This window comes from Rhinoraja longicauda, chromosome 6, assembly GCF_053455715.1.
Source record: "Rhinoraja longicauda isolate Sanriku21f chromosome 6, sRhiLon1.1, whole genome shotgun sequence".
Taxonomy (NCBI): domain Eukaryota; kingdom Metazoa; phylum Chordata; class Chondrichthyes; order Rajiformes; family Arhynchobatidae; genus Rhinoraja; species Rhinoraja longicauda.
Window position 1 is genome coordinate 78,087,687 of NC_135958.1, and position 62,650 is coordinate 78,150,336.

Sequence of the window (62,650 nt, forward strand, 5' to 3'; positions counted from 1 at the left end):
TGGAATCAGCTTAGGAGTGGCGCAGCAGTAGAGTTGCTGCCTCACAGCGCCAGAGACCCGGGTTTGATCCTGACTACATGTGTTGTCCACAGAGTTTACATTGTCCCTGAAACCATGGTGCTCTTGCTTTCTCCCACATCCCAAAGATGTACAGGTCAGTAGGTTAGCTGGCACTGGCAAAATTGTCCCCAGTGTGTGGCCTAGTGTGTGGGTGATTACTGGTTGGCAGGGACATTCAGCCAGAGCTCGTTTCTGCACTGCATCTCCAAACTCTAAATGTGCAATTTCTACACAACTTAGACCTTCAATGGACACGGCTCCATCCAAACGATTTGGCTGGAGAGAGACAAAAACACGAAGTGGCCCCCTGAGCAGGAGCAGACCAGACTGATCAGCACGGAGGAAGAAACTGCAGGTGCCGGTTTACACCAGAGATCAGACACAAAAAAACTGGAGTAACTCAGGCAGCATCTCTGGAGAAAAGGGACAGGCTAGGCGATGTTTCAAGTCGATGCCCTTCAGACAGAGTGTCAGGTGAGAGAGGGAAATGAGAGGTATAGAAGGTAAATTGAACAAATGACCAGTCAAATAGACACAAAATGCTGGAGTAACTCAGCGGGACAGACAGCATCTGTGGGTGATGTTTCGGGTCGAGATCCTTCTTCAGACTGAGGACCCTCGCTTGACTGGTCATGACCCATGATCTGAAGCACGGGGAACAAAATTTAAAAAAACCTGCGTGACAAAATGCAGACAGAAGTCTCAGAATGGAAAAAACAGTTTAATCTTCCTTTTATTTTATTCCTGGCCACCAAGTCTTTGCCTCAGTTTAAGCACGTTGGAATGCGTGAAGAATTGCACAAGTCACTGATGAAGCCGTCACCCCACACGCTGGCTGGCACGTGGTGTATCCCTTCCTCCCTGCCCACATGAATAACAAAAAAAAAAAAAAAAAAGCTAATCTTGGGTCCAGATTTTTTTTTTAAACAACTGATACAGAAGAGTCCCTGAGTTTTAAAACTAGACAGCTCTTCTTTTTTTTAAAATGCAACAACACTGCAACAATTCCAAAGGGCCCCTCCCCAGTCTCTCTCTTCCCCACCCCCCCCCAAAAAATAGAGCGGCCTATTGTTCCGTCAACTCCAGTGAGGCACTCAGGCAAGTGCTCGAAAACCGTCCATCACCAGGCAAAGACACAATGTTAATACAAACAAGTTAAAAATCTGTACAAAAGTACATTATATGAATCAGTATCAGGAAACAAAAAAACCTCCCAAGTGTAGATTACAGGCTGCGGCTTTAACAATTAAGGATAATGCTCCCTAATAAATTAACAAATTGATGACACCTGCACGATGTGCAAGGATAATTGGATATTCCCTGCTTTTGTTTTTATCAACTCAAACTTCATGTCAAATATTTCACGTTTTACTGCATTTTGAATTGTACAAAAAGCTGTAGTGTTTTTGGTTGTGATTCTTTATAACTCGTCTTTGCGATGACCGGCCTCGTCATCTTCTTCAGACTCTCCGTCCGTTTCCCCCTCCTCGCCCTCCTCGCCCTCCTCGTCTGTGTCCTCCATGTCCTGTCAAAACAGGAGGCAGTGGTGAGACCGCGCTGGCGTTAAGACGAGACACACCGCGCGGAAACAGGCGCCGTCGGCCTACCCGCTGAGACCGCGCCGCCCAGCGACCACCCCGCCCAGCGCCCACCCCGCCCAGCGACCACCCCGCCCAGCGACCACCCCGCCCAGCGACCACCCCGCCCAGCGACCACCCCGTCCAGCGATCACCCCGTACACTAGCAGTACCCAACACACACCAGGGACAAGTTACAATTTAGATTTTTGTTTAGATTTAGAGATACAGTGCGGAAACAGGCCCTTCGGCCCACCGGGTCCGCGCCGCCCGGCGATCCCCACACACTAACACTATCCTACACACACTAGGGACTATTCTAGGGACAATTTTTAAATTTGCCCAGCCAATTAACCTACATACCTGTACATCTTTGGAGTGTGGGAGGAAAACGAAGATTTCGGAGAAAACCCACGCAGGTCACGGGGAGAATGTACAAACTCCGTACAGACGGCGCCCGTAGTCAGGATCGAACCTGAGTCTCCGGGCGCTGCATTCGCTGTAAGGCAGCAACTCTACCGCTGCGCCACCGTGCCGCCATTACTGAAGCCTAACCTACAAACCTTTTAGGAGTGTGGGAGTACCTGGTGAAAACCCACGCAGGTCACGGGGAGAACGTGCAAACTCTGTACAGACAACACCCGCAGTCAGGATCAAACCTGGGTCTCTGGCACTGCAAGGCAGCAGCTCTACCCGCTGCGCCACTGTGCCGTGCTTTTAACCAGAGTTGGAGAAGCAAAAGTGAGAGGATATGTACAGGCAGCACCCGCAGTCAGGATCAAACCTGGGTCTCTGGCACTGCAAGGCAGCAGCTCTACCCACTGCGCCACCCAAATCTGATGACAAAACTGCATATAGCATCACAACAGCCTCCTCTCCCCCCCCCCCCCCATAACACACTTCCAGGAAAGCCACACGCCCATCCACACAAGCTATATATCAACTGCCTTCTGGAATGGGAAAGGCATGTGGACATCACCTGCTAAATTAGGACCATGCCAACTGACAATGTAGCAATCTTAGCATCCAGGCTTACTGAAAATACACACTATAAATCACACCTCCCCTACCTACTTACCAGTAATACTAAAGACAATCACCCTGGGTCACCAAAGACAGCTCAATTACAGCACTGTGCAGCCTGAACAATAACTGCATAGGCCCATGGTTCACATACAGAGACCAGGTCTAAGGGAAGGCTACTATTTATACAAGTGTTACCAATGACTACGAGTGTGTATGCACAGCACAGAAGGATTGCTTTCACATGGCAGCAGGATTTTAAACCAAGCAGCTACCAGAGAGCAATTAATCTGCATGGAGCACATGGAGCTGCAGATGCTGGCTTACAACAAAAAAAAGACAAAGTGCTGGAGTAACTCAACACTTCTGGAGAACATGGACAAGTGACATTTTAGGCTAGGACCCATCCTCAGATTGAAGGGATACAACTCAAAACATTACCCAAGGCAGACACACAATGCTGGAGTAACTCAGCAGGTCAGGCAGCATCTCGGGAGAAGGAATGGGTGACGTTTCGTGGTCATCAGAAGCTGCATGTCCCGCTGAGCTACTCCAGCATTGTGTGTCTACCTTCGGTTTTAACCAGCATCTGCAGTTTTTTCCTTCCAAAACATTATCTATCCATGTTCTATAAGAAAATAACTGCAGATGCTGGTACAAATCGATTTATTCACAAAATGCTGGAGTAACTCAGCAGGTCAGGCAGCATCTCGGGAGAGAAGGAATGGGTGACGTTTCGGGTCGAGACCCTTCTTCAGACTGATGTCAGGGGGGTGGGACAAAGGAAGGATATAGGTGGAGACAGGAAGATAGAGGGAGATCTGGGAAGGAGGAGGGGAAGGGAGGGACAGAGGAACTATCTAAAGTTGGAGAAGTCGATGTTCATATCACATTAAGGACAGAATCCCCCTCGTTCTCACCTTCCACCCCACCAGCCAGCGGATCCAACATATCATCCACCAACATTTCCGTCACCTACAACGGGACCCCACCACTGGCCATATCTTCCCATCCCCTCCCCTCTCTGCGTTCCGCAGAGACCGTTCCCTCCGTAACTCCCTGGTCCACTCGTCCCTTCCTACCCAAACCACCCCAACCCCGGGCACTTTCCCCTGCAACCGCACAAGATGCAACACCTGTCCCTTTACCTCCCCCCTCAACTCCATCCAAGGACCCAAACAGTCTTTCCAGGTGAGACAAAGGTTCACCTGCACCTCCTCCAACCTCATCTATTGCATCCGCTGCTCTAGATGTCAACTTATTTACATCGGCGAAACCAAGCGCAGGCTCGGCGATCGCTTCGCTGAACACCTGCGTTCGGTCCGCATTAACCAAACTGATCTCCCGGTGGCCGAGCACTTCAACTCCCCCTCCCATTCCCAGTCTGACCTTTCTTCATGGGCCTCCTCCAGTGCCATAGTGAGGCCCACTGGAAATTGGAGGAACAGCACCTCATATTTCGCCTGGGCAGTTTGCAGCCCAGTGGTATGAACATCGACTTCTCCAACTTTAGATAGTTCCTCTGTCCCTCCCTTCCCCTCCTCCTTCCCAGATCTCCCTCTATCTTCCTGTCTCCACCTATATCCTTCCTTTGTCCCGCCCCCGACATCAGTCTGAAGAAGGGTCTCGACCCGAAACGTCACCCATTCCTTCTATCCCGAGATGCTGCCTGACCTGCTGAGTTACTCCAGCATTTTGTGAATAAACCTATCCATATTCCGCAGATATGCTGCCTTATCTGCAGAGTTATAGAATTATGGAGTCGTACAGCGTGGAAACAAGCCCTTCGGCCCAATTTGCCCACACTGAGCAACGTGTCCCATCTGTTACTCCAGAACCTGTCTTTTTTTTGCTTGTAGGACATGTCAGGGTTGATGGTCCAAATTATCAGATCTTTTATGCTCTTACCAGAATCTCAGTGGAGCTAATAAACTTCTCATTTTCACTAGCAAGGTGACCACATTGCAAATGCATCAGCAGGGGTTTTGGGGCATCAGCTAGAACTCCAAAACAAAGAGGGAGGGTAGCCAGCACATCCAACCTGGACAATAGATGACCACGGCCTTTCAAGTTACTTGAACCATGCGTCCCAAAGATTATCAGTAATACGAGACATCTCCACTCTGGAGCCTCACGTTTCAGCCCTGGCTAACCCACAGGGACACTCCTTGCCCTGAGCCTAACACAGGGCATCCAACCACCGCTTACACTGGTTCTATGTTCTCCAACTTTCTCATCCACTCCCTAGGAGGATGTTTACAGATTTACATACCGGGGCAAATGACAAATTTACAAACACACACACCTTTGGGGTGTGGGATGAAACCAGAGCACCCACAGTGGAAACCCACGCAGTCACGGGGAGAATGTGCAATCTCTACACACACACACATGCCGCACCCAAGGTCAGGATCAAGCCTGGGTTTCTGGCGCTGCTAGGCAGCAGCTCCGTCGCCGGGCCGCAACGTTGAGTGCACCGTTTTATTTGGCACAAGCAGGTGGTTGGGATGGAACCTGGGTCCCTGGCACGGAGGCAGCATCTCCACCAACAGTGCTACTGCCACAACCAGTGGCATGACCACCGAGCAGCACAGCACGATGACACCCCACGTTGTACTCACCTCCTCAGCAGCACCACCGCCCTCGTTCCCTCCGCTCTCCAAGAACTTGATGAACGACTCGAGCGTTCTCTCACCGTTGAAATCTACAACCTAGAAACAAAATCAGACAGCAAGCTTTACGGACGTGAATTGTCGAGACACTTCATATGATGCTTGGATAGACAAATAAAAGAAGAAAACTCCTTCAAACTACTAAACACTGGATTGCATATTTGACCATCCCTTCAAATTTGAAGTAATTCCCAGGGAGACTAATGTGGAGCTTTTCAAAGTTGAATGAGAAACGGCTCCTGATGCTCAAGATGTCCTTGTAGATAAGTCAGTGAAAGCCAACATGCAGGATTAGTTGAGAGATACAGTGTGGAAACAGGCCCTTCGGCCCACCAAATCCTCCCTGACCAGCAATCCCTGCACATTATCATGACCCTACACACACCAGGGACAATTTTACACTTACACTAAGCCAATGAACCTCCATCATTGGGAGCATGGGAGGAAACCGGAGATCTGAGAGAAAATCCACACAGGTCAAGGGCAGGACGTACAAACTCGGTACAGACAGCACCCCTAGTCAGGGTCGAACCCGGGTCTCTGCGCTGTAAGGCAGTAGCTCTACCGCTGCCCAAGGTGGAACAAGCAATTGGGAAGACATAGTACTAAAGCCTTGATGGTGAGGTTTTAGAGCCAGGAAGAGGTCTTACTGCAACTACACAGGGACTTGGTGAGACTACAACTAAAATGGAGACACTCGTTTCCCTTACCCAAGGCATAGCTCATGGGGAAAGTGTGTAGGAAAGAACTGCAGATGCTGGTTTAAATCGAAGGTGGACACAAAATGCTGGAGTAACTCAGCTGCCTGACCCGCTGAGTTCCAGCATTTTGTGTCTACCAGTTTTGTAGGTTAATCGGTTTGGTATAAATGTAAATTGTCCTTAGTGTGTCGGATAGTGCTAATGTGTGGGGATCGCTGGTGGGTGCGGACTCGGTGGGCTGAGGTGCCCGCTTCCGCGCTGTATCTCCAAGCGACAAATCTTTTGATTTCTCCATCCTAATAGACCAAGCCCACACTGGTTCACGAATGCATTCAGCAGAGATCAATGGATTCCAGGACACCATAAAATGAAGGGACGTGGAGACACTGCAGAAAATGGCACTACAGTGGAGGATCAGCCATGATGTGGATAAATAGTGGGCAGGTTTAAACATATGATGCCCTTTAGTTTCACCAACGTCGAGATAGATCTGATCACGGTACAAAATATCATAATTATTCTGCCTTTCATCTGCTGGTTTTATCTCTTGATTCAAAGGCAGCAAGGACACCGGCCCTTCGGCCCATCCAATGCGCACTGCCCACCGATCACCCTATCAGATCGCACTTTCACATCCACTCCCCACATACGAGGGGCGATTAACTTGCACATCTTTGGGGCGTTGGAAGAGACCAGAGCACCCAGGCGGGCGGTCCCAGGGAGAACGTTGCAACTCCACATAGACACCAGCTGAGTTTAGGATGAAACCCAGGCCAGCGGGGGGGGGGGGGGGGGGGGGGGGGGTGTGAAGCAGCGTCTCCACCAGCCGCTCAACGCCTCATTTGCGGGACACAGGGTTTGCAGCATGTCCATGTCAATTTATATTTCCCGTCACTATTTAAAAACATTCAGCAGCGGAATCGGTGGGCAGAGTTCAGTAATTTGTGAATCTAAAAAAAGCATTCATTCCAGTAAAGCCAGTCACGTCCAGTTTTGAACCAGGCTATTTCCAGCTGGAATGACGATTTAAATAGATCTGTGCAGAAACTGTCGGGAATCCAAAGTCACCGCTCGTGTGGAGGAGTCAGCGGGTGGCAAATCACCAGGCCGAAGGCAAGGGTCCCACTCTGCTCACCTTCCGCTCCGAGCCCGCGGGGAAATACTTCAACGTTGGGAAGCTGTGAACTTTCACCGACTCGATCTCGTTGGCCGTGGAGTCCATCTTGGCGATGACTATCTTCTCATCATCCTTGTACTTCTCTCCCAGAGACTCCCAGATGGGAGCCAGCTGCTTGCAGTGACCACACCACGGGGCATCTGTGTGGCAAAGGGCACACACTTTACACAGTGCACAACCCCGCGTTAAAGTGGCACCCTCATTACAATTGTGCTCATGCAACTTTAGAACGTAGAACAGTACGACAGGACACAATGTTTGTGCCGAATATGTTAAACTGGAGACAAAATGCCGGAGCAACTCAGCGGGTCAGGCAGCATCTCTACAGAAAAGGTGATGTAATAAAGGGATATGGGGAAAACGCAGGAATGGGGTACTGATTTTAGATGATCAGCCATGATCATATTGAATGGAGGCGCTGGCTCGAAGGGCCGAATGGCCTCCTCCTGCACCTACTTTTCTATGTTTCTATGTTCCGGGTTGAGACCCATCTTCTCTCGTAGGAGAGGGGAGGGGAATTTCAAAGTCGTCATACCTTGAGGAGATGTTGCAGTGGAGCTGACCAAATGTGTAGGAAGGAACTGGAGATAAACTAATGTCATCTGCCTGTGCATGATCCATATCCCTCCACTACCATGTGCCTATCTAAAACCCTCTTTAACGCCCCTACCTTCTCCACCTCCATCACCCCAGGCAATGCGTTCTAAATCCCTACTCTTTTAAAAAACTTTCATTGCACATCTCCATTAAACTTTCCCCTCTCACCTTATACCTATGCCCTCTACTATTGGAGGCTTCCACCACAGGTTTATCGCGATGCCCTCTAGTATTTCCACCATGGGGGAAAGGTTCTGACTGTCTACCCGACACGTGCCTCCCAACTTTATATTCTGCTATCGTCTCCCCATAATTCCCAACGTTCCAGAGGAGACAATCCAAGTCCATTCATCCTCTCCCTGTAACCAAAACCCTGTAATCCAGGCAGCATTCTGGTAAACCAAAGGTATTTATTTCACAAAATGCTGGAGTAACTCAGCAGGTCAGGCCGCATCTCAGGAGAGAAGGAATGGGTGACGTTTCGGGTCGAGACCCTTCTTCAGACTGATGTCAGGGGGGCGGGGCAAAGGAAGGATATAGGTGGAGACAGAAAAATAGAGGGAGAACTGGGAAGGGGGAGGGGAAGAGAGGGACAGAGGAACTATCTCTGCACCCTCTCCAAAGCCCCCACATCTTTCCTGTACATGGGGAGCCGCCAGAACTGGACGCAATACAGACGCTCCTCGGCTTACGGTGCTTTGACTTTACGATATTTCGACTTTACGGTGGTGCAAAAGCGATACACATGCAGTAGAAACTGTACTTTGGATTTTAAATGTTGTTCTTTTCCCGGGCTAGCGATATGCGGTACGATACTCTCTCGTGATGCCGGGCAACGGCAGCGAGCCACAGCTCCCTGTCAGCCAGCCGATCACGAGTGTAAACAACCCTTACTCTACAGTGTACGGTGTTGCCAGCGTTCATTGAATTTTGCCCAACTGTAGGCTGATGTAAGTGTTCTGTGCACGTTTAAATTAGGCTAGGCTAGGCTATGATGTTGGACAGGTTAGGAGGCTGTGATGTTGGGCAGGTTAGGAGGCTGTGAAGTGGGACAGGGTTAGGAGGCTATGATGTTCGGTAGGTTAGGTGGCTATGATGTTGGGCAGGTTAGGAGGTTGTAAAGTTGGGCAGGTTAGGAGGCTATGATGTTCGGTAGGTTAGGTGGCTATGATGTTCGGTAGGTTAGGTGGCTATGATGTTCGGTAGGTTAGGTGTAGTAAATGCATTGCCGACATGCGATACTTTTGATTTACGATGGGTTTATCGGAACGTAACCCCCATCGTAGGTCGAGGAGCACCTGTACTCCAAATAAATACTCCCGACACAAGTCCGTCAGGCTGCAGCTCAGGAGCTCCACTGGACCTTGCCATTTGCAATCCTGCACCAAACAGGCCGACTTGAAGAGGGCCACAAGGCAGACAGGAAAGTTAACCAGCAAATCTGGGGGGCAGGAGGCTACCAAGGGCACATTGAACAGAGTAAGGATCAAGGATTAGAGAATTAAATTGATATTAAATCTGAAATTCCAGACGACTTACAGAATTCAATAAAAACGTCCTTCGTTTCATCGAAGGCAACTTCCTCAAAGTTTTTGCCGACAAGGGCTTTGACAGGACTTTTCTCCAAATCATCAGGAATGTCTTGGCTCATGAGGTGAGGCTAAATATCAGAGCATTTTCATCATTAATTACAGTGATATATATACATCTCAAAATTCAGATTTACGTACAATTGAAGTTACAAAATCTCAAGGTTAAAACACATTTCTCACATCTAGTCCACAACTGCGCAACAGAGCTATTCAGGAAAATAAAACTGCAGCTTCTGGTTTAAATCGAAGGCAAACACAAAATGCTGGAGTAACTCAGCGGGTCAGGCAGCATCTCGGGAGAGAAGGAATGGGTGACGTTTCGGGTCGATTGAAATATATTCACAAAAATTGATGCAATCAGCAGCATTTTCTATGGCTGATCTTGAGTGGCGACGTCTGATCTTTAACTGATTGTGAATGATCAGCCATGATCACATTGAATGGCGGTGCTGGCTCGAAGGGCCGAATGGCCTCCTCCTGCACCTATCGTCTATTAACCACCAGAAACTGACGTCTAGCCCTAGTTTGTGATGTGAACGCCCATGTCATGAAACAGCACCCCATTGACGTACAGTTCAAGATATACAGCATGGAAACAGGCCATTTGGCCTGCCGAGTCCATGCCGACCATCACCCATTTACAGAAGGGTCTCGACCTGAAACCTCACCCAGTCCTTCTCTCCAGAGAGGCTGCCTGTCCTGCTGAGTCACGTCAGCTTTTTGTGTCTATCCCAATGTACACTAGTTCCATGTTTTGTGCTTTTGTGTCATAAGGTCATAAGTGATAGGAGCAGAATTAGGCCATTCGGCCCATCAAGTCTACTCCACCATTCAATCATGGCTGATCTATCTCTCCCTCCTCACCCCATTCTCCTGCCTTCTCCCCATAACCTCTGACACCCGCAATCAAAAATCTAACCATCTCTGCCATAAAAACATCCACTGACTTGGCCTCCACAGCCTCCTGTGGCACTCTGTATCCACTCCTCATACATCAGGGGGCCGACTGACATATAAACCCGCACGGCTTTGGGGCGTGGGAGGGAGGAAGCCCACACGGTCACTGGGAGAACGTCCAAACTCCACACAGACAGCACCATGGGTCAGGATCGACCTGGGTCTCAGGCGCTGTGAGGCAGTGGCTTTACCAGATGCACCACTGAGCTGCCACAACACACACCCCTGTAATAGGGGGGGGGGGGGGGGATAACAATGTGGAGAAACCATTCTTGTTTGTAGCTTCAGCAGTTCTTGCCCACACTCACTACCCCGTGCATTCTCTTCAAGCACTCGCCTGGTAGCCTTTAAATGCACAAACAGTCTCAACTTTCCTATTAGATATACAGGAGCTCCCTGCCTGACGATGCATCGGCTTGCGATATTTTGACTTTGCGCTGGTGCAAATGGCAGCGAGCCGATGCTCGCTTCCGGCCACGTGATCACACGTATTACATGCATTCCGATCTACGATTTTTTTCGGTTTGTGATGGATTTCTCAGAACAGAACCCCATCGTAAGTTGAGGAGCGCCTGTGTACCGTCATTTTCTCCTGATGTGGGAGATGTTTTGCACCCTCAGGCCACAGTGAGAGCAACTGAGTAAACGCCTCACCTTCAGCTTTCCTTCCAGGAACTGGTTGCAGAAGCCTTTGACATTCTCCACAGTGATGTCCTCCACCTCAGGCTTGTACTTGGTCATCTCCTCCTCCAGGGTGATGAGGCGAATCGCTGGGCACTCCTCCTTCTTCAAACCAAAGAACTCCAGGACTCTCTGGTTGTCTGCAACCTCACTGTCAATGTAGATGAACAGAACCTGTCGGGACCGATAAAGGAGGAAAAAATAAAGTCCGTGAGGAAGGAGAAATCTGCTTTTCTTTAAATTCAAGACTATAATTGTGCTCCGAGACTCAGATCAGACAATACCACCGGGCTCAGAACAACATAACACAACTTTATTTCTCCTGGAGGGAAACTAGTCTGCCACCAGTTGCAAGGTATTGAAAGTGTCACCTGCATTTTTAATAATAATTAAATTTAAGTGACCAGTTAAGCAGCTCAAACTAGATTCAGAAGTGAACTGTGGACAAGGGAGGAAAGAAAACTGCAGACACTGGTTTAAATCTAAGGTAGACACAAAATGCTGGAGTAACTCAGCGGGTCAGGCAGCATCTGGGGAGAGAAGGAATGGGTGACGTTTCGGGCCGAGACCCTTCTTCAGACAGGCTCCCTGACAAGCTCTCGACTACAGCAAATTGGGCAGCAGTGGCGCAGCGGTAGAGTTGCTGCCTTATAGTTCCGTGGGCCCATGTTCGATCCTGACCACGGGCGCTGCCTGTACGGAGAGTGTCCGTTCTCCATGTGACCGCGTGAGGTTTTCTCCGGGGACACTGGTTTCCTCCCACACTCAAGGCCTACAGGTTAATAGGGTTCAGTAAAAAATTGTAAATTCTCCCTCGTGTGTAGGATAGTGCTAGTGAAAGGGGATCGCTGGCCGGCACGGACTAGGTGGGCTAAAAGGCCTGCTTCCACGCTATATATCTAGTCTAAATTAGTCCGGCTGGATTACATACAAAATATGCAGCCAAGTGTTGAAAATCTCCATTGAGGATGACATTTGAAGTCACTGATAAATCTTGCCAGCAGTCTGAGATTTTAGCAAAGCGCTCACTTACATTCCCCCTGAAGCTCTCTGCCGCAGACTTGAAGTTGTTCAACTTTTCCTCAAAGGTGGGCGAGTCCTTGGGGACGAACAGGAGCATGTGGGTCTTGATCTCACCACCAAAGATCTTCGGAGCGGTCTGCAAGAGAAGGACAAAGCAGAAAGTTGCTGCCATTGTTGCAATGTGGCCAGAGGCACAAGAGTGCATCAGGAATACCTCATGTGTGTTCGCCCACCTGCTCAGTGAACTCAATAACCAGAGGCAGCTGGTTGTTCTTGATAAATTCCACCAGCTTGTCTTTAGTAAACTCTCCATCATAGATGTTACGACCCTCATCGAACTGGAAGAGAAGCAAAAAAAGTTACAATGCAAATCCCACAGAAGAGTCGACGGTCATGTTCACTTAAGGACAGGGGGGGGCTTCAGCTACAAGATTAGTAGAGGAGATCGGAGAGCACTCAGACAGGACATGGGGAGGATCCAAACCGCAGGGCGTTCAGGGACCAACAATGGATTTAAAGTAAAGTAATGGGAAAAGAGGATGAAAAATTCAATGCTTCGGATCTCAATCCTACTGTCAGAGGAATGTTTAAAATTGATGGGACAGATACTACGCCATACTGACTCAGTTTAGTTTATTATCACATGTACAGAGGTACAGTTGCGCGCTAAGCAGCCAGTGGAAAGACTATACATGATGACAATCATGCCATTAGCAGGATAAGGGAATAACGGAATGATTAGAGACTTTATCTCACTCCCTTCAAACACCAACACAAACCGACATGGACACCAGGGAAACAAATCACCATCCCTCCTCCTGGTGGTTCAGTTCAATTGGCCCAAACTACCACTGCCCCGAAAACCAAATTTCACTTATTCTTTGATCAACTTAAGATGGGGTTACGTTCGGACGAACCCATCGTAAACCGAAAATGTCGTAGGTCCAAAATGCATTTAATGGTCCCAGAGGCCTCCTCGCCGGCGCACGAGCCCAGGAGGCCGTGTGAGTGACGCGGCGGCAGATAAATGTTGATCCTGTGGCCGGGTGAGGGGATAACGGGGAGATGTCGGAGGTCTCCATGTCCAAGGAAAGCCCCAAATTCAAAGTACAGTTTCTAATGAACGTATGAAATTTGGGCCATCATAAAGTCAAAATATCAGAAGTGGAACCATCATAGGCCAGGGAACATCTGTACTGCAGTTTGTACACCATCCAGCCCCCCACCCCCCACCCATTACACATTCGTTTTAATTCCACCCATAACCTATTGCACCATCAGGACTAAGTCACAAGTAACTAGGATACAAATTCTAGTCCGGTCCCTGATCACTGTACACGGCTGCCACGATCCAAAAACACCACGACACATGACAGCAGTAATCAGACACCGACCCCCCTCCAACCTCTTCAGTGGCCTCTTAAAGGAAATTATGATCAACCCGTAACTCTTCAATCCTTTTGCCTCCCACCTTCTGTCTTTTCATCTTTGGCCTTTGTCCAGCCATCTGCTGATCAACCCCCATCATCTGCCGACCAACCCCCATCATCTGCCGACCAACCCCCATCATCTGCCGATCAACTCCCATCATCTGCCGATCAAAAGAAAAGTTTGGCGATCTGCTACGACTTTGACAGTCGCCAAAAAAAATCACCCAAGTGTGACAGGCCCTTTAGTTTAGAGATACAGCACAGAAAAAGGCCCTTCGGCCCACTGGGTCCACGCCAACCAGTGATCCCCACACACTGTCCTACACCCATTAGGGACAATTTTTATATTTACCAAGCCAATTAACCTACAAACCTGTACGTCTTTGGAGCGTGGGAGGAAACCAAAGATCTTGGAGAAAACCCACGCAGGTCAAGGGGAGAACGTACAAACTCCGTACAGACGGCCCCCATAGATCGAACCCGGGTCTCCGGCGCTGCATTCGCTGCAACTCTACCGCTGCGCCACCGTGACCGCACACGAGTTGCTCATGAATAAATTCTAGTGAATTCTGGAGAACCTCAACGTAAGGAGGTGAAGGCAGAGGTAGATGTGGACGGGATTATATTAACGAGAGCACACGAGGACACAGCTATGTTAAGGTTGGAGTCTATTAATTGCCTTCATTACAATACAACCTGCAGCTGTTGACAATTACAAGGCACCGTACTTCCCTGGGGATCACTTTAGGCAGCTTTCCAATTTCACTTCAGGTTGGGTGGATGTGGTGACAAGTTGTGTGGGTGGGTGGGGAAGCACCGCTCGCTTCAGCACACTGCAGATTAGACCTTGCACCTTTCAAGCAACCCACGGCACTGCGCCTCGAAGACCAAGGACTTCCTCAACCCTGAACCAGATGCAAGTCTGCAGAACATTACTTGACAATGACTACAATTAGTGTAAAGTCAGACCAACTACTAGTTTAGTGATGCAATGCAGAAACAGGCCCTTCAGCACATTGACCACCTGCATATTAGTTCTATGTTATCCCACCTTTGAATCCCACACATTAGGGGCATATTACAGAAGCTAATTCCTACAAACCTGCACGTCTTTGGGATGTGGGAGGAAACCGGAGCACCCGGAGAAAACCCATGCGGTCACTGGGAGAATGTGCAAACTCCTCCTAGCAGCTAGCAGCTCAACCCTGTGCAGCCTAGATTCCACCGAAGGGATCGCTGCAGAATCTGCTGGTGCAGTTTACTACCACGAGTACAGAGGTACCGTGAAAAGCCTTTGAACAATGCTCCACAATATGATTTATAGACTTTCCCATGCTTGTGTAGCACCAGTATGAAGGGGAAAAGACTTCCGCACCCCACATAAATCACCCACCACCTCTAAGTAGCACCCCAAGCAGCACGTTCATTAAAAACAAACCGTGTGCTATCTATAGTACTCGAGTGGGCTCCGGTTACCCAGTTTGGAAGGGATATTAAGCAGATCAACACATCCTTGTAGCACTGCAAGCTGCTTTGAAGGTGCAAATCCATAAGGAGGCATGACATTACAGTCACCACCAGATTTAGCACCAGCGATCAAGATGGCACACGATTCATTGAAGCTCCCAAAATAAACGTTGATGATATCGGCTCTTCGCGCGTTCAGCAATTAGCACGTTTAAAGAACTCCAGCCACATTCCCAGGCGTGGATCGAGGGCAAAACACCACAGGAATTCAGAGCGCTGGATTTACACACACATCTGTAATCTTCAGTGCGGGTTAAGGGATGTTACTGTAGCGGCTTTAGTAGATACTGCTCGCTTCAGAGCAACTTTCACATTATGCCACATTCTGCCACACTCAGAAAGTTGTGAATCTGCGGAAATCTCTGCCTCAGAAGGCAGTGGATGCCAATTCTCCGGATGCTTTCAAGAGAGAGTTAGACAGAGCTCTTAAATATAGCAGAGTCAAGGGATATGGGGAGAAAGCAGGAAAGGGGTACTGATTGTGGATGGTCAGCCATGATCAGTGAATGCCGGTGCTGGCTCAAAGGGCCGAATGGCCTACTCCTGTACCGATTGTCTATTGTTAACGGTGTCAGGGGACATGTGGAGAAGGCAGGAGAATGGGATTGAGGGAGAAAAATATTCATTCCAACAATCGCCTTAATCTTGCAACTGAAGTGAATGCAGGTCCCAATCATACAAGAAAATTCTAATTTAACAAGTTTGAGTGAGAACAGTGGTTAACAGTGTCAGGACATCTCAAGCATGATTGGCTGCAGGAGTAAAAAAAGGTCTGGTTTCCTTTCTACTGTGGCTGTGCAATTAATTACACCAGACCGCCCTGTGGTTCAAGGCAGTCTGTTGTCCACACTTCTAAATCTGTGCACCAAGGGATAAAATCAGCAAGTGGGTCAAACCAAATTAAAGTTCTGGAAGCGGGTACTGACTTCACTGCCTCACTCAGACCTTACTGGGAAACATTAAACTGTGATGATGCAATTGCAGTGTTGAAAATATCGCTGAAACTTTGCGGGCCAGTGTACAGCTGGGTAAGGAACAGAGAGAGGTCAGGCAAGGGAACGGGGTCCACTTGTCATGCGGCATCTGTTGTACTGCTGCCAACAGACACACTGTGCGAGTAAATAGCTCGCTACTAATTGCCCCATGGCAAGCTGCAATTAGCAAGCAGCAACCTCAGCAAACACGAATGCTCAGCTAATTAGCCACACCAGCCAGAACACATAACATAAATGGTTATGTGGGAAAGGCAGCAGAGTGGAGCAGAAGTAGAGTTGCTGCCTTACCACGCCAGAGACCCAGGTTCGATCTCGTCTACGGGTGCTGTCTGTAGGGAGTTAGTACGTTCTCCTTGTGACCGAGCACTTGGGGGCTCCGGTTTCCTCCCACACTCCAAAGACGTGCAGGTTTGTAGGTGAATTGGCTTCAGTATAATTGTGAATCGTCCCTAGTGTGAAGGATGGTGATCGCTGGTTGGTGCGGGCTTGGTGGGCTGAAGGGCCTGTTACCGCGCTGTATCTCTAAAGTATAAAGAAACCAGAGTACTGTGGCGGTACTCCCAGTTAGAGAAGATGTACAAACTCCACAAAGAGAGCATCCATGGGCAGAATTGAACCCAGGGATCCAGGCACTTGCTTAGCAGCTGCAGTAACGCAGGGTCACTGCGTAAGCCAAATAGTACTCGAGCACAGGAGTGAAGCTGCACTAGAGAATTAGCCCCAGGCTACCCAGTATCTGCAGAGGTTCTCACAAGCTGCTCCTTGCATTTGATAAGAGGTCGTAAAGAGTGGCAATGTTATGCAGCAGAGGGGCAAATAGGCCGCTGCGAGCCACATGCTACACTTCTTCTGGAGTCAATTCCAGACACTAGGATCACACTGTTATCAAAAATGATCCACTGTCTGAGCAAGGTCTGCAAGATGTACAGCGTTTGAAAGAGTCATCACTGTTACAACTAGGGGTTGCCAACTATCTCGCTCTCAAATATGGGACAAGGTGACGTCACCGCCCCGTGCCCCACGTGACCTCACCCAGCCAGCGGCAACGTGCTCCAGCTCCACCAATGGCAGCCGCCCGGGCCGGGAGGTGGGTTGCTATGCAACCTCCGTTAGGCGAACGCACTCCATTACCCGACACTGTCGACAGTGTAAGCTAACGGAGTGTGTCCGCCGAACGGAGGTTGCGTAGCAACCGCCTCCCGGGCCTAATATGGGACAAGGGTGGTCCCTTACGGAGCAAACCAATTTAGCCCAAATTACGGGATGTCCCGGCTAATACGGGACAGTTGGCGACCCTAGTTACAACTTCAGGGACAGGCGGCAAGGTCGACGGTTCAAAAGCCACGACCAAGGGAGAAAGACTGCACGAATTAGTGAGACAAATTTCTGAAGACTCGTTTCCAACCAGGCAGGGAACAATCCAGGCAGCGGAGGGTGGAGGTGCCTGCAGTCAAAACTTTGCACACTCGCACTGCAACAAGTCCCACACTACAGCAGGCGGCGCAGAACTGTGCCTCTGCTATTCACATATCACCACCTGCTGGTTACAGACCTCAGCCCAGTGCAACCCACTGTTAACAGCTGCGCATTACATTGGATAACTGCTGCAGGGAGGGAAGGACAGCACTGCTACAGGCCATTATCGGGCTTTTAAGCCACATTCCAAACAGGTTAACTCATTTCCAGGACTGAAATATATGATACCGATTTAGGACTAAAACAGCCAATCAGGCCAGTGTTGCGGGGAAAGGGAAAGTCAACACCCAGATTGGATTAGGAAAAAAACTGCAGATGCTGGTTTAAGTCGAAGGTAGACACAAAATGCTGGAGTAACTCAGCGGGCCAGGCAGCATCTCGGGCGAGATGGAATGGGTGACATTCCGGGTCGAGACCCTTCTTCAGACTGATGTCAGGGGAGGGACTTTGTCCCGCCCCCTCCCCTGACATTAGTCTGAAGAAGGGTCTCGACCTTAAACGTCACCCATTCCTTCTCTCCCGAGGTGCTGCCTGTCCCGCTGAGTTACCCCAGCATTTTGTGCCTACCCAGATCGGATGATTTATTTTGCCACCCCTGACACCATCACTGAAGTCACAGACCCACATCAGAATTAGTGCGAATACTCGGAAAAGCAAGGAAACTTCATTCTAGGTTTAGTTAAAGAGGTCACACAGCCCCTTTTTCTGCGAATCAATTTAATCATTCCCGATACACACTTCAGCTCCAGATTCGTGACATTTCAATTCTGAAAATGAGTGCCCTGGATTCCCAGGGTATTTGGGAAACGTTTGACTCTAGTCCAATCCTCGCCTCACATTCTTGGAGAATTTTTTCAATTGATACAAATTCCAAACGTGCCTCAGCTGCCAGGATTCACAGCGATCGTTGCAGAATTGTGGACATGACAGCAGACGGGAATGCTTAACTTAGTGCAGCAGTTTAGAAGTTTGGGCTAGGAAAAAAAAAACTGCAGATGCTGGTCTAAATCGAAGGTAGACACAAAATGCTGGAGTAACTCAGCGGGTCAGGCAGCATCTCGGGAGAGAAGGAATGGGCCACGATTCGGGTCGAGACCCTTCTTCAGTCTGAAGGAGGGTCTCGACCCAAAACGTGACCCATTCCTTCTCTCCCGAGATGCTGCTTGACCTGCTGAGTTACTCCAGCATTTTGTGTCTGCCTTAGAGGTTTGGGCTGATGGGCATGCCCACATTTTAGCAAATTAATTCCCATTTTTTCGTATACCGCGTGTGACATTCAATTATAGCTGAATGCTTTGGTAAACACGAATTATGAAACTTTACACAGCTGTGCATTGGCCAAAGTACGCAAAGCTTTCCACCAACTAAGGGCCATCATGAATGCAATAGCATTCCGTTCCAGATTCAAGATCCAAAATTGCCCGCAGAACGCAGTTTTGATGCAAAGTGCCTCTAAAGTTAAGCTACAGCCCAATCTAACGCGATCAGCGCCTTTTACCTTCTTGAAAAGGACAACTCCATCCTGCTGCATGTCATACTTGGCAAAGATGTCAGCATCAGAAGTGATTCCAAACGGCACCTCGTCGATGGCCTCCGCAGCCTGCAGGAACGTTTTAGCATCATTCCCTTCCAGATCCTGCAACACAGAAGGTTTCATCAGACAACTGCACCACACTCAACACTCGCACAACCCCTGCGAGTGGAGCCGAGGCTGCTGCCCCACATGCTGCTGCAGCGGTAATCCAGTCCACAGTAAACCAGGTTTAGCTTCAGTTGTCTTGAAGAAAATCAACTTCCTAACCCAAGTATCTCAACTGCTGCCGACAGCATCTGGGCAAGAGAGATGTGCACCTTCACACAGTTACAAGTGCTCACACAACCTCAGGGACTAAAGTGAATTACAAGCACAAATGCCAGGTCTACCTTTACTTTAAACATCTCACAAGGCTACAAGTTATTTTCCATCTTGTTTGAATTAGTTTGTATGGTAGTCGGGACCAGTCCCTGAAAAATACATGAAATAAAGACTATTTCACTTCACCCAAAGACCTCCCAGACTGGAACTAAAGTTGACACTTCACTCAGGTAATCAAGAGTTCAAGCACCAGGAGAAACTCTTACAGATAGCACCAGCAAGTCCATTTCCCACTTGGACCCCCACCCAGACAAGCTAAAGCCATAAGACCAAAATATATTAGAGCAGCATTAGGCTATTGGGCCCCATCGAGTCTGCTCTGCCATTTGATCATGCCCGATCTATTTTCCCTCTCAACCCCTTTCTCCTGTCTTCTCCCTATAACCTTTGACGCCCTTACTCATCAAGCCAAGGGAAGACTGTTATTCAGCACAAATACAGGTCATTCAGCCCGTGTCTACACCAACCACCACACATCAACGTAACTCCACTCACACCAGTAATGGAAGCGAGGACAAGGAAAGGCCAGAGAACAGAGGATAATTGCTCAGTCTTCAGGAATGGGCAAGAAATGTCACGCTAACACACTAGTGCACTGACGCCAGTGAACACCAAAACCAGGCCTTGCTGCACAAAATGGTTTATGAGAAGTGGGTGCAAGTACGTGCAGGCCCACAGCCAGTTCAATATATTTAACAGCAATTCTAATACACGTTTTGCCTAGTTTACTGTCACTTGTGCCGAGGTACAGTGAAAAGGTTTTGTAGCGTGCTGGCCAGTCAACAGAAAGACTGTACATAATTACAACCAAGCCATCCACAGGGGCCTCACTGCGGCCGGGCTGCGTTAGCTTCTCCATGTTTCACAAATCTTGAAGCTAGAATCAGTACCTTGAAAAACCCCATGACAGCCACTTCAGAGGAGTCCACCAGCTTCTCAGCAGCATCTGCCTCGGTGATGGTGTCTGCTGCAGGGCCTGTCCGCTTCTTCAGCCAATTCACAATATCTTCATGCTGTCTTCCAGCTGAAAGTCAAGAGTACAGAGATGGTGGTTCATTTAAAACTGATCCATAGGTTGGGGCCAGCACAGTGGCGCACCTGGTAGAGCAGCTGCCTCACAGACAGTGCCATAGACCGCACCTCGGATGTCCGCATGGAGTTAGCACGCTCTCCCCATGACCACCCGGGTCACGGCCAGATGCTCCAGTTTCCTCCCACGTCCCAGATGTGCGGGTTTGAAGGTTCATTTAGCTGTTATTTGTTCGTGTGTAGAACTGGTGTGAACAAATCAAAGGCCGGCATGGACTTGGTGGGCCTGGGCCTGTTTCCGTAGGGAAAAAAACTAGATGCTGGTTTAAATCGAAGGTAGACACAAAATGCTGGAGTAACTCAGCTGGTCAGTCAGCATCTCTGGAGAGGTGACGTTTCACAGAGTGCTGGAGTGACTCAGCTGGTCAGGCAGCATCTCTGGAGAGGTGACGTTTCGGGTCGAGGCCCTTCCATGCTGCATCTCTAAACTAATTAGTTTTACTGATATGAAGAGAATCAAAGGAAGCAGATAGTGCAGAAAAATGGAGCTGAGGAACTGAGCCATGATTTTAATAGGCGGCAGACAAGAGCAAGATGAATATGACTGCCCTTAACTGTTTTGTTCTGAATTCTTGCTGGTAAAGCAAATGTGTGCCGTTGCCGCAGCAAGCAAATGACTCATTGTGTCCTTCACGGGAATTGCTAATCTCATTATTACTACCTCCAACCGTGGAAATTGGCAGCACTATGCAGACACAAGGAACTGTAGGTGCTAAAACCTTGTGTAGAACAAAGTGCTGGAGGAACAGGATAAGCAACACTTCAGGTCAAGATCCTTCTTTGGTCACCTGTCCATGTTGTCCAGAGATGCTGCCTGACCCACTGAGGTTCTCCAGCACTGTGTACCACACAGAAAGCTGCACTAGCACTAACCACTGATACAGGGCGAACAGATGACAAGATCCATGGCAGCATCCAGAACACAACAAATTATCTGAAGATGGGTCTCGAACCGAAACCTATTCCTTCCCTCCAGAGATGCTGCCTGACCCACTGAGTTACTCCAGCATTTTGTGTCCACCTTCGATTTAGACCAGCATCTGCAGTTTTTTTCCCCAACACAACGAATCATCTTTTGGTCTGGCTTTCCTGCTGCTTTGGAGCTTAATTGGAGTTCAAAATGGAGTTTAGCAACTTGAATAAGCTGCCAGGGCAGCTAAAGGAAGACTCGCGAGGAGCAGAAACAGCAGCCTGAATCACCTGGGAAGAACGATTGATTAACCACAAATCTGCACGTCCTTGGAGTGTGGGAGGAAACCGAAGATCTGAGAGAAAACCCACGCCGTCACGGAGAGAACGTACAAACTCCGTACAGACACCACCTGTGGTCGGGATGGAACCCGGGTCTCCGGCGCTGCAAGCGCTGTAAGGCAGCAACTCTACCACTGCGCCACCGTGATACATCTCTACAATCAGCAAACTGTTCTCAATGACCATTACATGAAATCATTGCACTGCAGTTCGGCCAATGAAGTTGCAGTTCTGCTCTTGTGGCCCCTTACCCTAGAGTTAGCTGGTTAAGCCCAAAGCAAAATAAAAATATGTGGTTTAAAGACAGGTTTAAAAATAGCACGCCTTATCTATAATTGCAGGTTTGAGAATGAGACAGCTTGCGCTTTGGGGGGTGTTGTGGAATTCAGGAACCACCTTGCCAAGAAGCCGAAACTTTAAATAGTGTGGTAGAACAACGACAATCTAGTGCACACCTCGGTAAAAGCACAGAAGTTGCAAGATGGATCACAGAGGCCAAGTACAGGCACCTCGTTTTCTATGCAGGTTTGAGTTATGAGTTTTTGAAATAACACACTTGTCCCGTTAATACCAGAGGTTGATTTACATGCTGGTATTTAGACGGGTTTCAGAGAGACAGGATGGAAAAGGCCATTCAGCCCAGAGTCCATGATCCCTGTACACTTGCACCATCCTACCGACATGGGGCAATTTACAATTTCACCAAAACCAATTAACCTACAAGCCTAGAACATGCGGAACACGTTAGCTGAGCTCTTAAGAGATCACAGGACCAGATTTATCAAATGAGTTACAGGCACCTCACATTCAATTCCAGGGGTATGCATTTGTAAAGAAGCACAAGGTAAATCCAACCTTGCTATTGAAAAAATAGTGGCCCAGCGGTAGAGCTGCCGCCTTACAGCGCCAGAGACCTGTTTTTGACCCTGACTATGGGTGCTGTCTATACAGTTTCTATGTTCTCCCTGTGACAGCACCAGTAGTCAGGATCGAAAACAGGTCTCTGGCTCAGTAAGGAATCAGCTCTACTGCCAGGCGACTGTGGGTTTAACTTCACACGCATCCCACACCCAAAAACTCAACTTGTGATGAAGAAAGTTTTGGTATTTATTTTCTATACAAAGGGTTAATTTCAGTTTCAGACACAATGCAAACCACAGGAAACCCACAAGGATAAGTGTCATTTCCCACCCGGGACAAATCAAACAAATCTCAAAACTGTTTTTACATTGCACTGAAATACAACTTAGTGTCATGTGAGGTTATCCACTTTGGTGGCAAGAATAGGAAGGCATAGTATTATCTGAATGGTGTTAAGTTCGGAACAGGGGACGTACAACGAGATCTGGGTGTCCTAGTGCATCAGTCACTGAAAGGAAGCATGCAGGTACAGCAGGTAATGAAGAAAGCCAATGGAATGTTGGCCTTCATAACAAGAGGAGTTGAGTATAGGAGCAAAGATGTCCTTCTGCAGTTGTACAGGGCCCTAGTGAGACCGCACCTACAGTACTGTGTGCAGTTTTGGTCTCCAAATTTGAGGAAGGATATTCTTGCTATTGAGGGCGTGCAGCGTAGGTTTACTAGGTTAATTCCCGGAATGGCGGGACTATCACATGTTGAAAGACTGGAGCGACTGGGCTTGTATACACTGGAATTTAGAAGGATGAGAGGAGATCTTATCGAAACGTATAAGATTATTAAGGGGTTGGACACGTTAGAGGCAGGAAACATGTTCCCAATGTTGGGGGAGTCCAGAACAAGGGGCCACAGTTTAAGAATAAGGGGTAGGCCATTTAGAACTGAGATGAGGAAAAACTTTTTCAGTCAGAGTTGTGAATCTGTGGAATTCTCTGCCTCAGAAGGCAGTGGAGGCCAATTCTCTGAATGCATTCAAGAGAGAGCTAGATAGAGCTCTTAAGGATAGCGGAGTCAGGGGGTATGGGGAGAAGGCAGGAACGGGGTACTGATTGAGAATGATCAGCCATGATCACATTGAATGGCGGTGCTGGCTCGAAGGGCCGAATGGCCTCCTCCTGCACCTATTGTCTATTGTCTAAATGCCTCATGAAGTCCAAATTCAAAATTAATCAACTTGGCGGCGTGGGTGGTGCACCGGTAGAGTTGCTGCCTCATGGCGCCAAAGATCCATGTTCTATCCCGACAGCGGGTCTGTCTGTACGGAGTTTGTACGTTCTCCCCGTGGGTTTTCTCCAAGATCTTCCCACACTCCAAAGATGTACTGGTATGTACATAGATTGGCTTGACCAATGTAAAAATTGTCCCTAGTGTGTGTACTTGTCCTTAGTGTGCGGGGATCGCTGGTCAGCGCAGACACGGTGCGCCGAAAAGACCTGTTCCCGCGCTGTTTCTCTAAAACGTGACCAAGCTATCAGATTGAGGAAACCGATAACATTGGAGCGTTAGAAAAAGTACACGTACACTAGTGTGATGCAAAAGCAAAGGGAAATGGTGGGCTTTATCACAAGGAAGCACATAACATCTGTCCAAACTGCAAAATTAGGCAAGGCGATGGATGATCTTGACGTGGAGATGTTGAAACCCGCAATGAATAACACTGGGTGCAACGTCTCAGAGCATAAACAACTTACAGCGGCAAGACCAAACGTAGACTAGGCAATCGTTTCCCTGAACATCTACACGTAGTCCACCTGATCCCCTGGTTGATAATCACTTTAAATCCCCTTCCCATTCCCACACAGACCTTTCTGTCTGAGGCCTCCTCCATTGTCATTGTTAGAGATGAACCAAATGCAAATTGGAAGAACAGCATTTCATATTTCTCTTGGGCAGCTTATAACCCAGTGGTATGAATATAACTGCTGTAACTTCAAGCAATCCTTGCACCCCCCCCCCCTCTCCAGCCCTCCCCCACCCAAGTCGTATCAGCTTCAAAGTCATCTTGTTGAGTCTCATTCTATATACTCGTTTTCACCTCGGCTAACAATGGCTTGTTTCCTTCACCATTGTTACTTTTATGCATGTCTTTGATTGATTTGTTCTATCTCTCTCTCTCTCTCTACGTCACCATCAATATCTCTTGTTTCCCTTTCCCCCGACTCAGTCTGAAGAAGGGGCCCAACCCAAAACGTTATCTATTCCTTTTCTCCAGAGACGCTGACCGACCCGCTGAGTTACTCCAGCTTTTTGTGTTTAACCTCACTCCTGCTATCTGCAGAACGTATACATGGACACTAAATGTGACTCCCAGTGATGGCAAAATGAGCACTGGATGCATCCCAAGGCAAATGCATTTTGGGGGTAGTGTGATAATTTTGGTACATAATTTATCAGTAAGACTTTAAACCACACAGGGGTCGAATGAAGGCCAAAACATTCCCTATCCGCAATAGTTTGCAGAACTGAAAAGTAAATGCAATTACCTACCAATAATCAGCTGATCAGCCAACAAATTTTTGAAAATAGATCAAAAAACAACATTCAACACGAGTCAAGTAGGTGACTGTTGAAGGTAGTTGTAAAGAGTGGATGAGGGCAGCTCATTTCGTCCGAGGTGCTTGATAATGTCTATTTACCAAGGACAATGAACAAACAGCCGTATATCTCCAAGTCTGAACTTGAAGGGCAAGATGTAGGTGAAGGTCCACACGTGCTTGCTGCCCAAGGAGGTAGCCATTTTGTGCAATCCCGTCTGGCAGTCATTATGGACAAGGTGGGCTTGTGCTCTTGAAAGACTGGAGTGACTAGGCTTGTATACACTGGAATTTAGAAGGATGAGAGCAGATCCTATCGAAACGTATAAGATTATTAAGGGGTTGGACACATTAGAGGCAGGAAACATGTTCCCAATGTTGGGGGAGTCCAGAACAAGAGGCCACAGTTTAAGAATAAGGGGTAGGCCATTTAGAACTGAGATGAGGAAAAACTTTTTCAGTCAGAGAGTTGTTAATCTGTGGAATTCTCTGCCTCAGAAGGCAGTGGAGGCCAATTCTCTGAATGCATCCAAGAGAGAGCTAGATAGAGCTCTTAAGGATAGTGGAGTCAGGGGGTATGAGGAGAAGGCAGGAATGGGGTACTGATTGAGAATGATCAGCCATGATCACATTGAATGGCGGTGCTGGCTCAAAGGGCTGAATGGCCTCCTCCTGCACCTATTGTCTATTGGCTGAAGGGCCTGTTTCCATGCTCTATCTTTCAATCAGACACTAGATTGGGGCTGCACATGGAGTCTGGGAGGAGGTTCCAAGGGAGCATATGGTCACAAGATACCTAGAGAGAGGGTGTCTAGGGCCCAATTGCCCCAGCAGAAGATTAATCTAGAGATAGCAATCATTGGAACCAGGAAAGTTATGGAAACGATGCTTTCTATAGATTTATTTTTTTTCAAACCAGAAGCTGAAAGTGCAATGGAAGAAGAAATGTTACCATTTTAAAAAATGTCACGATGAGCACTGGACAGGCTACAAACCAAGGGAGCGAAACAGAGCAAGAACAGGAAAGCAGGACTGCTCCGAGTGTGTCAAATAAGCTCCTCTGTCATGTATTTAAATACATACATCGTGCAATTTTCTACCAAAGGCTTAGGCATTTTCTACTGCGCGGCACGGTGGCGCAGCGGTAGAGTTGCTGCCTTACAGCGAATGCAGCGCCGGAGACCTGGGTTCGATTCTGACTACGGGTGCTGTCTGTACGGAGTTTGCACGTTCTCCACGTGGGTTTTCTCCGAGATCTTCGGTTTCCTCCCACACTCCAAAGACGTGCAGGTTTGTAGGTTATGTAGGGAAAAAAACTGCAGATGCTGGTTTAAATCGAAGGTAGACACAAAATGCTGGAGCAACTCAGCGGGTCAGGCAGCATCTCGGGAGAGAAGGAATGGATGACGTGTCGGGTCGAGACCCTTCAGAGTCTGAAGAAGGGTCTCGACCCGAAACGTCACCCATTCCTTCTCCCCCGAGATGCTGCCTGACCCGCTGAGTAACTCCATCATTTTGTGTCTACCTCAGGTTTGTAGGTTAATTGGCATTGGTAAATGTAAAACATTGTCCCTAGAGGGTAGAGGATAGTGTTAATGTGTGGGGATCGCTGGTCGGCGTGGACCTGGTGGGCCGGAAGGGCCTGTTTCCACGCTGTATCTCTAAACTAAAGCCACTCTAATCCTGCATTCAGTGCAATATTACAATAGAAATCACCCATACCTGCATAGTCCTTAGGGCTGAGCTGGTCTCCATTTTTAAAAAACTTGATGGTTGGGTATCCCCTGACTGCAAACATCTGTGCCAGGTCAGACTCCTCAGTGGCGTCTACTTTTGCCAGCCTGATCTCGGAGCCCTCTTCCTTCAGCTTTGCAGCAGCTTTGCTGTATTCTGGAGCAAGGGCCTTGCAGTGTCCACACCAGGGAGCATCTGTGGGGAGAAGCAGCAAATGCAGTGAGAATCAGCCGGGCTACATTTCCATCCTCCTCAGAATACCCCCCCCCTCATTCCAAGATAACTAATCGCAGTTTAGTTTATTGTCACGTGTACAGAGGCACAATCAAAAGCTTTTGTTGCATGCTAACCAGTCAGTGGAAAGACGATACATGATGGAATACATACAGAACGACAAAGTCTAAATATTCAACTTGGGGAACCATACAGATATTCTGTAAACATGTCAAAAGCCACAGAATTTTTAATCTGCCCATTCCTCATTCCAGGGCGAGGCAGAGGCAAATATGCAACCAAACTGAACATTGATTTGCAGATTAAATCTAAATTTCAAGAAAGATTTCACTGACAGTGCCTGGACACTGCTGAACACAGATCACTTGAGGTGAAAACGCCCAAAAGGTTATCTTTTGGGAAACAGGATTGTAGCATCAGGCAGCAACATGGAGCAGCAGGATATTTGGGCACAGATTGTCTGAGCACTTTTACAGTTAACATCCACTATGTTGGGGTGGCTGCTTTTAGAATATGTTACAATCAGTGTATGATTTTTGCCCAAGGTCAGGAAATCAAGAACCGGATGACGTAGGTTTAAGACGATAGGGGATGAATTATAATAGGAACCCGAGGGGCAACCATTTAAACTCTAAATGTGTGGGTATATGGAACAAGCTGCTCATGTAGTTTTGATAGGATCATGGATAGGAAAGGTCGGGGGATATGGCCCAAATGGGACTAGCTTAGATGGGACATCTTGGGGCTGAAGGGCCTGTTTGTGTGCTGCCTGACTATGATTTTACTGCAAAGCAGTCCTTTGGTCGTAGAGGCAGGTTTGCCTTATTGTGGTTTACAAGAAATCTGGTACAAGAAGCTGAAGCTTCAATGCCTCGACCCAGTTCCGTGGCAAAATTATGTCTCCTGCTTGCTGGTCAACCCCTTGAATAATCAAAAGACGTGGCCACACAAAATGTCCTGTGGCACCAATGATAAAGGGGAAATCATCACCATTGCATTATTTATCAGTTTACCATTGCTGCCAAACGCAGGGCTGGTGAATTGGAAATGGGGAACATCCCAACACGACAAAAGAGAAAATGGCAGAACAGGACTTTCAATCAGAGCAGCAACTGTACGGTCGCCCCATGGACCGTGTGGGCTTTCTCCAAGATCTTCAGTTTCCTCCAAAGACCTTCAGGTTTGTATGTTAATTGGCTTGGTATAAAATGTAAAAATTGTTCTGAATTTGTGCGGGATAGTGTTTAATGTGCAGATGTGGGCCGAAGCACCTGATTCTGCGCTGGATCTCTACACACCTGCAAAAATCTGCACTAATTCTTCCCAATAACACCAGGTCATGCGTTTCCCAATCACTTCCAAATTCTGCTCATTCACAGGCAGCAACAGTGCAGTGTAATAGATAATAGGTGCAGGAGGAGGCCATTCAGCCCTTCGAGCCAGCACCGCCATTCAATGTGATCATGGCTGATCATTCTCAATCAGTACCCCGTTCCTGCCTTCTCCCCATACCCCCTGACTCCGCTATCCTTAAGAGCTCTATCTAGCTCTCTCTTGAATGCATTCAGAGAATTGGCCTCCACTGCCTTCTGAGGCAGAGAATTCCACAGATTCACAACTCTCTGACTGAAAAAGTTTTTCCTCATCTCAGTTCTAAATGGCCTACTCCTTATTCTTAAACTGTGGCCCTTTGTTCTGGACTCCCCCAACATTGGGAACATGTTTCCTGCCTCTAACGTGTCCAACCCCTTAATAATCTTATACGTTTCGATAAGATCTCCTCTCATCCTTCTAAATTCATTAGAAAAACGTTAGCGAACCAGAAGCCAATGCATCTGCATCCCGTCACCCGAAATCACACATCCTCTAACCGGCAACTGCAGCATCATTTTAAACACAAAATAATCCCTCGCAAACAGGCTTGCGCTGGGTAGATAACGTTGCCAAGAACATTTCACCAGCACGCTGCGCAGAACAGTCAATGAAGAGATTAATGAGGCAGGCAATCCATTGGCCAATACAAAATAAATATTGCTCTGCACTTGATAAATTAGGAAATGATTGCAACCAAGTAACAAACAGTAGGTTCCACACAACTGGCAGCTTTAATGTGACCATAAAATGTGGCTCAGTGCGAGAAACAAACTAGTTTTGAACACTCCCGTTCAAAAGCAGTTGGTAAAGCCTGCAATCACAGTCCTGCCCTCCAGGCTAACGGACGTTTGATACCCTAATGCCTTCCTTTAGATTTATGTTTAAAGTAGGAAATGCACCTCCATCATTCATCAGCTGTGCACGTGAACTGTCGTGTCATAACGGGGCCAACACACCAGAAGGCACCTTGATAGATTAGAGTGCTTTTACAATCTGCCCAATCTAAATTCAGCTAAATAGCCAGGGACCAGTAATTAGCCACTGCATCTGACCACAAGGAATATCTTTGCAGCAAATGGCAAATTATTTGGTGCCAGACACCCAGTCACGGTGCCAGACACCCAGTTTGATCCTGACCCCTGGTGCTGTCTGTGTGGAGTTTGCACGTTCTCCCTGGGACCACGCGAGTTTCCTCCAGGTGCTCCAGTCTCCCCCCACATCCCAAAGACATGCGGGATTGTAGGTTAATTGGCCTCTAAATTGCTGCAGGGAGGGTGAACTAATGTGAACAGGTAATCAATGGTCAGTGTGGATGCGATGGGCCAAAAGGGCATGTTTCCATGTTATATCTCCGGGTGCTCTGGTTTCTACCCACATCCCAAAGGTGTGCACGTTTGTAGATTAATAGGCCTCTAAATTGCCCCTAATGTGTAGGGGAGTCGATGCAAAAGTGGCATAACATAGAACTAGTGTGAATGAGTGATGAATGGTGGGCGTGGACTTGGTGGGCCAAAGGACCTACAAGATGTTGTACGGCTGACTATCTGTGGCAAGATTTCAACCTGTAGGAAGAGTGAATGAAGCAAAGGTCCCAACGTTTGGGCTGGGACACGCCCTGGGCAAGGCATCGAAAAGCCCAACTGAAAACCTTTGAGCAAAATGCTGCAGTGAAATCACAAAAGCATTCATAAAACGGCAGTAAGGCTGGCCGAATGACACCGATTATTCCGGACCACACATTGGTGTTTAATGTGCCAATGCTGCCATAAATCTACAGCATCTTAAAATGTACTGCATAGAAAACAGGTGTAGGAGGAGGCCATTTGGCCCTTCGAGCCAGCACCGCCATCTTCAGCCAACCCACGAACAGCCCTGCATTCCAACCACATGCTGCACAAGTCCTCACCCATTAGATTCACTTTCCTTCCGATTGAGAAATATGATCTCAGCTCTCGACCCTCTCTCACTGCTGAACCCGTTCGTTTTATGTACCTATCAAATCTCACTTCAGCGTTACCCACTCATTCCAGCTCACACTGATCATACCCAACGATCACGTGGGGCCCTGCAATGATCATTACCCTCCCGGCACAATGGGCATTTGCAATCAGTAAGCACCAAATTACAAATGACCAACATTTAATATCCTCTGGGCATTCAGTGGGTCAAAATTTCTGTACAACCTAATTCTCAGGACCGTTCTGAATCGAGGCGTCTCTTCAAATTCACACCAAGGTATTGTCGTCCTCCACACTAACAGCACACTGCCATCTGATGCCCGGGAACCAAGATAAACAGTACGATCATGGGAGACGGCCGTCATATCATATCATATATATACAGCCGGAAACAGGCCTTTTCGGCCCAGTTTAGTTTATTCAATTACCACACAAACGGAGAACCTAATATCCACCTATGTGCCATTTTTCCACCCAAACACAGCCCAGAAACAAACTTTTCTCACCCACATAAAGATCTTGCAAGAGAACTGGCCAATTCCCATTTTTCAAAACAATAACACACTTTCCTGACATTTGATGCCCCCCCCCCCCCCCATTATCACCCCAAAACTTGTGTGATTTAAATTACATGAAGTCTCCAAGTAACGTCAGGGCAAGACCGTCCATCCGTGACCCTAACTCTGTTGGAAATGAAGAGTGGCGATGCGGTAGAGGGTCATGGAAAAAGAGGAGACAGACAGGAAATGACAGACAGCATGCCAAGCAAGGAAAGAACTGCTGCCACTGGCATCCAAGCAAGCAAGTCTGCTCAACACCCCAGCTCTGCATGACCCAACCGCTGGGGTGGGACGAAGAGAGGGGGCATGCAGAAATGCCCCATTCCCACCCAGAAGATGCGTGCAGCTCCACACCAGTCTCTCAAACACTGACTCGGAGACAGGAGCCAAGCTCAAGGATCTATCTGCACTGAAGGAGAACAATGTCTTTACCAATGTTGGCACTCGTACAAACTCCATCCCACCCCACCAGCATTTCCCCTCTAATCTTTCTCATACTTTGTGACTTCCAAAAGAATCAAAGCTGTGACCAGTGTCAGCCTGCAAAGCAGAATGGATTGTAGACAGTCTAATCATGGCTTTCAATGAGGAACTCCTTGCCTTAACCTACGATGCTTATCTACAGTTCCCTTAAATTAATCTCTTTTCACTTCAATTAGCAGTTGCAAGTTCCTCATTCCAACTTCACTGGGTAAACTATTTACTTTGAATTCTGTTAAAATCTTTAGGGACCAGCTTCTTTTCTAAATATACAACCCACCAAAGTCAGTGTCCAACCATGCCTCCCACCTGTCCTCAAATTCACCAGATTTTTGATCAAATTTCTCATTACCGAGCAGCTCTTTCCATGTAACCACCACCCTCCGAGTCAAAGCCCGTGCTCCTGGCACCAACTTTCTCCATAATTTGGAGCGTTAAAGGCCTTGTCTAACCCAGAGGTGGTCAAATAACAGACGAGTCATCCCGACCATTCCTTCTCTCCAGAGATGCTGCCTGACCTGCTGAGTTACTCCAGCATTTTGTGATACCTTCGATTTGTACCAGCATCTGCAGTTATTTTCCTACACCGATCTTCCAATCGTTAATCTCACCCTGTCTCTGCAACACAGCAGGCCAAGATGAGAGTGTTGCTGACTTGGTTTCATTCCCATTTATAAAAACATAACCAAGGCTCGCCAATACAACAAAGGTGGTTCTACTGCCACCGCCTCTGGACCCTTCCAACGTCTAATTAAGTACAACGATTGTCCAGCACCCAGTTGCAGATAAATACATTTCAAAGGTAAACATACAATGCTGGAGTAATTTAGCGGGTCAGGCAGCATCTCGGGAGAGAAGGAATGGGTGACGTTTCGGGCAGGTGTCCCGCCCCCTCCCCTGACATCAGTCTGAAGGGTGTCGACCCGAAACATCACCCGTTCCTTCTCTCCCGAGATGCTGCACGACCCGCTGAGTTACTCCACCATTGTGCGTCTACCTTCGATTTTAACCAGCGCCTACAGTACTTTCCCTAAACAAATTTCATGCAAATATCAGGCCTATCTAGAATCACTCCACATCTCTTAGCCATCCAATTTTAGTCTCTCCACAAATGGCAACTTGCTTCTGCAACCATGATCTCACTTTCAAATTACCTCTCTAAACCTCACCACTCTCCCATCTCCAGAAACACCCAACTCAGACCAGGTGGTAACCACATGTCCCCGCATCTGTATTAAACCTTACAAAGCAGCCCATGGAATGAATACTTGCCAAATGAATACAAAACAAATGTTGATTAGTTTATGTATGCTTCAGGTCACAGAGAGCTGACAAGGAGCAGACAACATACCCTTTGAATCCAACTTTTGCCAGAAGATGGCTGGAAGTATAATCGGGCAGTTCAATTACAAACCAAATGTATGGTGTTAAAGTTAGTGATTCTGCACAACAATAGTACAGTAATTCTGCACAACTCTCCCATCTCTACCACAAAGGAAATCGTTCAACTATTAGTTTCCGAGTACAGACACAAATGCAGGAATCTTGGCAAAACAGTGTTGGAGAAATTCAGCCGATCAGGCAGCATCTGTGGAGGGAATGGACAGGCGACATTTTGGGTCGGGACCCTTCTAGTGGGTAATTCTATCAATCCCTTGACGCCGCTCCCTCCTCCCCCTCCCCCCACCCTTCCACCAGACCTACAACAATCACAGTGCACGGGATAGTTTACAGCAATCAATTAACCAATATTTCAGCCTAATCGGCACTGGCTCTCACTGCAATCTTTTTTAAAATAATGCGTCATTCTTGTGGTTTCTGGGAGCGTGTTTGGCTTTTAAGACTTTTAAAGAACACGTTGGAGCCGATCGCGACACGCCCTCTCCCACCGTGGAAGTTCAGGACAAGGAAGCGGGCCACTGGTTTTCGCACACGTCAACTTAAAATTACCGCAGAACGACCGCCTCCTCCACTTTCTCCGACTGCCAGTGGACAACTCGGGCCATCAATTAGCCCGACCCCTCCAGCCTACACCGACCCGGCAGCTTTTCCTGCCTCGAGTACGTGCAACTTGGCGCAAAGGCATCGCAGGCGAACTTGCAGGAAGCATTGAGATTCCGAGTTTGAGGGGAATACAAAACTGTTGACTAAGAAACGCAAATCTCAGATCTAATTAACTTTCAATGTCACAGGTAGAACGCCCTATAGGCGTTAGTTATGGCTTATTGTAAAATGCCAGCACAACTGATATTCAGTATTGCCTTATTAATAAATGCCAGCACAATAAACATTCAGTACGCCTCGTAAATAAAAATGCCAACACTGTTTCACTTCCCAAAATTAAAGTTCCTTGGCGTCCCGAGGCGTGAACACAATGCAAATAATCAAGAGTGTTTTACTGTCATATGCCCCAGATAAAACACGGAATTCTTACTTGCAGCAGCACAACAGAATATGTAAACCGGTTCAGAACAGAATAACTCTCCCGAGATGCTGCCTGACCCGCTGAGTTACTCCAGCATTTTGTGTCTACCTCAGAACAGAATAATTCACAAAATGCTGGAGTAACTCAGCAGGTCAGGCAGCATCTCAGGAGAGAAGGAATTGGTGACGTTTCGGGTCGAGACCCTTCTTCAGTCTTCTTCAATACCTTCGCTTTGTACCAGCATCTGCAGTTATTTTCTTATAATATCAGAACAAAATAAAATACTTTAAAAATAATCTGACAATTCGTGCCCACCCTCAAGTCCACATCGACCCGCCAGCAGATTGTCTTAAACAGTGAAAACCAGACAGACTGGACGACCACTCCTCCAGACTTCATGGCCAGAACCGCAGCCTCCATTCCCAACCCTCTCGCCGAATTAAAAGGCAGATTTTTAACGGTAAAATTGATTTTAAAAAGACGAGGGAGAGGGAACCAGCTCACTACGAATCGTCCTTGACTCATTAAATACTACCACCCAGGATCGGTTACAGTGTCCACCATAACCACCACCCTTCCTTTTAGGTGGTAGGACACTACCCCTCTCTTTCTTACTCCACACACCCTGGATACACTCTAACCCTTCTCCCTTTCCCCACCTCCCCCTACCATCTCCTCTGGTCCTCTCCTCACTCGCAGTTCCACCCTATCCCGCAGACATCAGACCCTTCACCCAAGGCAGGCACTTCATGCAAGAAGGAACTGCAGGTGCTGGTTTAAACCGAAGATATAGACACAAAACTCAGTGGGACAGGCCGCATCTTTGGGCAGAAGGAAAGGGTGACGTTTCAGGTCGAGGGCACTGTATCGACCCCTTCCATCAGCTCCCATCTCCCCACCCACAGGGCTCTCCTCCCAGACCCCGGGGCGCCCCCTCTCCCCACCCAGCAGGCCCACACCCCGGGCAACTATTCCATCTACTCCCCTTCCTCAGCTCCCCGAGCCCCCTCCCCACCCACACGCCCAGGCCCGGCACTCCTCCCCCCCCCAACCCTACTCCCTACCCGACATGCCCAGACCCCGGGCAGCTATTCTATCTACCCTCCCCTGTCTCCCTGGGCTCTCTCTCCAACCCCAGGCCGACACTATCCCCCCTCCATCTCTCTCTCCCCCCCCTAGACTCTTCCCCCCACCCCCCACAATCTCTCCCCCCCAGGCCCCACACTCTCTCCCCCACCCCCCAGACTCTTTTTCCCCCACCTCCCACTCTCTCCCCCAGGCCCCAGCCCCAGACTCTCCACCCCGACACCTTCTCCCCACCCTCCCCCCCCCCCCCACACTGTCTTCCCCTCCTCCACACTGTCTCCCCCCCACCCACCCCCCACTGTCTCCCCCACCCCCCACACTGTCTCCCCCACCCCCCACTCTCCCCTCCACCCACCCCCACACTCTCTCCCCTCCACCCACCCCCCACTCTCTCCCCCCCACCCAACCCCCACACTGTCTTCCCCACCACTCTCTCTCCCCCAGGCCCCACTCTCTCCCTACCCCCCCCCGCCACACTCTCCCCCCCACCCACCACACTCTTCCCCCACCCACCCACCATGTCTCCCCCAACCCCACACTCTCTCCCCCCCCACCCACCACACTCCCCCCCCCACCCACCACACTCCCCCCCCACCCACCATGTCTCCCCCACCCCCACACTCTCTCCCCCCCACACTCTCTCCCCCCCCACCCACCCACTCTCTCCCCCCCCCCCCACCCACCCACTCTCTCACCCACCCACCCCCACACTCTCCCACCCCCACACTCTCCCCCCCACACTCTCTCCCCCCCCCCCCCCCCACACTCTTCCCACCCCCACACTCTCTCACCCACCCACCCCCACACTCTCTCTCCCCCCCCCCCCCCCCACACTCTCCCCCCCCCACACTCTCCCCCCCCCACACTCTCCCCCCCACACTCTCTCCCACCCCCACTGCTCGCCACTCACAGAACTCCACCAGCAGGTGCCGGTGTAGCCGCAGCGCCTCCTCGAAGGTGTCCTTCTTCAACACCAGCACGTCGTCCTCCTCGGGGATGTCGGTGGCCAGGGCCAGGGCGGCCAGGGACAGGCACAGCAGGCGGGCGGCCCACATCACGGCGGCGGCAGGCAGGCTCGGGCCGGGCCGGGCTGAGGTGGGTGGGTGGTGTTGGTGTTGGGTGGTCTGCGGCGGCGGGCGGTCCGGGCTAGAGCTGGAGGAGCGGGCCGGGCTGGGGCTTGGCGGAGTGGGCTGGAGGAGCGGGCGGGCGGGCCGGGAACGTGGCAGCGGCGGCGCGGACGGAGCGGAGAGAGGAGAGGCCGCCACTGCGCACGCGCCTAAATGAGCGCCGAGCGGCTCGTGGAGCGACGCGATTGGCCGAGTAGCCGCCGCCGGAAGTGAAAGACAGGGGCCAAAGGTCGGGCTGGCCGCCTGCCAGCATCAAACATGGCGGCCGGCGAGTCACTCACTTACTCACTGACTGTAGGATAGTGTGGGTGGGTAGGTAGTATAGTGTGGGTAGGTAGTGTGGGTGGGTAGGTCGTTTTGTGTGTGTGGGTGGGTAGGTCGTTTTGTGTGTGTGGGTGGGTAGGGTGTGTGTTGGTAGGTAGTATAAGAAAATAACTGCAGATGCTGGTACAAATCGAAGGTATTTATTCACAAAATGCTGGAGTAACTCAACAGGTCAGGCAGCATCTCAGGAGAGAAGGAATGGGTGAAGAGGGGTCTCAACCCAAAACGTCACCCATTCCTTCTCTCCTGAGATGCTGCCTGACCTGCTGAGTTACTCCAGCATTTTGTGAATAAATACCTTCGTGTTGGTAGGTAGTATATGTAGGTAGTATCGTGTGTGTAGGTAGTGTTCTGGTTCTGATTGATTACTGTGCAAACACCTCATAAGTGGTTATCTTGCGCAGTGTGTGTAGGTAGTATAAGAAAATAACTGCAGATGCTGGTACAAATCGAAGGTATTTATTCACAAAGTGCTGGAGTAACTCAGCAGGTCGGGCAGCATCTCGGGAGAGAAGGAATGGGTCACCCATTCCTTCTCTCCTGAGATGCTGCTCGACCTGCTTAGTTACTCCAGCACTTTGTGAATAAATACCTTCAGTGTGTGTAGGTAATGTGGGTGTGGGTAAATAGTGTGGGTAGGTAGTATAGTGTGGGTAGGTAGTGTGTGTGTGAGTAGGTAATATAGTGTAGGTTGGTGGTGTGTGTGTTGGTCGGTAGTGTGTGTTGGCAGGTAGTGTGTGTGTGGATAGGAAGTGTGTGTGTACTTGCCACTGGTCTTCCATCGTAGAGAAAAATAATTTTCACCCATCTCTGAAACGGGGTGTGGGAGAGGACTCGTTCAGCCCCAGTTGAGAGAACGAGAGAGAGAGAATGAGAAAGAGTGGGAGTGAACTGATCCAACCCTGATTGAGAGTGTGGGAGCAGATTCATCCAGCACGAGTGACTGATTCTCTCCCCGCACCAGTACTACAGCGTACAAATATGTCCCTAATACGTCACCACTTTAGAGAGAGCCTATCTTTGAATAATTACCCCCATTGAGACCATCAAACACACACTATCTCTCAACAGTAGAGTTCGGCCCATCGAGTCTACTCCGCCATTGCTTCATGGCTGATCTCTGCCTCCTAATCCCATTTCCTGCCTTCCCCTGATACCCATTCTAATCAAGAGTTTGTCTATCTTTGCCTTACAAATATCCACTAACTTGGCCTCCACAGCCCTCAGTGGCAATGAGTTCCACAGATTAACTACCCTCTGACTAAAGAAGTTCCTCCTCACCTCCTTTCTAAAAGAGCGCCCTTTAATTCTGAGGCTATGACCTCTGGTCCTAGACTCTCCCACCAGTGGAAATATCCTTTCCACACCCACTCTATGCCTTTCATTATTCTGTAAGTTTCAATGAGGTCCCCCCCCCACCCCCCCCCCCCCCCCCACCCCTTCAACCTTCTAAACTCCAGTGAGCAGAGGAGCTCATCATATGCTAACCCACTTGTTCCTGGAATCATTGTTGTAAACCTCCTCTGGACCCTCTCCAGAGCCAGCACATCCTTGGATATGGGGCCCAAATTTGCTCGCAGTACTCCAAATGCGGCCTGACCAGCGCCTTATGGAGCCTCAGCATTACATCGCAGTTTCGGGTCGGGTAGGGAGTGAAGAAGGGTCCTGACCCGAAACGTCACCCGTCCGTTTTCTCCAGAGATGCTGCCTGACCCGCTAAGTTGCTCCAGCACTTTGTGACTATCTTTGGTATAAACCAGCACCTGCAGTTTTTTGTTTCTACATCTGGGTCAGGAGACCCATCCAAGACATTTGAACAAAACGTCCTCCAACGCTCTATCCCCACAAATTAACGAATTAAAGGCTTATCTCTCCTTATCTGTAAGCATAAGTACACGTGGATTTGATATCCTGAGTCACAGTCCATACGTAGCATTCAGTCATTATTTCTTAATGCTGACAATTGTTCTCAACCCGGCTTCCCCATTTTGAACTGAGACTCACTTTGGCACGTGGGAGGAAAAGAACCAGAACCAGGGGCCACAGTTTGAGAATAAAGCGGAGGCCATTTAAAACTGAGGTGAGAAAAGAACTTTTTCACCCAGAGAGTTGTGAATTTGCGGAATTCTCTGCCACAGAGGGCAGCGGAGGCCAATTCACTGGATAAATTTAAAAGAGAGTTAGATAGAGCTCTAGGGGCTAGCGGAATCAAGGGGTATGGGGAGAAGGCAGGCACGGGCTACTGATTGTGAATGATCAGCCATGATCACAATGAATGGCGGTGCTGGCTCGAAGGGCCAAATGGCCTCCTCCTGCACCTATGTTTCTATGAAACCGGAGAACCTGGAGGAAACCCACGTGGGTCACCAGTATAATCTGTTACTGAAGGTGTTGTAAAGGCTCGGCCATCTCCACCGGCATCCTCAGCACCTTCCCTCTGAAGCACTCAGTGCTGGATGTTCTGAGGTTGGGGTAGAGACACAGCTTACCAACGCCAGCCACATGGGGATGGAGAGTGGGTATCCTGAGGAAACTTGGAGGAAAGAGGGGACAAGCATGCCCTGAAAGGGTTAAGAAGGGAGAATCCAATGAAGTCTGCTGACTGGGGTGCAACTAGGGTTGCCAACGTCCTCACTCCCAAATACAGGACAAAGCGTGACGTCACCGCGATGCGCCCCGCGTCCCGCGTCCCGCGCCCCGCATGACCTCGCCCAGCCAGCGGCCACATGCTCCCGCTCCACCAATGGCGGCCGCCATTGGTGGAGCGGGAGCACGTGGCCGCTGGCTGGGCGAGGTCACGTGGGGCGCGGGGCGGTGAAGTCACCCGTTGTCCCTTATTTGGGAGTGAGGAAGTTGGCAACCCTACTAATGCAGGACTCAAGGGCGCAGGACACAAAACCAATTTGGCCCAAAATACAGGATGTCCCGGCTAATACTGGACAGTTGGCAACCCTAGGTGCAACACGATGAACCAGTGGAGGGTGAAAAGGTTTTTAACCCAGTAAAGTTTTTAGGAGTTGAAAGGGGGTGGGGGGGGGGAAGACACTTTAGAACGGTGGCCCAGCAGTAGAGTTGCTGCCTTGCAGCGCCGGAGACCGGGATTAGGCACCGTGGGTGCTGTCTGTAGGGAATTTGTACGTTCTCCCTGTGACCCGCGTGGTTTTTCTCCGGGTGCTCCGGTTTCCTCTCACACTCCAAAGACGTGCAGGTTTGTAGGTTAATTGGATGCAGTGAGTTGTAAAATTGTCCCTCATGTGTGGGATGGTGCTGGTGTATGGGGTGATTGCCGGTCGGAGCAGATTCGGTGTGTGAAGGCCCTTTTTCCGCGCTGTATCTCGAAAGTCTAACAAGTGAGAGACAGAGTGTGTGTGTGTTTTTGAAGCCTTATAGAAGCCAACGAACTTACAAACCTGTACGTTTTTGGAAAGTGGGGGGAAACCAGAGCACCTGGCGAAAACCCACACGGTCACAGGGAGAACGTGAAAACTCCACACATGCAGCACCCTCTTCCTAATATGTTCCATAAAAATATTAAGTGTGAAAGTGTCAGGTGAACAGAATAGTGAAATTCCTACTTGCTGCAGCTTTACAGGCACATCAGCCCGCACAACCAAACACATAGATATACAATAATTTATCAGCTGTTGTAGATGAACCAGGCTATAATAGACAATAGGCAATAGGTGCAGGAGTTGGCCAGTCGGCCTTTCGAGCCAGCTGTTCACTGTGATCATGACTGATCATCCACAATCAGTACCCCATTCCTGCCTTCTCCCCATATCCCTTGACTCCACTATCTTTAAAAGCTCTATCTAACTCTCTCTTGAAAGCATCCAGCGAATTGACCTCCACTGCCTTCTGAGGCAGTGAATTCCACATATTCACAACTCTCTGAGTGAAAAAGTTTTTCCTCATCTCCGTTCTAAATGGCCTACCCCTTATTCTTAAACTGTGGCCCTTGGTTCTGGACTCCCCCAACATCGGGAACATGTTTCCTGCCTCTAGCGTGTCTAATCCCTTAATAATCATATGTTTCAATAAGATCGAAGGTATTTATTCACAAAGTGCTGGAGTAACTCAGCAAGTGCTGGAGTAACTCAGCAGAATGGGTCACCCATTCCTTCTCTCCTGAGATGCTGCCCGACCTGCTGAGTTCCTGGAATCATTGTTGTAAACCTTCTCTGGTTACTCCAGCACTTTGTGAATAAATACCTTCAGTGTGTGTAGGTAGTGTGGGTAAATAGTGTGGGTAGGTAGTATAGTGTGGGTAGGTAGTGTGTGTGAGTAGGTAATATAGTGTGGGTTGGTGGTTTGTTTGTTGGTTGGTCGTGTGTGTGTTGGCAGGTAGTGTTTGTGTGTGGATAGGAAGTGTGTGTGTACTTGCCACTGGTCTTCCATCGTAGAGAAAAATAATTTTCACCCATCTCTGAAACGGGGTGTGGGAGAGGACTCGTTCAGCCCCAGTTGAGAGAAAGAGAGAGAGAGAATGAGAAAGAGTGGGAGTGAACTGATCCAGCCCTGATTGAGAGCGTGGGAGCAGATTCATCCAGCACGAGTGACTGATTCTCTCCCCGCACCAGTACTACAGCGTACAAATATGTCCCTAAAACGTCACCACTTCAGAGAGAGCCTATCTTTGAATAATTACCCCCATTGAGACCATCAAACACACACTATCTCGGGTTCAGCTACGACCGTGAATACAGAAACTGCAGAGGAGAAAGGGAATCGAACGTGACTTCAATGCACATAAAATTGAAAGAGAAAGATGGGCTTTGGTTTGAGGTGGGGATTAGTCGGGGAAGCCCCGTTCAGGGTTTCATCAAAACAAAAACACAAGTGACAGTCGCAGGAAGAGGTGGTGAAATCATCAAAAGAGTATTGAAAGCAATCATCAGCTCACAAAAATAACTAGCTACGCAGCTGTCCCGATGTGCAGCACATTTCCAACTGTTTCGTTTATTATTGTCACGTGTACTGAGATTTAGGTCAAAAAATAGTGCTGAAGTACCTCAGCTCAGCATCTCTGGGAACAAAAGGATGGATGACCATTCACAAATTCTCAACAGTAGAGTTCGGCCCATCGAGTCTACTCCGCCATTGCTTCATGGCTGATCTCTGCCTCCTAATCCCATTTCCTGCCTTCCCTTGATACCCGTTCTAATCAAGAGTTTGTCTATCTTTGCCTTACAAATATCCACTAACTTGGCCTCCACAGCCCTCAGTGGCAATGAGTTCCACAGATTAACTACCCTCTGACTAAAGAAGTTCCTCCTCACCTCCTTTCTAAAAGAGCGCCCTTTAATTCTGAGGCTATGACCTCTGGTCCTAGACTCTCCCACCAGTGGAAATATCCTTTCCACACCCACTCTAAGCCTTTCATTATTCTGTAAGTTTCAATGAGGTCCCCCCCCCCACCACCCCCCCCCCCCCCCCCCACCCCTTCAACCTTCTAAACTCCAGTGAGCAGAGGAGCTCATCATATGCTGACCCACTTGTTCCTGGAATCATTGTTGTAAACCTCCTCTGGACCCTCTCCAGAGCCAGCACATCCTTGGATATGGGGCCCAAATTTGCTCGCAGTACTCCAAATGCGGCCTGACCAGCGCCTTATGGAGCCTCAGCATTACATCGCAGTTTCGGGTCGGGTAGGGAGTGAAGAAGGGTCCTGACCCGAAACGTCACCCGTCCGTTTTCTCCAGAGATGCTGCCTGACCCGCTAAGTTGCTCCAGCACTTTGTGACTATCTTTGGTATAAACCAGCACCTGCAGTTTTTTGTTTCTACATCTGGGTCAGGAGACCCATCCAAGACATTTGAACAAAACGTCCTCCAACGCTCTATCCCCACAAATTAACGAATTAAAGGCTTATCTCTCCTTATCTGTAAGCATAAGTACACGTGGATTTGATATCCTGAGTCACAGTCCATACGTAGCATTCAGTCATTATTTCTTAATGCTGATAATTGTTCTCAACCCGGCTTCCCCATTTTGAACTGAGACTCACTTTGGCACGTGGGAGGAAAAGAACCAGAAACAGGGGCCACAGTTTGAGAATAAAGGGGAGGCCATTTAAAACTGAGGTGAGAAAAAAACTTTTTCACCCAGAGAGTTGTGAATTTGCGGAATTCTCTGCCACAGAGGGCAGCGGAGGCCAATTCACTGGATAAATTTAAAAGAGAGTTAGATAGAGCTCTAGGGGCTAGCGGAATCAAGGGGTATGGGGAGAAGGCAGGCATGGGCTACTGATTGTGAATGATCAGCCATGATCACAATGAATGGCGGTGCTGGCTCGAAGGGCCAAATGGCCTCCTCCTGCACCTATGTTTCTATGAAACCGGAGCACCTGGAGGAAACCCACGTGGGTCACCAGTATAATCTGTTACTGAAGGTGTTGTAAAGGCTCGGCCATCTCCACCGGCATCCTCAGCACCTTCCCTCTGAAGCACTCAGTGCTGGATGTTCTGAGGTTGGGGTAGAGACACAGCTTACCAACGCCAGCCACATGGGGATGGAGAGTGGGTATCCTGAGGAAACTTGGAGGAAAGAGGGGACAAGCATGCCCTGAAAGAGTTAAGAAGGGAGAATCCAATGAAGTCTGCTGACTGGGGTGCAACTAGGGTTGCCAACGTCCTCACTCCCAAATACAGGACAAAGCGTGACGTCACCGCGACGCGCCCCGCGCCCCGCGTGACCTCGCCCAGCCAGCGGCCACGTGCTCCCGCTCCACCAATGGCGGCCGCCATTGGTGGAGCGGGAGCACGTGGCCGCTGGCTGGGCGAGGTCACGTGGGGCGCGGGGCGGTGAAGTCACACGTTGTCCCTTATTTGGGAGTGAGGAAGTTGGCAACCCTACTAATGCAGGACTCAAGGGCACAGGACACAAAACCAATTTGGCTCAAAATACAGGATGTCCCGGCTAATACGGGACAGTTGGCAACCCTAGGTGCAACACAATGACCCAGTAAAGTTTTTAGGAGTTGAAAGGGGGGGGGGGGGGGGGGGGGGGGGGGGGAAAGACACTTTAGTACGGTGGCCCAGCAGTAGAGTTGCTGCCTTGCAGCGCCGGAGACCGGGATTAGGCACCGTGGGTGCTGTCTGTAGGGAATTTGTACGTTCTCCCTGTGACCCGCGTGGTTTTTCTCCGGGTGCTCCGGTTTCCTCCCACACTCCAAAGACGTGCAGGTTTGTAGGTTAATTGGATGCAGTGAGTTGTAAAATTGTCCCTCATGTGTGGGATGGTGCTGGTGTATGGGGTGATTGCCGGTCGGAGAAGATTCGGTGCGTGAAGGCCCTTTTTCCGCGCTGTATCTCAAAAGTCTAACGAGTGAGAGACAGAGTGTGTGTGTTTTTTTGAAGCCTTATAGAAGCCAATGAACTTACAAACCTGTACGTTTTTGGAAAGTGGGGGGAAACCAGAGCACCTGGCGAAAACCCACACGGTCACAGGGAGAACGTGAAAACTCCACACATGCAGCACCCTCTTCCTAATATGTTCCATAAAAATATTAAGTGTGAAAGTGTCAGGTGAACAGAATAGTGAAATTCCTACTTGCTGCAGCTTTACAGGCACATCAGCGCGCACAACCAAACACATAGATATACAATAATTTATCAGCTGTTGTAGATGAACCAGGCTATAATAGACAATAGGCAATAGGTGCAGGAGTTGGCCAGTCGGCCTTTCGAGCCAGCTGTTCACTGTGATCATGACTGATCATCCACAATCAGTACCCCGTTCCTGCCTTCTCCCCATATCCCTTTAATATCTTAAAAAGCTCTATCTAACTCTCTCTTGAAAGCATCCAGCGAATTGACCTCCACTGCCTTCTGAGGCAGTGAATTCCACATATTCACAACTCTCTGAGTGAAAAAGTTTCTCCTCATCTCCGTTCTAAATGGCCTACCCCTTATTCTTAAACAGTGGCCCCTGGTTCTGGACTCCCCCAACATCGGGAACATGTTTCCTGCCTCTAGCGTGTCTAATCCCTTAATAATCATATGTTTCAATAAGATCCCCTCTCATCCTACGCTGCACTCCCTCAATAGCAAGAATGTCCTTCCTCAAATTTGGAGACCAAAACTGCACACAATTGTGTAAGCAAGGGTGCACAGTGTAACCTTAGTAAAGCAAAGGCCAGAGAGGTCGGTGCTGAGGTAGGGTTGTGCAGTGAGCCTTTACACTTCACTCTCCTGCTCTCCTTATCTGACACACTTTTGTCTCATCTTCATCCCTGGCCTTTGTCCACTCCTATGCCCAGCAAAGCCCTCCCTTCCCCTCACCTCTATCCACCCGTCACCTGCAAAGCCTTGTCCCGCCCCTACCTCTCTTCCAGCTTTTTCCACCCCCACCCCCCTTCCCCCGATCAGTCGGAAGAGGGGTGCCGACTGGAAAAGTCCCCACTCCCTCCATGGATGCTGCCTGACCCGCTGAGTTACTCCAGCACTTTGCGTTTCACTCAAGATTCCAGCATCTGCAGCTCCTTGTATCTCTGATTAACATACACACCATTCCTGTTCACCTCGGCTCCTTCTACAGTTGTACCGGGCCCTGGTGACACCGCACCTGGAGTACTGTGTGCAGTTGTACCGGGCCCTGGTGAGACCGCACCTGGAGTACTGTGTGCAGTTGTACCGGGCCCTGGTGACACCGCACCTGGAGTACTGTGTGCAGTTGTACCGGGCCCTGGTGAGACCGCACCTGGAGTACTGTGTGCAGTTGTACCGGGCCCTGGTGAGACCGCACCTGGAGTACTGTGTGCAGTTGTACCAGGCCCTGGTGAGACCGCACCTGGAGTACTGTGTGCAGTTGTACCGCGCCCTGGTGACACCGCACCTGGAGTACTGTGTGCAGTTGTACCGGGCCCTGGTGAGACCGCACCTGGAGTACTGTGTGCAGTTGTACCGGGCCCTGGTGAGACCGCACCTGGAGTACTGTGTGCAGTTGTACCGGGCCCTGGTGACACCGCACCTGGAGTACTGTGTGCAGTTGTACCGGGCCCTGGTGAGACCGCACCTGGAGTACTGTGTGCAGTTGTACCGGGCCCTGGTGAGACCGCACCTGGAGTACTGTGTGCAGTTGTACCGGGCCCTGGTGACACCGCACCTGGAGTACTGTGTGCAGTTGTACCGGGCCCTGGTGAGACCGCACCTGGAGTACTGTGTGCAGTTGTACCGGGCCCTGGTGAGACCGCACCTGGAGTACTGTGTGCAGTTGTACCGGGCCCTGGTGACACCGCACCTGGAGTACTGTGTGCAGTTGTACCGGGCCCTGGTGACACCGCACCTGGAGTACTGTGTGCAGTTGTACCGGGCCCTGGTGACACCGCACCTGGAGTACTGTGTGCAGTTGTACCGGGCCCTGGTGAGACCACACCTGGAGTACTGTGTGCAGTTGTACCGGGCCCTGGTGACACCGCACCTGGAGTACTGTGTGCAGTTGTACCGGGCCCTGGTGAGACCGCACCTGGAGTACTGTGTGCAGTTGTACCGGGCCCTGGTGAGACCGCACCTGGAGTACTGTGTGCAGTTGTACCGGGCCCTGGTGAGACCGCACCTGGAGTACTGTGTGCAGTTGTACCGGGCCCTGGTGAGACCGCACCTGGAGTACTGTGTGCAGTTGTACCGGGCCCTGGTGAGACCTCACCTGGAGTACTGTGTGCAGTTGTACCGGGCCCTGGTGAGACCGCACCTGGAGTACTGTGTGCAGTTGTACCGGGCCCTGGTGAGACCGCACCTGGAGTACTGTGTGCAGTTGTACCGGGCCCTGGTGAGACCGCACCTGGAGTACTGTGTGCAGTTGTACCGGGCCCTGGTGAGACCGCACCTGGAGTACTGTGTGCAGTTGTACCGGGCCCTGGTGAGACCGCACCTGGAGTACTGTGTGCAGTTGTACCGGGCCCTGGTGAGACCGCACCTGGAGTACTGTGTGCAGTTGTACCGGGCCCTGGTGAGACCGCACCTGGAGTACTGTGTGCAGTTGTACCGGACCCTGGTGAGACCGCACCTGGAGTACTGTGTGCAGTTGTACCGGGCCCTGGTGAGACCGCACCTGGAGTACTGTGTGCAGTTGTACCGGGCCCTGGTGAGACCGCACCTGGAGTACTGTGTGCAGTTGTACCGGGCCCTGGTGAGACCGCACCTGGAGTACTGTGTGCAGTTGTACCGGGCCCTGGTGAGACCGCACCTGGAGTACTGTGTGCAGTTGTACCGGGCCCTGGTGAGACCGCACCTGGAGTACTGTGTGCAGTTGTACCGGGCCCTGGTGAGACCGCACCTGGAGTACTGTGTGCAGTTGTACCGGGCCCTGGTGAGACCGCACCTGGAGTACTGTGTGCAGTTGTACCGGGCCCTGGTGAGACCGCACCTGGAGTACTGTGTGCAGTTGTACCGGGCCCTGGTGAGACCGCACCTGGAGTACTGTGTGCAGTTGTACCGGGCCCTGGTGAGACCGCACCTGGAGTACTGTGTGCAGTTGTACCGGGCCCTGGTGAGTCCGCACCTGGAGTACTGTGTGCAGTTGTACCGGGCCCTGGTGAGACCGCACCTGGAGTACTGTGTGCAGTTGTACCGGGCCCTGGTGAGACCGCACCTGGAGTACTGTGTGCAGTTGTACCGGGCCCTGGTGAGACCCCACCTGGAGTACTGTGTGCAGTTGTACCGGGCCCTGGTGAGACCGCACCTGGAGTACTGTGTGCAGTTGTACCGGGCCCTGGTGAGACCGCACCTGGAGTACTGTGTGCAGTTTTGGTCTCCAAATTTGAGGAAGGATATTCTTGCTATGGAGGGCGTGCAGCGTAGGTTCACTAGGTTAATTCCCGGAATGGCGGGACTGTCGTATGTTGAAAGGCTGGAGCGATTGGGCTTGTATACACTGGAATTTAGAAGGATGAGGGGGGATCTTATTGAAACATATAAGATAATTAGGGGATTGGACACATTAGAGGCAGGAAACATGTTCCCAATGTTGGGGGAGTCCAGAACAAGGGGCCACAGTTTAAGAATAAGGGGTAGGCCATTTAGAACGGAGATGAGGAAGAACTTTTTCAGTCAGAGAGTGGTGAAGGTGTGGAATTCTCTGCCTCAGAAGGCAGTGGAGGCCAGTTCGTTGGATGCTTTCAAGAGAGAGCTGGATAGAGCTCTTAAGGATAGCGGAGTGAGGGGGTATGGGGAGAAGGCAGGAACGGGGTACTGATTGAGAGTGATCAGCCATGATCGCATTGAATGGCGGTGCTGGCTCGAAGGGCTGAATGGCCTACTCCTGCACCTATTGTCTATTGTCTATCCCAAAGCTCCGTATAGTCCATACATGTCGAAGTTATATCTAAACACAGTCCCATACACATTTATATTTCATTAACATTTATATAAGCGCTCAATATCCCACAGTGACACAGAGTTACAATAACATGCCAGGGTCTCATTTAAGATAGCCATTAACATGTTAATCTGTGGAGAAAGTACAAGTGTTGGAGGTTTTGTTAATTTGTGGAGAAAGTACAAGTGTCTTGGATGGGGCTCCAGATCCAAATGTAGAAACAAGGAAGTGCAGATGCCAATGATGAACACAAAGTGCTGGAGTAACTGAGCGGGTCAGGCAGCAGCTCTGGAGAAAATGGACAGGTGACGTTTTGGATCAGGAGCTTTCTTCTGTGTGAGCGGTGTTTCTCATTTAATTAATTGAGTTTATCACTTAGTGATGTTTACAGACTAGCATACTACCATTTAGATTTGCCTTTATTTGCTTGTTAATTTGACTATAGTTAAATTAACCTGATGCCCAGCAAGAATTGAAAGAACAGTCATCCTGGAGCGACCACAGTGATTGGTCCTGAGAGTCTAACCCTCGGATTGGCCAGCTAGGTCAGGTGGTGGTTTTGGCGCCCAAAACTAGCAGTGGGAAGAGAACTTCGAAGCGAACAGTTTGATTTAATGGTTGTCTGTAAATCCGTTTGTTATACTTTGTAATCGTATATTGCTGCCGCAATAAACTTCTTTAACAAAGAACAAGTCAAGTCAAGTCAAATTTATTTGTCACATACACATACACGATGTGCAGTGAAATGAAAGTGGCAATGCCTGCGGGTTGTGCACAAAAAGAATTACAGTTACAGCATATAAATAAAGTTAATAAGTTACTATTATTGTCGACAAAAATTTAGTCTCTGGGGTTATAAAAGTTGACAGTCCTGATGGCCTGTGGGAAGAAGCTCCGTCTCATCCTCTCCGTTTTCACAGCGTGACAGCGGAGGCGTTTGCCTGATCGTAGCATCTGGAACAGTCCGTTACTGGGGTGGCAGTTGTCCCTCATGATCTTGCTTGCTCTGGATCTGCACCTCCTGATGTATAGGTCCTGCAGGGGGACGAGTGTAGTTCCCATGGTGCGTTCTGCCGAACGCACTACTCTCTGCAGGGCTATCCTGTCCTGGGCAGAGCTGTTCCCAAACCAGACTGTAATGTTGCCGGACAGGATGCTCTCTACAGCCCCAGAGTAGAAGCAATGAAGGATCCTCTGAGACACTCTGAATTTCCTCAGTTGTCTAAGGTGGTAAAGGCGCTGCTTAGCCTTATCCACCAGTGCGGCAATGTGCGTTGCCCACGTCAGATCCTCTGCGATGCGGACTCCCAAGTATTTGAAACTGCTCACCCTATCCACAATAGACCCATTTATCTCCAGTGGTGTGTACGTCCTTGGATGTTTAGCCCTTCTGAAGTCCACAATCAGCTCCATTGTTTTAGTGACATTCAAGAGGAGGCTATTGTCCTGACACCAGAGTGCCAGATCAGCCACCTCCTCCCGGACTCCAGACTCGCCATATTGGTGACCCCGACGTGATCTAGCCGATCATCTACCATGGATGAACAAGGTGCTCCTCCTGCGGCTCCAGCACCCGTCGTACCGCAGCTAAACGCGGTCAGCGTTCATCTTCCTCCGTTTTGGGCACATCAACCCCACCTTTGGTTTGCCCATGCGGGAGCCCAGTTCTACCTAAGAAACATCTCAGTGGGCGAGACAAAGTACTATTACCTGGTCAGCGCCCTACCGCCGGAGACGTCCGCGCGGGTGATGCAGTTCATCACCTCCCCTCCAGTAGAAGGCAAGTACGAGGCGCTGAAGGTACTCATGCTTCGAACCTTCGGAGTCAGTAGGCATGATCGAGCTGAGAGGCTTATGCATCTACCGGATCTCGGAGATCGGCTGCCGTCCGCCCTCATGGCTGAAATGTTGGCGCTGGCAGGAGAGCACAAGGATTGCCTCATGTTCAAGCAGGCATTTCGAGAGCAACTGCCAGAAGTTGTTAAGCTTATGCTCACGGATTGTTCTTTTAAGGACCCCGTGGCATACGCGGAGAAAGCCGATGCGCTTATGGCGTCCAAATCGAAGAAACATAGTTCGATCAACAGGGTCTCGGCACCATCGGGCAGCCCGCAGCGGCATCAAGATGGCGCAGCGACTCCCGCCATTTCTCCAAAAGCCCGCCAAAAGGACCCAGCCCGCCAAAAGGATCCGCACTAGCGGCTGGTGGTATTCCCATCTACGATGGGGTGAAGAATCCCGCAACTGCCGCTCGCCTTACACCTTCTTGGGAAATGCCTCGGCCGGTCGTCCATAGAGGCGGTTGCGATTGGCCAGAACCGACACCTCTACGTCCGAGATCGATTCACGGACACAGAATTCTTGGTCGACACGGGAGCCATAGTCAGCATCGTACCGCCGACCGACCTTGAAGCCCGATCGGGTAAGAAAGGGCCTACCCTCATCACGGTTAACGGTAGCCCCATCCGCACGTATGGTACACGGGCAATGTCTCTGTCCTTAGGCACCCGCACGTACGAATGGTCGTTTATCGTCGCGGAAGTCGGTCAGGCGATCCTGGGCGCAGATTTCCTCTGGGCTTTTTCGCTAGCTCCCGATGTCCAAGGTAAAGGCCTTCGATCCTCCGCTAGCAGCGATGAGCCCGCTGCTCCACCGCCTGCCACCCCGCCCAGCCCGACTGTCCAGGCCGTTGTCGTGGCCTCCGACCCGTATGCTGCGGTCCTGGCTGAGTTTCCGGAGCTGCTTGTTCAGCGTTTCGACGCCCCTGCTGCAAGGCACGGCATTGTCCATCACATTCCCACCGAGGGGCCCCCCGTTTTCGCGCGGGCCCGGAGGTTGCAGCCGGACAAACTCAAGGTAGCGCGGGAAGAATTTCAGAAGATGGAACAAATGGGCGTTGTCCATCGGTCCGACAGCCCGTGGGCCTCTCCATTGCATATGGTCTCCAAAGCATCTGGGGGGTGGAGGCCATGCGGAGATTACCGGCGCCTTAACGCCGTCACCACGGCGGACCGCTATCCCATACCGCACATCCAGGATTTCTCGTCCGGGCTGGAAGGTGCCGTAGTGTTCTCCAAGATTGACTTGATGCGGGGCTACCACCAGATCCCTGTGCATCCGGGAGACATTCCAAAGACTGCCACGATCACTCCGTTCGGGTTGTTCGAATGGTTGCGTATGCCTTTCGGTTTAAAAAACGCAGCACAGGCGTTCCAGTGGCTGATGGACCGTGTGGGTCGAGATTTGTCTTTTGTTTTGTTTTCATTTATTTGGACAATATCCTGGTCGCCAGTCGCTCGGTGCGAGAACATCTAGTCCATTTGCGGGCGGTGTTCAAGCGGCTTCAAGACCACGGGCTCATCATACACCCCTCCAAGTATCAATTTGGCCTCCCCTCTATCGATTTCTTAGGACCTCAGCCGGTCACCTCAGCCGGCGCCACTCCGTTGCCTGACAAGGTGGAGGCCGTTCGTGCCTTCCCGCGACCCACCACAGTAAAGTGGTTGCAGGAGTTCGTGGGTATGGTGGATTTCTATCACAGGTTCGTGCCGGCAGCGGCACGGGTCATGCATCCACTCTTCCAGTGTCTCGCAGGCAAACCTGTAGAGTTGGAGTGGTCCGCGGCCGCTGAGACGGCCTTTGAGGCAGCTAAAGTGGCTCTGGCAGACGCCACCATGCTCGTCCACCCGAGCGCCTCCGCCCCCACGGCCCTGACGGTCGATGCGTCGGACGTGGCGGTGGGAGGGGTTTTGGAACATCATGTAGATGGCAGTTGGCAGCCCTTGGCGTTTTTCAGCCGACAGCTTAACACGGCTGAGCTGAAGTATAGCGCTTTTGACCGAGAGCTTCTGGCTCTCTATTTAGCTGTCCGCCACTTTAGGTATTTTTTAGAAGGCCGCCCATTTGTGGCCTTTACGGACCACAAACCGTTGACTTTTGCTTTTTCGAAAGTGTCCGACCCATGGTCGGCCCGCCAGCAGCGGCACCTGACCGCCATCTCAGAGTTTACTACCGATGTCCGACACGTCACGGGTAAGCTGAATGCCGTTGCTGACGCCCTGTCCCGACCAGCCATTTCCCCAATCTCAGCAGTGGAATGCGAGGTGGATTTCCAGGAGCTTGCGGAGGCACAGCGCCTGGCAGACACTGCCTCAGCATACCAGTCCACCACTTCGGGGTTGTAGTTGGCCCAAGTGGCTTGCGGGTACAAAAGTCTGGTGTGATGTTTCCTTCCCCGCCCTAGGCCGGTGGTGCCGGCCGCCCTTCAGCGCCGGGTGTTTGATGCCATTCATGGGTTGGCGCACCCGTCCATCCGCTCCACCTCTTCCTTGGTAGCCGATAGGTTTGTGTGGCAGGGCCTGCGGAAGCAGGTAGCCGCTTGGGCCCGTTCCTGTGTTCCCTGCCAGACCGCTAATGTTCACAGGCATGTCCAACCTCCGGTGCAGGAGTTTGCGGTCCCTGCGGTCCGTTTTTTTCCATATTCACGTTGATTTAGTTGGGCCTTTACCTTCCTCCAGGGGCTACACTCACCTACTCACGGTGGTTGACCGATTTACCCGTTGGACGGAGGCTTTCCCGTTGTCCGACACCTCCGCCGCCTCTTGTGCCCGGGCCCTGACCCTCCATTGGGTGGCCCGCTTCGGTGTTCCGTCCATTATTACCACAGACCGGGGGCCCCAGTTCACCTCTACCCTTTGGGCTACGTTAGCGGAGCTGTACGGTTCCTGGTTGCAGCAGAACACAGCGTACCACCCACAGGCTAATGGGCTCATGGAGAGGTTCCACCGGCAGCTTAAGGCGGCCCTCAGTGTGCGGCTGGACGGCCCTGACTGGGTAGACCAGCTCCCCAGGGTCCTTCTGGGTATCCGTACTGCTCCTAAGCAGGACCTCGGAACTTCGTCTGCGGAACTGGTATATGGCTCGCCACTCAGGGTGCCCGGGGATTTCCTTCCGGAGCCTTCTGGTCAGCAGCCCTCGGTTCCGTCGGTTCTGGCATCCCTCCGGGCGCGAGTGGGTTCCCTGGCTCCGGTTCCTACTTCACGTCACGGGTGTTCTATGCTGCACGAACCGCCTGCCTTGAAGGACTGTGAATTTGTGTTTCTGCGTAGAGATGCCCATCGTTCCCCGTTACAGAGGGTCTATGAGGGGCTGTTCCGCGTGTTACGTAAAGGGACGGTCACCTTCACCTTAGATGTTGGGGGCAGGAGTGAGCTCGTCTCTGTGTCCAGGCTCAAACCTGCACACTTGGATCAGGACCACCCTGTCCTGGTCGGTCAGCCGCCTCGGCGGGGCCGCCCTCCTGCAGTTCCACCTGACCCGGGACCCCCCGCTCCTGTGGTGCCTGCAGCCCTTCTCCTTACTCGTTCTTGTCGCGAAGTCCGGCTCCCCGCTAGATTCCGTAAATCGGGTTCTGGGGGGGCGTCATGTAGTGACCACAGGGATTGGTCCTGAGAGTCGAACCCTCGGATTGGCCAGCTAGGTCAGGTGGTGGTTTTGGCGCCCAAAACCAGCAGTGGGAAGAGAACTTCGAAGCGAACAGTTTGATTTAATGGTTGTCTGTAAATCCGTTTGTTATACTTTGTAATCGTTTATTGCTGCCGCAATAAACTTCTTTAACAAAGAACAAGCTTCCAGACTCGCCATAATCCCTTGTATCGGCTCACTCTTTATATAGTAACAAATTCCAAGGAACTTTAAAGATTATTAAACAAATTTGACCTCGGGCAACAAAAGGAGTTATCAGGACAGGTTGGGCAAGGCTTTTAGACTTTAGAGATACAATAGACAATAGACAATAGGTGCAGGAGGAGGCCATTCGAGCCAGCACCGCCATTCAATGTGATCATGGCTGATCATTCTCAATCAGCACCCCATTCCTGCCTTCTCCCCATACCCCCTGACTCCGCTATCCTTAAGAGCTCTATCTAGCTCTCTCTTGAATGCATTCAGAGAATTGGCCACCACTGCCTTCTGAGGCAGAGAATTCCACAGATTCACAACTCTCTGACTGGAAAAGTTTTTCCTCATCTCAGTTCTAAATGGCCTACCCCTTATTCTTAAACTGTGGCCCCTTGTTCTGGACTCCCCCAACATTGGGAACATGTTTCCTGCCTCTAATGTGTCCAACCCCTTAATAATCTTATACTTTTCAATAAGATCTCCTCTCATCCTTCTAAATTCCAGTGTATACAAGCCTAGTCGCTCCAGTCTTTCAACATATGACAGTCCCGCCATTCCAGGAATTAACCTAGTAAACCTACGCTGCACGCCCTCAATAGCAAGAATATCTTTCTTCAAATTTGAAGACCAAAACTGCACACAGTACTCCAGGTGCGGTCTCACTAGGGCCCTGTACAACTGCAGAAGGACCTCTTTGCTCCTATACTCAACTCCTCTTGTTATGAAGGCCAACATTCCATTGGCTTTCTTCACTGCCTGCTGTACCTGCATGCTTCCTTTCAGTGACTGATGCACTAGGACACCCAGATCTCATTGTACATCCCCTGTTCCTAACTCGACACCATTCAGATAATACTCTGCCTTCCTATTCTTACCACCAAAGTGGATAACCTCACACTTATCCACATTAAAATGCATCCGCCCACTCACACAACCTGTCCAAGTCACCCTGCAACCTCATAGCATCTTTCTCACAGTTCACAGCTTTGTATCATCTGCAAATTTGCTAATGGTACTTTTAATCCCTTCATCCAAGTCATTAATGTATATTGTAAATAGCTGCGGTCCCAGCACCGAGCCTTGCGGTACCCCACTAGTTACTGCCTGCCATTCTGAAAGGGACCCAATTATCCCCATTCTTTGATTTCTGTCTGTCAACCAATTTTCTATCCATGTCAGTACCCTACCTCCAATACCATGTGCTCTAATTTTGCCCACTAATCTCCTATGTGGGACCTTGTCGAAGGCTTTCTGAAAGTCAAGGTACACCACATCCACCAGCTCTCCGCTGTCAATTTTCATAGTTACATCCTCAAAGAATTCCTGAAGATTAGTCAAGCATGATTTCCCCTTCGTAAATCGGGCCGGGCCGGGAACTGACTGAAAAAGTTTTTCCTTGTCTCCGTTCTAAATGGCCTACCCCTTATTCTTAAACCGTGGCCCCTGGTTCTGGACTCCCCCAACATTGGGAACATGTTTCCTGCCTCTAACGAATCCAACCCCTTAATAATCTTATATGTTTCGATAAGATCCCCTCTCATCCTTCTAAATTCCAGTGTATTTCAGTCAAAGTTGTAAATCTGTGGAATTTTCTGCCTCAAGGCAGTGGAGGCCAATTCTCTGAATGCATTCAAGAGAGAGCTAGATAGAGCTCTTAAGGCTAGCGGAGTCAGGGGGTAGGGGGAGAAGGTAGGAATGGGGTACTGATTGAGAATGATCAGTCATGATCACATTGAATGGTGGTGCTGGCTCGAGGGGCCGAATGGCCTACACCTGCACCGATTGTCTATTGTCTAAAATGCTGGAGTAACTCAGTGGGTCAGGCAGCATCTCGGGAGAGAAGGAATGGGTGACGTTTCGGGTCGAGACCCTTCGAAGAATATTACTATGATGGCAGTATAGAACTGGACCATCATTGCCTGTGGCAGATTGTGTTTTCTCAGCTGCCGCTGGAAGTACATCCTCTGTTGGGCCTTTTTGACTGTGGGGTCGATGGTGGCCTCTCATTTAAGGTCCCTGCAGATGATGGTTCCAAGGAACTTAAATGACCACAGATGTGACTGTGGTGTTGTTGATGGTGAGTGGGGGGAAGGGAGGGGGAGCTCTCTTAAATTCTACAATTAGTTCCACTGTCTTGAGAGCATTGAGCTCCAGGTTGTTGCGATGGCACCAGGACGCCAGCTGTGTCACTTCCCCTCTGTAGGCAGATTCCTCCCCATCCTGGATCAGTCCAATCAAATCCAATTTAAGGAGTGAAATCAAATTCTAAACACTCAGTGCATTCAAATTTTCCTATCCCTGTTCACCTTAAAATCTGCCCTTTGATTACCAACCCATTAGCTCTGTTTACCCTGTCTACATTGTTTATGCATTAAGGTCCCTATCACATCTCGTAATCTCCGTTCTTCCCAAGGAGAGCAGGTTGATTGCCCATCTAGGTAGCATTCGGCCCAACGAGTCCCCACCGACCAACAATCACCCCGTACACTAACACCATCCAACACACCAGGAACGATTACCAGAAGCCAATTAACTTACAAACCGAAGAAGGGTCTCGACCCGAAACCTCACCCATTCCTTCTCTCCCGAGGTGCTGCCTGTCCCACTGAGTTACTCCAGCATTTTGTGTTTATCTTCGATTTAAACCTGCATCTGCAGTTCCTTCCTACACGCAAGGAGTAACATGGGTGGGAATGTGTCGGTCAAGTAGTACTGCACGTGGGCGTAATTACTACCAAGATGTTTCGTTTAGTTTCTTGTCATGTGTACATGTTATAGGTACAGTGAAAAGTTTTTGTTGTGTGCTAACCAGTCTGCAGAAAGATGCTGCCTGACCCGTGGAGTTACGCCAGCACTTTGTGTTCTACATATCTCTGCAACAGATGATTTGAGTGCAGTAAAGAAGATTGGCGCAGAATGCTGGAGTAACTCAACAGGACAGGCAGCATCTCTACATAGAAAGATGGTGGCATTTCAGGTCGGGACCCTTCATTCAGTTTAGTTTAGTTTAGAGAATCAGCGCGGAAACAGGCCCTTCGGCCCACCGGGTCCGCGCCGACCAGCGATCCCTAGGGACAATTCTTTTTTACATTTACCAAGCCAATTAACCTACAAACCTGTACGTCTTTGGAGTGTGGGAGGAAACCGAAGATCTCGGAGAAAACCCACGCAGGTCTCGGGGAGAACATATAAGAACCGCACAGACAGCACCCGTAGTCGGGATCGAACCCGGGTCTCCGGCGCTGCATTCGCTATAAGGCAGCAACAGCAATGGCAGGTATTCCTGGGAATAATGCAGAAGTTGCAGGATCAATTTATCCCAAAGAGGAGGAAAGATTCTAAGGGGAGTAAGAGGTACCCGTGGCTGACAAGGGTAGTCAAGGACAGCATGAAAATAAAATAGAAGAAGTATATCATAGCAAAGAAGAATGGGAAGCCAGAGGATTGGGAATCTTTTAAAGAGCAACAGAAGATAACTAAAATGGCAATACGGGGAGAAAAGATGGGGTACGAGGGTAAACTAGCCAATAATATAAAGGAGGATAGTAAAAGCTTTTTCATCTATGTGAAGAGGAAAAAAATAGTCAAGGCAAATGTGGTCCCTTGAAGTCAGAAACAGGGGAATTTATTATGGGGAACAAGGAAATGGCAGACGAGTTGAACTGGTACTTTGGATCTGTCTTCACTAAGGAACATACAGACACACTAAACACACTAGACACACTAGAACATCCCAGATGTTCTAGTGGCCAGAGATCCTAGGGTGACGGAGGAACTGAAGGAGATTCACATTAGACAGGAAATGGTGTTGGGTAGACTGATGGGACTGAAGGCTGATAAATCCCCAGGGCCTGATGGTCTGCATCCCAGGGTACTTAAGGAGGTGACTCAAGAAATTGTGGATGCATTGGTGATCATTTTCCAATGTTCTATAGATTCATGATCAGTTCCTGTGGATTGGAGGGTAGCTAATGTTATCCCACTTTTTAAGAAAAAAGGGAGAGAGAAAACGGGAAATTATAGACCAGTTAGTCTGACATCAGTGGTGGGGAAGATGCTGGAATCAATTATAAAAGACGAAATTGCGGAGCATTTGGATAGCAGTAACAGGATTGTTCCGAGTCAGCATGGATTTACAAAGGGGAAATCATGCTTGACTAATCTTCTGGAATTTTTTCACTCAGAGTTGTGAATCTGTGGAATTCTCTGCTTTGTGGATGTAACTAGGAAAATTGACAGGGGAGAGCCGGTCGATGTGGTGTACCTCGACTTTCAGAAAGCCGTCAACGAGGCCCCACATAGGAGATTAGTGGGCAAAATTAGAGCACATGGTATTGGGGGTAGGGTACTGACGGGGATAGAAAATTGGTTGACAGACAGTGGGGACAAATGGGTCCCTTTCAGAATGGCAGGCAGTGACTAGTGGGGTACCGCAAGGCTCGGTGCTGGGACCGCAGATATTTACAATATACATTAATGACTTGGATGAAGGGATTAAAAGTATCATTAGCAAATTTGCGGATGATACAAAGCTGGGTGGTAGTGTGAGCTGTGAGGAAGATGCTATGAGGTTGCAGGGTGACTTGGACAGGTTGTGTGAGTGGGCGGATGCATGTCAGATGCAGTTTAATGTAGATAAGTGTGAGATTATCCACTTTGGTGGTAAGAATAAGAAGGCAGATTATTATCAAGTTAGGAAAAGGTGACGTACAACGAGATCTGGGTGTCCTAGTGCATCAGTCACTGAAAGGAAGCATGCAGGTACAGCAGGCAGTGAAGAAAGCCAATGGAATGTTGGCCTTCATAACAATAGGAGTTGAGTATAGGAGCAAAGAGGTCCTTCTGCAGTTGTACAGGGCCCTAGTGAGACCGCACCTGGAGTACTGTGCGCAGTTTTGGTCTCCAAATTTGAGGAAGGATATTCTTGCTATTGAGGGCGTGCAGCGTAGGTTTACTAGGTTAATTCCCGGAATGGCAGGACCGTCATATGTTGAAAGACTGGAGTGACTAGGCTTGTATACACAAGAATTTAGAAGGATGAGAGGGGATCTTATCGAAACATATAAGATTATTAAGGGGTTGGACACGTTAGAGGCAGGAAACATGTTCCCAATGTTGGGGGAGTCCAGAACCAGGGGCCGCAGTTTAAGAATAAGGGGTAGGTCATTTAGAACGGAGATGAGGAAAAACTTTTTCAGTCAGAGTTGTAAATCTGGACTTCACTGCCTCAGAAGGCAGTGGAGGCCAATTCTCTGAATGCATTCAAGAGAGAGCTAGATAGAGCTCTTAAGGATAGCAGAGTCAGGGGGTATGGGGAGAAGGCAGGAACAGGGTACTGATTGAGAATGATCAGCCATGATCACATTGAATGGTGGTGCTGGCTCGAAGACCCAAATGGCCTCCTCCTGCACCTATTGTCTATTGTCTAACTACCGCTGCACCACCTTGACTGCCCTTCTTCAAACTGAGTGCGAGGGGAGAGGATGGTACAGGGATAAGGAGAGGTCAGGTGTGAAAATGAGACATCAAAGAGGATGCATGGTCAAGGAAAATGTAAAATAGATCATTGTTAGCTCGGAGGTGACAATGAAGCATACAGATAAAATTTAATCGTGGAGACAGTCACACTGGTTGGAAAAACCGGGAGGGGGGAGGTGTGTTCTACACGTGTGTGAGTGTGTGTGTAGGGAGGAAGGGACACGCCTGTAAAACACTGTAGCTTCCATGTCGAGGAGAGAACATGGGAAGGCGGACACAAAAGTCTGGAGTAACTCAGCGGGCCAGGCAGCATCTCTGGAGAGAAGGAATGGGTGGCGTTTTGAGTCGAGACCCTTCTTCAGACTGATGTCAGATGAGGGGGCGAGACACCCAGAAGGGTCTCGACCCGAAACGTCACCCATTCCTTCTCTCCAGAGATGCTGCCTGACCCGCTGAGTTACTCCAGCATTTTGCGTCTACCTAAGGTTTGGAGGATCATGGGCTGAACACAAGTAAGTGGGACGAGCTGGGATGGGGCATCTCGGTTGGCATGGATGAACCAGGATGTCCCATTGGATAGGACTCCAGGTGGAACGCTGAGCTGGTGAACACTGATTGGAAGGGCCATACAACTTGGCAGTCACAGAGCTCGCTTTAGTGACAGCTTTATCTCCAGATCTCGGCAGTAAACACAAATTTTCATCGTCCTTGGGCCAGTCATTGGCTTCTCCGTCCAGCTCTGTCACACCTGACCACTCTCACTTAACACGTCAGTACCTTCCACATTCCACTGCTGCCTCCCAGGTGCCACGTACAGCACTGAAACAGGCCCTTCAGCCCGCCGAGTCTGTGCTGCCCATTTGCACTGATGCCTTTTTATTGAAGTCCGGTAGTTTAGTTTAGAGATACAGCGCGGAAACAGGCCCTTCGACCCACCGGGTCTGCACCGACCAGCGATCCCCGCACACTAACACTATCCTACACACACACTAGGGACAATTTTTACATTTACCAAGCCAATTAACCTGCAAACCTGCACGTCTTTGGAGTGTGGGAGGAAACCGGAGCTCCCGGAGAAAACCCGCGCAGGTCACGGAGAGAACGTGCAAACTCCGTACAGACAGTACCCGTGGTCGGGATGGAACCCGGGTCTCCGGCGCTGCATTCGCTGTAAGGCAGCAACTCTGCTGCTGTGCCACCGTGGTCGAGGGTCTGGCCTACCCTGCCCTCAAGGTTGGCAGCAGGAGGCACAGAGGTGGACGGGTGAGGAGAGGGATGTGGTTTCGCTGATTGGTCCACACATCCAGAGGCGGCGATGGCTGGAGGCCCTGCAGCAGCCTGGGGCTCGTCTGGACTGGCCACCACTCCACAATGCCTACAGTGCGGACTGGACTTTGAGAATGGTGCCAGACTCTGGCGCCTCTTCCAGACGGGCCGAGTGGACTATTACTGTACACTCTGCTAATCGGTGATTGTGCTTGAGTATCACACTACTTTACTGGACTGTGTGCAAGGAATGATTTTCACTGTGCATTTACAATAAAGCACCATTGAACCATTGAACTGTCAAACCCTCCATTTCCCAGCACCCCCCCAGATTCTACCCTCACCCTAACACAAGGGGCAACTTACAGCAACCAAATAACCCGTGTCATAAGTGATAGGAGTAGAATCAGGCCATTCGGCCCGTCAAGTCTACTCCGCCATTCAATCATGGCTAATCTATCTCTCCCTCCTAACCCTATTCTCTTGCCTTCTCCCCACAACCTCTGACACCTCTACTAACCAAGAAGCTATCTATCTCTGTCTTAAAAATATCCACTGACTTGGCCTCCACAGCCTTCTGTGGCAAAGACTGTCTTTGGGATGGCGTGGGTAAGGCGGAGAGTGTAGAAAGGAAGATAGACACAAAATGCTGGAGTAACTCAGCGGGACAGGCAGCATCTCTGGAGAGAAGGAATGGCTGACGTTTCGGGTCGAGACGCTTCTTCTGACTGATGTCAGGGGAGAGGGAGATACAGAGATAAGGAAGGCTAAGGTGTGAAAACAGGACAAAGGGGACGGATATCAAGGACAATGTTGAATAGATCATCGTTAGCTGGGAGAAAGGAACAACAAGGCAAACAAAGAAAAAATGTAGTTGGAGACATTCAGACTGGTCGGAGAACTGGGAAGGGGGAGGGATGGAGAGCGAGGGAAAGCAAGGATTACTTGAAGTTAAGAGAAGTTAATGTTCATACCGCTGGGGTGTAAGCCACCCCAAGCGAAATACAAGGTGCTGATGCTCCAATTTGCACTGGGTATCACTCCGACAATGGAGGAGGCCTAGGACAGGAAGATCAATGTGGGAATGGGAGGAAGAGTTGAAGTGTTGAGCAACCGTAGAAGGGAGGCGAGCTGAAGATGAGGGAGAGCGGAGGGGACAATCAGGGATTGAAGAGGGACGGAGAGGGGTGTGAGGTGGGGGTGAGGGAGGCTTGGAAGAGCGTGTGGCTGGGGGAAATGTTGCGATGGTTGTGAATCATTATCCAAAACCTGATCACCCTGGCACCCGCAAAGCACAGTCAGTCTAAAGTGTAAACCCGTGGGCACTGATAAGCACAAGGAGTAATTAAACAGTCCTATTATACAAAGTCCATTTGCTGCTAATAAACACTGGAAAAGGACTGTGCAGAGAGTAAATATTATCCCAAATGACTGCCGCGTCCTGCAGGGCGCCACAGGTAGTCAGACTGCGGAGAGGTGTGGTGACATTCTGTCTATGGCCAGAGAGGCGATGAGCCCTTAGCATTCAAGCGGGGGACTGAGGTGTAGGGACTGGCTGGGTGGGGACTGGAGTGTAGGGACTGGCTGGGTGGGGACTGGAGGGACTGAGGAGAGACGCCAGCAGTGACCAAAGATAGACACGAACAGCTGGAGTAACTCAGCGGGACAGGCAGCATCCCTGGAGAGAAGGAATGGGTGACGTTTCGGGTCGAGACCCTTCTTCAAAGTCACGGGAAGGGGAAACGAGATACAGGCGACGATGTGGGGAGATAAAGAACAATGAATGAAAGATATGCAAAAAAAAAGTGACGATGATAAAGGAAACAGGCCAGCCGGGCCCTGCCACCCCACAGGTGAGCAGCTTTGTGAGGGGCAGAGGGGTATGGCAGATGATGGAGGCAATGATGCATGCAAGATGGATCCAAACCCTCCCCCCCACACCTTGCAGAACACCACAGGTTCCCACAACGTCCTGCCCTTTACATTACAATTCAACACACCCTGGCCTCCAATTGTGTGACTAACCAATAAACCCCCCCCCCCCCTCTTATCCCTCCCCTGTACCCCAGCTGAATGCTTCCCCTGTACCCCAGCTGAATGCTTCCCCTGTACCCCAGTTGAATGCCCTCCCCTGTACCCCAGCTGAATGCCCTCCCCTGTACCCCAGCTGAATGTGCTCCCCTGTACCCCAGCTGGATGCCCTCCCATGTACCTCAGCTGGATGCCCTCCCATGTACCCCAGCTGGATGCCCTCCCCTGTACCCCAGCTACATGCCCTCCCATGTACCCCAGCTGGATGCCCTCCCCTGTACCCCAGCTGAATGCGCTCCCTGTACCCCAGTTGTATGCCCTCCCCTGTACCCCAGTTGGATGTGCTCCACTTTCCCTTCCTCACCCTCTCACAGCCTTTTGTC

The 62,650-nt window shown here is 49.9% G+C and overlaps 1 protein-coding gene across 1 annotated transcript; it reads right to left on the reverse strand.

The window, feature by feature from the left end:
• Positions 1–766: 766 nt before the first annotated feature.
• Positions 767–36,296, reverse strand: p4hb (prolyl 4-hydroxylase, beta polypeptide). Its single transcript, XM_078401405.1, has 11 exons — positions 35,957–36,296; positions 26,918–27,124; positions 20,294–20,427; positions 18,987–19,124; positions 12,294–12,398; positions 12,071–12,196; positions 11,011–11,211; positions 9,347–9,467; positions 7,169–7,350; positions 5,282–5,371; positions 767–1,585 (listed from the first exon to the last, which is right to left on the reverse strand). Exons 1-11 carry the CDS (start codon positions 36,099–36,101, stop codon positions 1,481–1,483), a joined length of 1,554 nt encoding a protein of 517 aa, XP_078257531.1. The 5' UTR covers positions 36,102–36,296; the 3' UTR covers positions 767–1,480.
• Between the last annotated feature and the right edge of the window lie 26,354 nt (positions 36,297–62,650).

Excerpts from the sequence above, each read along its gene's own strand:
- p4hb (XM_078401405.1), bottom strand. The coding sequence starts at position 36,101 with ATGTGGGCCGCCCGCCTGCTGTGCCTGTCCCTGGCCGCCCTGGCCCTG. Across the intron at positions 27,125-35,956 it reads GCACCTGCTGGTGGAGTTCT|ATGCTCCCTGGTGTGGACAC; the intron begins GTGAGTGGCGAG and ends TTCTCCCCACAG. Across the intron at positions 11,212-12,070 it reads CAGAGAGCTTCAGGGGGAAT|GTTCTGTTCATCTACATTGA; the intron begins GTAAGTGAGCGC and ends CGGTCCCGACAG.